Raw genomic sequence first — 72,089 nt, 5'->3', positions numbered from 1 at the left:
TCAAACTGGGACCAAGTAGATGTCCGCTGTGTTGTGAGGCCTCAGAATCCATCTCGCACTTGTTTCTCTCATGCCCTTTTACCAGGAAAGTCTGGCTGGAAGCTGAAAGAATCGTTGAGGCTAAACTAAAATGGGAGGGGGACGATATGTCTTTGGCATGGGATTATTGGTGGAAGCACTTCCATGAGAAGAACCTGAGGAACTTGCCACCAATCATTTGCTGGGGGATATGGCTAGCCAGGAACCGTTGTATTTTCAGGGAATCAAAGATATATGAGGCAGTCATTGCCATCCAGAGCAAAGCAATTCTGGACAGTATTCCTTTAAAGGAAGATCAATCTGGGGATAGAAGGAGGAAGGAATTCCAAATTAGAGAGGGAGTTCCATGGGCCTTTTTCGATGGTGCAGCACAAGACAATATCACGGGGGCAGGGATCAGCATTCATTTAAACCAATCCCATTCTTTAAAGGCTTCAGTGGGAACTGGTGTGGGCACAAATAATTTTGCGGAACTCTCGGCCCTTAAACTGCTTCTCTGCTGGCTAATCCATAAAAATATTCTCACAGTTCAGATTTTCGGAGACTCCAAAAATGTGGTTAATTGGGTTACTGGGAAGTTTAGATGCCAGCATTATATTTTGCTTCCATTATTAGAGGAGATTCAATCATTAATTCATCACTTCAATGGTTTTTACATTGATCATATCTACAGGGAATCCAATGAAGAAGCAGACAGGCTTTCTAAAGTAGGTCTGCAACAGGCTGTGGGCACTTGGCGGATAACTGAACAGCGTTTGGATCAGATCCATGTGACGGATCAGCCTCCTTATGTTTGATTGGTTTATCGGTCCTTTTTGGTTTCATTCTCAGCAGATGCTTTGTTTTTCTGTCTATGAAACAAGTGGCATATGCAGTTCCTGGTCTCTTTTTTCTGTGTTTGGTTTATAAAAAACCTGGTTATATGGTGCTCTCTCAGAAGAGCTGATGATGACAGCAAACTTTCAGTTGTGCTATGGGCTGTTTTCCTTTTGTAAGGAGGCCCATGTGAACTCTGATTATACTCTCTGTGTTTTTATCTCCCTGGATATGGCTGCTCGGGCAGCGTTCAGCTTGCTTTTTTGATCAGCACTTTACATGGGGTGTTAGATGATCCTCCTCAGAGGAGATATTGCCTTCCCACAGGCGTTTTTGTATCGAATGTTAACTCATGTACTTTGTAACTTTTTTTATTTCTTATAAAAAGAGTTCGTTTTTTTCCTTGGAAAAAAAAAATGTCTTACCTTGGGAAAACTATTGGAAAGAGAACATGAGTACCACCTATGGAGACTAGGATTGGAATGAGGAGTTGTGTAATTAGATTTTATATTTTCAATAAATGTTTTACCTTGGGAAAACTATGGGAAAGAGAACATGAGTAATAGAGACTTCTTCCTATTCTAAAAAAGCTATTAAGTAGCCAAGTCCACATAGGAGAGAAATCATTTGTTAAGAAAATAACATAATTGGAAAGAAATATTATGCCAAATTAATAATTAGAAATTATGATGCAGGGTTACCCCTGCTTTACCCACAGTTTGCATGGATTATGCATATAGCTATCTATCCTAGGAATTTTTAACTCACTAAGTACTTAAATCATCAATTCTAAGGTTTAAGGGCCCTTTCTCAAACTCTGCAGAATAACTCATTACTATGCCATCAATGCCTAATTCCTAGGCAATATCCACTTATCAAAATTTAAATCACCCCTTTAAGCCTTCAATTTGGAATTTATTAAAGGCCTTCTCTTAACTCCTTCCTATTGGGATGTTATAACCCTTCTAAACCTTAAACCATTCTTTATCGAGCCTATCAGGAATTTATAAACCTTTAATAGTCTTCATTAAATATTAATCCCATACTTAATGACCAAACCCACATACATAACTTTTCCCTTTCTAAAACCTTGGTTCATATATGTTATATTGCATGAAATGCATTATCGGTGCTATTTTCCTTCTAAACCCATTTACAAAGGAAATCACCGATAAAACATAACTTTTTACCTTTGGTATGGCTATTACATGATTCCCGAGGTTTACCTTTATCGCTATAGGCAATCGCATCCTCCGCAGTCACATTAACAAATGTTCCCCTATCTCCCCTGATATGCGATCATATAATCTTTCGGACTTGAAATAATATTAACTATGATTCATTTCACTATCGAGTCTGCTCTTATCAGCCCTTCGCACAATTGCATATCACATGTATTGAAGCCAAGGTCTACAAAACATTATGATCTGATCACATCTTCACTGATCCTTTTCTTGATCCAACGGTCATTAATGCTCCCGATCTCCAGATTCACTCTGATGGTTCTCTATCGTTGTTATGCACCTAGAAGATCCAATGGTCCATAATCATTTTGGGTTGGTAACAGGCCTGACACTTAACACTTCTTTCAAACTCAACGGAATTATAAAACCCCAACCTAATACATTTCAAGTCTAGCTTCTCAATTAAAATTCAATCACTTTGGCACCTGATGACCGTTCGATGGCGAGATCTCTCCAATGATTGATGTGATTTAATCCCAACCGTTGATCATTAAAGATCCAGTGGCTACGATTCACCCATACTCCATTTCTTCCACCCTTCTCCTTTACTTAGATTTTTGCGTATTTCTTCAGGGTTCCTATGTTTTCCATGTTTTCTAAAGATTTTCCTTCTGCCTTCAGTTCACTTCCACTTGAGCTCTAAGCTCGTGATTTATTTTATCACCATCCTCCTTGACTTCCAATTTCACTGTGCCTCACCTGCATAAATACACATATGCAATTCTCTGATGCATGCAATCTATCATTCAACACTCAATCACGCATTTATACATATTTAACCAATATTCGTAAATATCTAAATATAAACACTTAATTACAGAATGAGATCTCTATCTCTCTGGCTTGATTTTCTAATATCCGTGGCCTCTATTCCAACTCTGCCCGTAGGCCTACAGTCACTCCAAATATCTAATCTCTCTAACCTATCTAACCTCTCTCTTTTCCTTTTGGGCTTACATTTATACATAAGGACTCTAAAACCAATTCCTGGTTTAGATCCATGAATTCCTTAACAAATTTCCTAATTCTTCTTCTTGTTCCTAAAATCATGAACTGAATCCTAATATAGGATTTACGATCAATTCTCAATCACTCAATCTATCAACTATCCTAATCTATCATGTTCTCCTACATTCGAGAACATTTACAATAAAGCCTCACAATATTAAATTAATTCCCTACTCTAGCTTCACTCATTAAAATCACTCAAAACATTAATAATTACATTTAATTCACTCTTAGGAATCCAACTTCCTTAAAAACACAATACCCCTATGTCTACTAGAATACAATGAGTTTTCTTGGGCTGGATGCTCCTGCATCAGACTCCCAAAGTAGAAAATTTCCATGATATCTTGTTCATGTTCTTCATATGTTGATATAAACCACCAGGATCCCAAAATTTAGTTTGTAGCTGCCCAAACGCTTTGCTCATTTACTGTTTTTGTATGTCTGCTATTTTCTGCTATATCTTCCTCTCTTTTTCAATCAGGTTCATACTCTAATTGATCTTCCTTCCGGCTACTATCATCTTCCTCCCTTTGGCTTGTTTCATCACTAGCTGCCACATTTCTTCAATTTCTATGTCCAGCACATCCTTGGATTGGTTCATACCTTTTCACTTACCACTCTTTGCCTACTTCTGCTTCAGGTTGTTGCTGTTGTCCACTAACTCTTCAAATTATTGTAGGTTACTTTTAATTACTTTGACTCCTATGCCAACTTCCTCCCTTTCATCCTTACCATCTTTCATGATTATCTCTTTCTTCATCAAATCATGATTGTCCAACATTCTCTCGAGCAATTGAACATCCCTATTCCATGGATTGAATTGTCCCAAAGAGTCTTCTTCTTCCATTTTTATTTGGTTGTCCATTTGTGCCAAAATTCCTCCAGCATCTGCAACTAAACCTACATTCATAAGACACCTATTAAAATAAAAATAATAAGGCTTATGTGCCTTATCTCCCTCTGGCAAAAATTTAGCTTGCGGCTCTATTTTCTCCTCCTCTATCAGCACATCAGTATGCTGATTTGAATTCTCAGCAGACTTCATGAGATTGTCAGCTAGTCTCTCCTCCACACCATCTATTCTAATGATGTCTTGCTGCCTTTGTCCACTATAGTGAACTTCTTCATTCTTGTGTAATTATGAATTTACAACTTGAACACTTATCTTTTGGTCTTCTAGCATTTTCCCCAAAAGACTTAACTCCTACCACAAATTTGTCATCTCACTTGGAATTTCTCCCAAGAGTTTTGTACAATCCTCACTATCTTCTCCTTTTTCACAAGCATAACTTATTGACACTATTTCTTCATTCTCGATTACAATAAAATTTTGATCCTCTATCACTTTGATAGTTTTAGATGTATGTCCATCACTCTCCCCTTCATCACTTAAGAAAATCCATTTCACATTATTTTCTTCAATAACAAATTTCTTATCATAGGACACAACTATCTCATCCCCACTAAAGATATTTCCTCCATTAACCATGGAATTTATGAACTCATTTTGCATAATAACTCAACTTGATCTTCATTTGAAAGACAGTCATCATCATACTTTACCTGAAAATTTTCAGTTTCATTCAAGATATTTCCATAAAATGGTTTATCTTCTGGAATACCTGCATTCATACACAACTTGTCAATTGTAAAACCATAAGACATCATGACCTCATTTGATGATTCAATAACCAATTCCTCCTATTGTTCCAAGCCCTTTACATGACTTAGAAATATTTCAATGGTCTTCTCCTCCACCTCATCAATTCCTTTACTTGATTGCTTGATATCCTTTCCTAATTCCTCTTTTAAAACAAAATTTAGATTCTACCTTTCTTCTTCCGTCTTTATGAAAATATTAGCATATTTTCCTTCTCTCAATGTTTCACCTGTAAACATTAACAAATTATCATATTTAAAATCAATAGATCTTTTGCCCTCACTTGAAGTTTCAATCTTCAAGTCTTCATCTTCACCCAGAACTTCACCCTACTCTGGTTCACAAATGGATACTTCCATTTCCATTTCCAACTCAGCTTCTCTGAGTTCTTCAGATATCAATTGAACACCCAATATCTGTTAAAGCTTCATCATCTTTTCTTCTAATTGCACATTCACTTGCTGACTCCTCTTCTTTTGTAGCCTCTGCCACTTCACTTTCTTTCTCATGACATAACCATGTTTCTGCTCCATCTCATTTCTCTTCAATATCTCCACTAACACTTAAAGCTGAACTGTTATCTCAGCCATCTCCCTCTCATATTCCTCTTTACTTAACTGTCTTTGTGTGCCATTTGCCTTGGCATCCTTCTCCTTTCTTCCTCTGGTGTGATCTCTTTCAGAACCTCTACTATGACTGTCACTATTCATCATCCTCTCCATCTCTATGAGGTCCTCACTCACTTCAGTATGAGTTTCACTAAAGCCTCTTCAAGAGAAAATCCTCCCTGCTGCCACTTACCTCACCAAGCTCTCCTCACTGAGTCTTTTGGCAAGAAATTGGTTCTCTATCTCTAGAACCTCCTTTGAGCACTCTTCTCTGCTCCTTTAGGCCTCAACTCATCTGTACCTTCTCAAGAACACAATTGTCCTCTTGTATTTCAATCACCATGAAATACTTGGTTCTGACCACTTCTTCTTCCGCTTAGAAATTCTTACCAACTTTCTTCATTACCTTGGAAATTCTACCCACATTCTTTATGGAATTGATTTTGTGATCTGCAACAATATCTCTACAGTAACAAGTCTCATCCTTGCTACATATGCTTCACTAAGCTTCTCTCCTCTAAGCTTAGTCTTTCAGCATCTCTCTGGTGCTTTCCTCTAAAATTATTTGAGCACTCCTTGCTCTTGGGCTATTGCTGCAATCTTCTCACCTCCTTACGTTGTTACCTGTGCATCAATATAAACCACAACTCTTCTATCCTCAAATCAAATCCAACAAAACATGTCATCTCACCTTCAAGATCTCTGCATGATCTTGTTCCACCATTACCTGTACTTTGAATGGATTGTCCTCCTTTCTCTTGCATTTGCAAGTTCTGTTGCACTTTATCTCTGTGTGCCTACCTTCTGTCAGATTAGAATCTGATCCTTCCTTGCCTGCATACACATCTTAAAAAATAACTCTATTCTAAATCTCTTTCTACAAAATTCCCTTATTCTATTATGTTATCATTTGTTTCAATAATAATTATGCTGTAATACTAAATGACGTAGGGTTACCCCTGCTTTACCCACAGTTTGCATGGATTATGCATATAGCTATCTGTCCCAATAATTTTTAACTCACTAAGTATTTAAATCATCAATTGTAATGTTTAAGGGCCCTTTCTCAAACTCTGCCGAATAATTCATTATTAACACATCAATTCCTAACTCCTAGGAAATATCCAATTATTGGAATTTAAATCACCCCTTTAAGCCTTCAATTTGGACTTTACTAAAGGCCTTCTCTTAATTCCTTCCTATCAAGATTTTATAACCCTTCTAACTCTTCAACCATTCATTATCGGGGCTATCGGGACTTTATAAACCTTTAATACTCTTCATTAAATATTAATCCTACACTTAATAACCAATCCCACATACATAACTTTTCCCTTTCCAAAGCCTTGGTTCATATATGTTATATTGCATGAAATGCATTATTGGTGCTTTTTTCCTTCTAAACCCATTTACAAAGGAAATCACCCATAAAACATACTTTTCTGCCTTTGGTACAGCTACTACACGATTCCTGAGGTTTACCTTTATCGCTATCGACAATCGCATCCTCCACAGTCACATTAACACCTGTTCTCCTGTCTTCGCCAATATGTGATCATATAACCTTTCAGACTTGGAATATTAACTATGCTTCATTTTACTATTGGGTCCACTCCTATCAACCCTTCGCACAATTGCATATCACATGTACTGAAGCCACAGTTTATAAAACATTGTGATCCAATCACATCTCCACCGTTGATCCTTTTCTTGATCAAACGATCATTAACGCTCCCGATCTCCAGATTTGCTCTAATGGTTATCTATCGTTGGTCTGGGCCTAGCAGATCGAATGGTCCATAATCATTTCAGGTCGGTAATAGCCCTGACACTTAACACTTCTTTCAAACCCGATGTAGTTATAAAACCCCAACCTAATACATTTTTGGTTCGGCTTCTCAATTAAACTTTGATCACTTTGGCACCTGATGACCATTCGATGGTGAGATCTCTCCAATTGTCGATGTGATTTAATCCCAACCGTTGATCATTAAGGGTCCAACAACTATGATTCACCCGTACTCCATTTCTTCCACCCTTCTCATTTACTTAGACTTTTGCATATTTCTTCTGGGTTTTTGTGTTTTCTGGGTTTTCTAAAGGTTTTCATTTTGCCTTCAGTTCACTTCTGCTTGATCTCTAACCTCATGATTTTTTTTACCACCATCCTCTTTGGCTTCCAATTGGTCCTTCGAATGGATCAATGGCCCCTTTCAAACCTCTGTATTACTCTCTTCTTCTCTATGCATTCGCTGAATTCCCCTCTCTGCGTTCACTGCACTTTGCCTGGATAAATATACATATGCAATTCTCTGATACATGCAATCTATCATTCAACACTCAATCACGCGTTTAGACAGACTTAACCAATCTCTATAAATATCTAAATATAAACACTTAATTACAGAACGAGATCTCTGTCTCTTTGGCCCAATTTTCTAATATCAGTGGCCTCTACTCCAACTTTGCCCGTAGGCTTACAATCACTCCAAATATCTAACCTTTCTAACCTCTCTAACCTCTCTAACCTCTCTAACCTCTCTCTTTTCCTTTTAGGCTTACATCGATACATAAGGACTCTAAAACCAATTCCTGGTTTAGATCCATGAATTCCTTAACAAATTTCCTAATTCTCCTTCTTGTTCCTAAAATCATGAATTGACTCCTAATCTATGATTTACAATCAATTCTCAATCCCTCAATCTCTCAACTATCCTAAATCTCTCATGTTCTCCTACATTTGAGAACATTTACAATAAAGCCTCATAATATTCAATTAATTCCCTACTCTAGCTTCTCTCATTAAAATCACTCAAAACATTAATAATTACATTTAATTCACTCTTAGGAATCCAAATTCCTTAAAAACACAATAACCCTATGTCTACTACAATACAATGAGTTTTATTGGGTTGGATGCTCTTGCATCAAACTATCATAATGGGAGAGAAATATTATCCTAAAAATTTAGCTAGAGAAAAATACTAAGTTGGGTGAAAAGTAAAAGAAAGCACAAAAAGAAAAGTCTTCTAGGAAGAGATAAAAATACCACTAAGGAATACACAAAAAATTGTTATTCTTGGAGGTAAAAAGTCTCTGAGGAGGAATTGTTTATTATAGTTGGTTGGTTGAGAGGAACATGCTTTATCAAGTAGGATTGGTAGCATTGCTATTATAGATATGAAACTTTAAATTTGCATTATTACTAGGGGTGAATGTTATGTGATATTTATTATACTCTCAATGCATTCACCATTAATTATATGTCGGTATGTCTCATTAAAGACTAGAAATTAGATATATATTGATTTTTATAACTCATGATATGATTAATAATATATTGATATGCAATGCTATTATAGATATGAAATCTTAAATTTTCATTATTACTAGGGGTGAATATTATGTGATATTTCTTATACTATCAATGCATTCACCATTAATTATATGTGGGTATGTCTCGTTAAAGACTAGAAAATAGATATACATTGATTTTTATAACTCATGATTTTGATTAATAATATGTTGATATGGTTGTAGGAGATAGAAGTGACTGGATATTCATAATTATTCTAGTTAGGGGGATAGAGAATGGATATAAATTGATGTTTGTGCATATTAAATATAATTATAAGGAAAAAAAGGTACATACAAATATAATATAGTTCCACAATTAGGTATAACGTATATAAGGTCATTAGATTAATCTTTTATGCATATTTCCACTAGAATGTTCCTTCTAGAGAAGACATTGATTAAGGAATAAAAAGGGGTTTATGACAAATTGGGAGCAATGAATTAAACTATGGGTAACAAGGAAATGATATTTATATGTTTAGACAACATAGACACTCAAAGAAAATTATTGAATAAAATAATACTAATACCCCAACACGAAATACAAGGGTAATTTATTTTAAAAGAATAAATTGACTTCTAGAAATTGGAGAAATACTAATTATTTATTTTCCAATAAGAAAACATGAAACGAACATCATAGCAATGGTAACTAATAGATATGCTATAATTACATTCCAAATTCATAAAATGAAAGATTGCAAACTAATGAGAGATCTCCGTAGTGGTGATGATAGTGCTTTTACACTTCATATCAATAATATATTCTAACAAGTTGATGCAAAGAGTGCATAGAATGAGATAAATATAAAATAATTATACATATTATTACCATATGCATAGTGGAATTCATACCCCCAAGTATGAAATCAATACTAATAGTAAGTATAATTGAAATCAACACTAGTAGTAAATATCTTTTTCTCAAAGAACAATTATTCAATACGCAGCATGTACCAAAACAAAATTCTATCAGTAGGTAGAGCAATGGTTTAGAAGACCAAATACAAGGGAAAGTGGGAACAACCTACTCTATAGAATTAAAAGGGAACCAATGTACAAAATATCTTTACAAAAAAAAATTGATTATACAAAGTTTATGCGAGATCGGGCAAGTGTGGATCAGGGCCAGTGATTAACCGTGGACTTAAATAAATCTACATTCAACATTAATGAAGTGTTTAGGCACTGCATAGGTCAAATGTATGTAACAGAACTCTCGGGATCAAGCTTGAGCTCACCCTTATATTGACAAGGATATGAATATGAGTCACATAAAGAAATTTCAAGTTACGTGCAAGGATTCACCAATAAGAAATTATTTCCTTCAGTTTGAAAAATTTACAATAAAAAGAATAATATATTTGGAATCAGTATGTCAAGTAGGAGGTACTTGCTAGAGCACGAAAGCCAAGTAGTAAAATTTAACCTATGTGATGAAAATCACATAAAAGGTTAAAAACTCAAAGAAATTTCAAGTTACAAAGTATAGAGTCAATAGTGAGTAATTGCAAAAAAATCCCTTCACCATTAGAAACAATTAAATGTTAAAATAAGAACTCTGAGAATATAGAGAAAAATTAAATCAAGGATTAAATATAATGGTTGGGATAAAACCTAACTCATTAACCATAGATACACCTTGAGTAGGCCATATTTTTTGTTCGAGCTTTAGAATACCAACTAACAAAAACCCCTTAACGGTTTAATTTCGAAATGATATACAGTCAAAGGAGAATTTCCATATTAAGAAGCAGTAGTAGGAATTAGGAAAATGGCATGAGGGAATTACCTATAGGGTTAAGGTTAGGACCCGTGAAGAATTTGTCTCTTAAATCCTCTCGAAAAATTGAAGGAGAAATGAATTGGAAACATGGGAACTCAACCAAAATAATACACAGAGAAGATACAGGTATAAAATGAAATTAACCATGGTTACAAAATAAGAACCCTAGGGATAGAGAAAAAAATACATGAACCAATGGGTAAACAAGAAAATCCTTGAAGTCCTCTAGAAATTTTATATCCACCTTAAAAAGGGGTCAAACAAAGTCTTAGAATGGTGCATAAGAAAATAATATTATGTTCTTGTGTAACAAGAACGTTGTCGCAGTTGGAAATTACAATTGTGTATTATGAAAAGTCCCAAAATAAAAACTCAGTGAAATAAGGGGAGAAATTTCAAGCTACCTCTGTGAAATCAACAACGTGGGTGAAGAGTCTTGACCAAGTGGAAGTCAAATACCCTAAAATTTCAAATGACCACGGAAAATGAGAACACCTGTCATGGAAAAAATGTAGGGTTTGAAACCCTTGTTCAGATTCGCCAGATGAAAGAACGAGGTTAGCGGCGAAAAAATGGCAAAAGAAAATGAAACATAAACACAAAAACTTTACCTGGTTCTATTCCTTTCTCTTACCTTAGTTATTGAATTTATGTGTTAAATCATGGCCATGGAACAATAAAAACATATGAATTTAGTGAGTTGGCTCCATTAAAAAGTGACAAGTGTTATTAATCACATGGAAGGATCTTTAACCCTTTTGGCTTCCAAAGTGAGTGAGTGCATTTATATGGTTAATGAATAATGAAACCAAACATAAAGTGCACCTTCAAATTAAAAAGAGAATTAACGGGCGCATACGTATCAAGACAATATATACCTCGCATAAAAATTATAAAGAAATAAAATCTTAACTCAACACATGTGAACCACAAATGGTATATAAATATCATAACCATGTAAACCTATGCCTAGATGAAAACACATTTGTTAAGAATAACAATAATCATGAAAATAAGGTTAGTAGACACCAAGGAACATATGGTAACTACATATAAGATTTTTTTTTTTTAAATGCAATCGATAAAATTAAGAATCAAGGCTCCAATATTATTAAAAATTCCTTGCGAAAGTGTTAAATGAAGACATAAAATTTTGGAAAATGAAGGAGGAATATTATATTGAATCTCAGAAGTGTGAAGACTTATTTCTTAAAGGAATAATATGTTTTTTATCTTGTAATTATATTAATGAGGACATTTTTTTTGTTATTTGAGAAGAGTATGTTACATACGGTATTGAAGTTGTAGGTTCAAATTTTGAGGCCTAAGGGCTAAACCATATCTTTAATTGTGTACATTGGTTGTGTCTTATAAAACTAATTAAACTTGTTACAATGATGGTGTTATGAAATAAAAATAAAATGATACAACAAGGACATAAACTTGAGATTATATTTGGATTTGGTTGGGAGATGAAACTTCACCTCCAGAAAACCAATTATTGGAAATAGAAAAAAGCATGAAACAAGAAATGAATTGGAAACATGGGAACTCAACCAAAATAATACACAAAGAAGATACAGGTATAAAATGAAATTAACCATGGTTACAAAATAAGAACCCTAGGGATAGAGAAAAAAATACATGAACCAATGGGTAAACAAGAAAATCCTTGAAGTCCTCTAGAAATTTTATATCCACCTTAAAAAGGGGTCAAACAAAGTCTTAGAATGGTGCATAAGAAAATAATATTATGTTCTTGTGTAACAAGAACGTTGTCGCAGTTGGAAATTACAATTGTGTATTATGAAAAGTCCCAAAATAAAAACTCAGTGAAATAAGGGGAGAAATTTCAAGCTACCTCTGTGAAATCAACAACGTGGGTGAAGACTCTTGACCAAGTGGAAGTCAAATACCCTAAAATTTCAAATGACCACGGAAAATGAGAACACCTGTCATGGAAAAAATGTAGGGTTGAAACCCTTGTTCAGATTCGCCAGATGAAAGAACGAGGTTAGTGGCGAAAAAATGGCAAAAGAAAATGAAACATAAACACAAAAACTTTACCTGGTTCTATTCCTTTCTCTTACCTTAGTTATTGAATTTATGTGTTAAATCATGGCCATGGAACAATAAAAACATATGAATGTAGTGAGTTGGCTCCATTAAAAAGTGACAAGTGTTATTAATCACATGGAAGGATCTTTAACCCTTTTGGCTTCCAAAGTGAGTGAGTGCATTTATATGGTTAATGAATAATGAAACCAAACATAAAGTGCACCTTCAAATTAAAAATAGAATTAACGGGCGCATACGTATCAAGACAATATATACCTCGTATAAAAATTATAAAGAAATAAAATCTTAACTCAACACATGTGAACCACAAATGGTATATAAATATCATAACCATGTAAACCTATGCCTAGATGAAAACACATTTGTTAAGAATAACAATAATCATGAAAATAAGGTTAGTAGACACCAAGTAACATATGGTAACTACATATAAGAATTTTTTTTTTTTAAATGCAATCGATAAAATTAAGAATCAAGGCTCCAATATTATTAAAAATTCCTTGCGAAAGTGTTAAATGAAGACATAAAATTTTGGAAAATGAAGGAGGAATATTATATTGAATCTCAGAAGTGTGAAGACTTATTTCTTAAAGGAATAATATGTTTTTTATCTTGTAATTATATTAATGAGGACATTTTTTTTGTTATTTGAGAAGAGTATGTTACATACAGTATTGAAGTTGTAGGTTCAAATTTTGAGGCCTAAGGGCTAAACCATATCTTTAATTGTGTACATTGGTTGTGTCTTATAAAACTAATTAAACAAATAAAATGATACAACAAGGACATAAACTTGAGACTATATTTGGATTTGGTTGGGAGATGAAACTTCACCTCCAGAAAACCAATTATTGGAAATAGAAAAAAGCATGAAACAAGAATTGGCTAGTATCATGGGCAACAATGGAAAATTTTTAAAGGCAAGTGGAAAGTAGAAAAGTTCACTAAATATTTGAATGAAAAGTAAAATCAGAAACCTCTAGATACAGAGGTAGAGGAGGGCACATAAGACTCCTTAAAGAAAACAAATGCATATGATAGTGTTCGAAATGAGAATGACAAACCTTATTGAGGAAGAGTTAGACATGACAAGTTCGAGAATTTAGTGGATAGAGAAAATATATGCTTAGATAAGTTCGAATTGATGCATGCATGTGCTAAGAAGTTGTTTGTAGAGAAGAAAATGATTGAAAATTTGTGGAAATATGCACATGTTAAACTTACTGACACTCAAAATTTGCTAATTGTTGCTAATTTTTATTATGAAACAACATACAACCATCTAATCAAAGACAACACATGTCAATTAATATATTGTAAATTAGTATGTGAATATACACAAGGTATATAGGTAGAAGCAATGCATGTTATCTGTGTATGATTACCTATAATAGTAAATTAAATATAAAAAGAAAGGGCATGGAAAGACTTAGAACTGCATGAAAGGTTGTTAAGGATTTAAATGGAAGGATTCCTATGTAAATAGGTGCAATTACAAGAAACCTTTTACAGTAGTATGTGATCTAATTTGCTACGAATTGTAGAAGTGTATAGAGGATCTACACAACCTGATTATTGGTATGGAAAGCACATAATAGCTTGTGATCGACAGCTTTCACCTTCCAAGGAACATATTATGAGCAGACCTCTGGAGTAGCAATGGGATCCCCCCTTTCGCCAATTGTGGCCAACTTATACATGGAATATTTTGAAAAGAAAGCCCTAGAATATTACCCTTTGAAGCCAGCATGGTGGAAACGATTCGTCAATGATACCAATATAAAATGGACACATGGTAAATCAGAGTTTGACAAGTTTTTTATTCACTTAAATTCCATCTCTTTTGAAATAAAATTCACTATGGAGCTTGAAGAAAACATGAGCATTCCTTTTTTAGACATTCTCATCATGAGAAAAGGGGATGGCTCCATAGGGCATCAAGTTCTCAGGAAATCAACCCATACAGAAAACTACCTCCATGCTGATTTCCACCATCATCCAACGCAAAAATTTGGTGTTCTTAACACTCTTGCTATCAGAGCCCTTCGAATTTCTGACGTCGATCATCTGAATGAAGAAAAGAAGCATTTAATCTCAACCTTCAAGAGTATGGGCTACAAAGAAAATGAGATTAAAAGAGCAACTCAGAAAGCCGAGAAAAGGATGTTATCTCATGAACCTAAGGCCCAAGATCAATGTCAGAGTGGTAAGGTTTTTCTACCTTACATTCATGGGGTTACAGATAAGATTGCGAAAATCCTAAGAAGGAAAAACATAAGCACGCAATTCTCTGCTCCTGGAATTATTAGACAAGGTATGAGATCTTCAAGGATGATATTGATAGACATCAACTTAAAGGGGTCTATAAAATTGATTGCTCATGTGGAAAAAGCTAAATTGGTGAAACAGGTCGCTCTCTGCAGACCAGACTCAAAGAACATGGAGATGATATTAGGAATGAAAGATCTCATACTTCCGCCCTTGCAGAGCACTCCTCAAAGACTAAGCACCATGTCTACTTGGAGAGCGCCTCGATTATCGCCAGGGAAGAACAACACCATAGATGAAAGATCAGAGAAGCCCTTGAAATTATCAAGCACCCGCATAATCTGAACAGAGACAATGGTATTGAGATTAGTGGAAGCTGGCTTCCCCTAATCAGAAAAATCTAACTCATTTTATTAATTTAAATATAATAATAATAATAATAATAATAATAATATAATGATAATAATATTATAATTACAAGATTATTATAAAAATAATAATAATTATAATAATATTATTATTATTATTAATATTAATAATAATATTACTAATAAGATTAATAAGATTAATAATAATAATATAATAACAATAATATTATAATAATTATTATTATTAATATTATTTCTAATTATTATTAATAATAATAATTAATGATAATAATTATAATAATTACAATTAATATTAATAATATATAACAGTAAATATTAATGATCAAACTTTATTATTAAAATTAAATATTAATACAATATTCTAAGATTAATATTTTTAACATTAATATCATTAATTCTAATTATTATTAAATTATAATTATAATTATTATTATTATTATTTATTATATTAATAAAAATAATAATAATAATTAATAATATAAGTAATATTTCCCGGATGCAGGTGATGAAGTGGCGTGATGGGCAGGTGTTGGGTGTGGCTCATCACGTGGGCAGGTGTAAGCCCGGACGAGCCACGACACACCAGAACACTAAGGAATTAAATGCGATGGGAGGCTCAGTTAATTTGGTTTTATTGCTGGTTCAGAGGGCATTCATTGTGCAGCTGCGATCGAGGCAAATGGCGCTCAATATCTTCGCTCCCCAGGTCGCCTGGATTCATTCCTGCAAGAAATCCGAGCAGACGTTGGCAGAGGCGGAACATTCTCTGGCTCAGTTCACAATTACTCAGAGGAATTCTTGTCCGAAGGGTAATTTGACAATGCAAAGGGAGAGGCTCAGGATGAGCAGTCACCGGGGAGGTTCCAGGGGTCGCTCTGCCACTCAACGACCAGTCAATTCGCCTTCCTCCTCGGTGGAAATTACTTTTGAGCATAACAGAGGCTCGAACAGACTTGTCGGATGCGGCACTGTGCGTGGGTGGGGAGAAATTCCGGATTGTGGTCATTTGGAGCATCCAGCTGTTCGCTACCGGATCCCCTGCACTCTGGAGAACAACACTCTTATCGTCTCCGTCATGGTGGAACACTGTAGCACTCTCAGAGGGCCTATGAACAACCTGGGTGTGCCAGTGGCTGATATGCAAGTTCCCACGGTCGATATGCGGAGGCCAACCAAAGCAGACTCTCCCCAAGCCACTCAAGCTGAGGAAGCTGGCCCCAGTGAGCCGGTTCAGAGGTCGCTGCGCTCGGATATGGAGGTCTCACAGAAGCTCAAAGGACCGGCGAAGGATGAGCCCCATACAACCGATGACGACTAGCACTTCCGTCACTCTGTCTTCCACTGCCAGGAAAGCAACTCTCTATTTGTCTTTCATGCTCTTTTTCAACTTACTGCTCTCTCTGTCGGTCTGTCTATGTGTCATCGATGTCGGATTATATGTCCGCCGTGTCAGTCTATGTGTCCATCGTCTCGGTTTGTCTGTCCATCGTGTCGGTTCACATATCCATTATGGCGGTTTACATGTTTATTGTGTCGATTCAAACGCTGGCTATGTCGATTCAGATGTCCCAATTTTGTAATGATGCTACTCTGAAAGGTCTAATTAGCCTAGTCTTACAGAGAAAAAAAATAATAATATAAGTAATATTATTAATAACTATTATAATAATAATAATAATATTAATATTAATAATAATATTGTTATTAATAATATAATAATAAGTTTATTATAATTACAATATTATAATAATGATTAATATTAATTATGATTATTATATATCATTAAATTCTAATTCTAATTATTATTATCATTTATAATAATAATAATAATTAATAATATAGGTAATATTAATAATAACTATCATATTATATTAAAAGTAACTAATTACTAAAAGATTATTATTAATTAATCTAGATATTTATAAAATTTTAATTACAATGATCAATCTTTATTATTAAAAAAATAAAATAAAATAAAAAAATTAATTAATTAATTAAAATAATTTGTAGCAGCCAACTGTCATCATCAGATATTGAGAGCCGACCCTCATCTCATTTTAGTCTCCTCATTACTATTTAATCTCTGAGCTGAGCTCTTCTATCAAGCATTCAAGTTGTCCTGATATGGATCCCAGTTGGGATTTCTCCGAAAACTAAATCGAAAATAAAAATAATAATATTTATTAAAAATATGACTAATATTAATTAATAACAATAATCATAATAATAATAATTGCTGAATAATAACAATAATTAATTTAAAATAATTATAATAATAACTAATTAGCAATAATTAATATAAATTAATAATTATTATTAGTTATAATAATAAAAATAATAGTTTTATTATAATAGTTATTTATTATTATTATTATGGCGTAGTCTAACTTATAGACTAAATGACCTTTTTCACAACATTTTTTTTCTGGTTAAACTTGAGTTTAAATTGTTTAATCCGCATAATTCGAATGCCCCAAGGGTTTTCCAGGGTTCTAAATCTATTTATGCATTTAAAAATGTATTTTAAAGAGCAAAAAATCTTGAAATTGTATTGCCAAATTTTGGTGAATTCCGGTGAAAAATAATTATTTCGCCTATAAGTTAGACTATGCATTTTATTATTATTACTACTACTACCATTAATGCTTATCAACATTTTTTAACTATATTTGATAATGTGATTGTGCATGTGATTGATATATGTCTATACCTCATACCTCTATCGACATATATCAACCATATTGATTAATGTAGTTATCTTAATAAATAATTATTAAATAAAAAATCATTCATATTCATTTACCAAATTTTCTTATCATATAATATTTAAATACTGTACAAATATATGTTAAATGAAATTATTTTTATCCACTTCGTTTTTAGTATTATATAAGTGTTAAATGAATAATTTTTCCTCTGCAATTACTAAATTTTCCTATAATACGGTTTGTTATCATATAAAATTCTAGAATGTATACGAAATAGTTGAATTCGAGGTGTAAACAGAAAATTTGAGGAAGTTAAAACATTAATTATTAATTTTCTTCATTTATTTTTCATTGGGAAAAAAAAAAAAAATTATTTTTGTTAATTATGAATATATAATTATATAAATTAAATAGTTGATAAATATTGATAGAGATAAAAGCATTTGATAATATATTTTATATTGTCAAAATCAAAAAATTTATAAAAATTATTTGCAGTATAATTTTATTTTAAATAACAATATTATTAGTATATGGGTTAAATATATGACAATATTTTGAATGATGGAGATTTATTTTGATATTATTATGAAGATCACTGAAATGTATATAGGCTTTGTTAAAATATCATGGGTCAATACCATAGTTTCCTACTACATGCCAAACAAACCATAACCCATATTTTTTTTACATCTTTTAAAAATTAATCAATTTAATTAAAAATACAAAAATGACATAACAATTTTTGACATAAATATCAACCATTTTCACATAAATATCAACCCTTTGATATGTGACTTGTAAAAAAATATCTTAAAATAATGTGTGAAAGTTAAATCCATACCATTCAATGATTCTAGATAAACTCTATAACACTCATGTTTCGTTGGAAATACTCAGAACCATCATAGAGAGACTAAGAAGGTGAACTCCAATTATAGATACTTTGTGCAAATTTCCAATCGATTACCTTCAGGTGGACACCACTTCATCATTACCTTCAGGTGGACACTAGGGAAAACAAGAAGCTTTAGAAGACTATCGCAGCAAGCCAAAGCGCACTCCATGATCCTGCCACCCAGTATGCCAGAGACATTGAGCAGAAGATCACTGATGTGGCTTATTTGAAGGCATCCCTTCATCAGAAAGAAATCTTCACTCAGATTCATGATTGGTCAGGGTTCTTGGCCAAGAAAAATCAATCGGTATATACTCTGTGACAACATGCTCACTAGTTCTTCAATGAAGCCTTGACCACACCCGACCTCAACCAGTGACAAGATATTCTTGCAAAGAGTGGATTTCTTGAGAAGCAGATCTAGCAGATTAAGGATGACTTGCACGCAACCAATGCTCTACTTCGTGACCTCAAGCAATCAACAAGGATCCATTTCTAGAAACTACAACAACTTTGCACAAAAGAATATACTTAGTGGAATGCTCTACTGAATGCAAGACCGAGCCAATCAACGACTGAAGTTACCGCAAAATTTATTGAGCAAGATAGCACCCTCAGGGATCCCTGGTGGTCAACCCTTGTTGTCTATACACAATTCAAGATTGTAGCCAAGCAATCTGTCCCATAGTTGGGTCCTTCATTTGAAGGAGAACCTACAACACATGAAGAAACGATTCAAGAATATGTAGGAAAAGTCGGAACCCTGTAGTAGCAAGAAGAAACATTAACATAAACAAAGGATTGAATCGGGGATGAGTCAATTGATTGTGGTCGGGGCCTGTTGGGTCCTTTGTTTTGCGGGACAAAGTTTTTGACACATTTTGACGAGTGTGACGAAAGGGTAGTGGTGGAGGAAACAACTGAGGAAAGAAAGAAAATTTGCCAAGATCCATTCAACACTGAAGATTGGTAAGTGGAAAATATGGGGACATGGAAGTGCAGCTGAGCCGCAACAGTCATCAATGAGAGATTTCTGAGCCACAGAAGAAACCATGAAGGAAAGGGTGTGGCATCTGAGGAAGTGACTGGCAGTTCAGGCTAGTGAAGTTTATAAAAACTAAAGGAAAAGGAAATGAGAAGAAAAATCTCATATGTTGAGATGCTACCACTAAGTCTATGAGACTTAGCATGGTGCTGTGTTTATCTGATTCTCAGATACTTTATATGCTCGCTCTCCTTTTCCTATTTGAATGGTGATAGAGCCAGAATGTAATGATGCTTTAAGTTAATGGGAAGTGTTGCAGGATTTCATTATGGCTCTAAATGTGTTAGTTGGATGTGCCTCTTCAAATTTTTTCATATGAATGAATGTATGTCTTCAATCTCTTGGATGTTTTGCTCGTTATGCTTTGCGATGATATATGTCAAATGTTATGGTTTTTAGAGTAGATGGGAATGATAGTATTTGCATAACTCTCCTTGACACATGGTCCTAATCTCCATCTTAGTAAGGGCATAGCACACCTCATGTGAGATGACTTACTCCTGTTTGGTAAAGTGAAAATATCGACGTTCCACTAAACTACAACAGATCTTTTGTTGACTCCTGTGCTTAAACCAAAGATCTCTGTCCTATATAATTTTATATGAACAAAAAACAAAAATGCTAACTATTAGTTAATTATATATAAATCTTTTTATTTATATTAATTTATAATATTTTAAAAATTAAAAATTTATAATTAACGGATATATATTTAAAATATTAAGAATATTGTAAATTTAAAAACGACATGTCAATATTAATAATATAATTAACATTATTAATATAATAGTTTAATAAAATATAGGAATTGAGATGCACTAAAGTTCAATTTCACTCCCTTCAAACACACCCAACATTCACCTAACATCATGCAATTAACTTTGACCTAACATTCGCAAAAATATATTGTATATAGTTCAATATTAACTTTACGACTTAACGTTCGCATATATATGTATAAAATAACTTAACGTTCGCAAATATATATAAAATATAGTTTAATATTAACTTAACTCTGGCCGACCTTTCGCAAATATATATAAAATATAGTTTAATTTTAACTTTACTCTGACTGAATGTTGCAAAAATATAAAACATAGTTTAATTAGCTACGTTCAAGCTTTTCTCGTGCGCATAATCCATATTTCCTTGAAAGCACCAATATTCCGACGATTTCACACTATAATATTATCAGTGGGAGGGCATAGAAATTATCCCAAATTTTTTGTCTGATACTCCGAACTCTCTCAAATATTCTGTGCGATTTGTCTTTTAGCATCGATGTCATCTGAGGCTTCGTATTTTTTTATGTCAAGCAGGAAATTGTAGTGTTAGGCGTGTATATATATAAGCGAGCCGCTATGGTCCACTCATTAAGTAAATCGCATAGCAAAGCGTGCTGTTATGGCTGAGATTTCTGAATCTGCTTCCACCAAAATGAGCAATGAATTTTCCATCCCTCGACGCACGGCCAATCGCCACGGAAACGTGTGGGACGATGAGTTCATACAATCCCTCAACTCGCCCTATGGGGTATACTTTCAATCTCTCTCTCTCACATGGCACCTATCTCTAGCTCTGTCATCTGCTTTTTAGTGTTTTTTTTGGTTGTTACCTGTGAGCCTATCATGGCATCTATCTCATTCTCTATGTTTTTTTTTAATTGCACTGAACTGTAATTAGGCACCGGCATATTATGAACGCGTTGGAATGCTTGTTGAGGAGATCAAGCAATTACTTTTGAGCGAAATGGAAGATAGCAATTATGATCTAATCAAACGTCTTCACATAGTTGACACATTGGAATGCCTTGGAATTGATCGACATTTTCAACATGAAATAAAAACAGGTGCCCTAGATTACGTTTACAGGTAAGTGAATCTGGACAGATAAATAAATTTAATTTAGCGTTTACATATATGTGCACTCCGATTTTGGGGCTATTTTCGATTCCCATGCTGACTGATAAGCTGAGTAGATGTTGGAACGAAAAGGGCATCGGAGTGGGATCGAGCGATTCCTGCAAAGATCTTAACGCGACAGCTTTAGGATTTCGTGCTCTCCGACTGCATCGATATAACGTGTCTTCAGGTGGTATCAACTGCAATTAATTTGATGTAAAGCTTCAAGATATTTTCTAATATTGTTAGGCAGTATAAGTGAAAGAGCTCACTATATTGGGCTAGCCTAAGTTGAATGGTGAAAGTGAAAACGTTTATTAATAAATATTGAACTTTAGACAAGTTCCAAACTCAAATAACCTACTTAATGAATCTCCTCGATAACAAACAGCAGGTATACATATTTGCATAAATGGATTTTGTTAATTCCGTCCGGGATTCGAATCTCGTAGCTGACGCGTATTAAATGGGCTCATTAAAGGTGTTATCCGCTGACGCATTCATCAAAAGTTTTTTTTATATTACTAAACATTGAACGAATGTGTTGGAAATTTTTAATGTAATAGGTGTAGTTGTTTAAAAAAAAATAAGAGAATAGATGTAGGTGTTTAACTACATTTTTACTATCAAAACACATGCTTATTTTTATTATTTTTAATTCAATTCTGTACTTATATTCCAAAGTTTCCAAACAGGTGTGTTGGAGAATTTCAAGGGCGAAAACGCGAGGTTCTTCTGCAATTTTACTGGAGAGAAACGAGTGAGAAGCATGTTGTCGTTACTTCGAGCTTCAGACATTTCATTTCCCGGAGAAAAAGTGATGCAAGAGGCAAACGCTTTCACAAGAGAATATCTAAATCAAGTTTTAGCTGGACGCAGGGATGTGATCGCCGTAGATCAAAGTCTTTTGGAAGAGGTAGATCAAAGTCTTAATTAAAATTAAATGAAGGATGGTGTCCATGGTTTATAAAGTATTTAACTTCATACTGTTGTTTAGGTAAAGTACGCATTGGAGTTTCCCTGGTATTGCAGTGCGCCCAGATGGGAGGCAAGGAGCTTTATTGAAATATATGGACAAAACAGCTCGTGGCTCAAGTACTGGCCCTCTTAATTATATATATTAGACTTATCTTCGAATTACGAAAATTGTAATGCCATGCTAAATCTTCTTTCCAAATTTTTATTTAGGTCGAATTTCAACCAAAAAGTTCTGGAGTTAGCCAAATTGGACTTCAATATCCTGCAATGCATACATCAGAAAGAGTTACAGTTTATTACAAGGTAGTGATCGGTACTTGCCATTTTCATAGTTTATAGCGTCGAGAGCGTTTTTTAACAGTTCAATACAGGTTGAATTTTAAAAAATAAAAATATTTATAAGCTTATTTTAAAAATATAATCGATCATTGAATGTGCTGAGCTTTGGCAGTTAACATTGGTGTAAGTATATTGCAATTTCTCATCTCGGTAATAGTCCGTTAGTGTAAGTTTAAAGCCGACCAATCACTTCGGTAAATTTCAAAATTATTATTGATAATTCATAATGTTTTTTTAGTAATTCTTTTTAATCTAATTCTGGGTATGGAAGAAGACTTATTCATCCATAATAGGATATTTATTATCACAATTTACGTTGTATTAAATTAAATTAAATTTTTAGATTTCTTAATAAGTTTAACTCCAAAAATAACTTCCATTCTCAACATGTCCCATAAAATTTGAATCTGTGACCGGTCAAAAACTAAACCACAGGTATTTTTTTTCATATTATTAATAATATTAAAAAATAAATATCATTCATAATAACAATCTGCAAATTAATTCATCATAGTGTAAACATTTTCCTAATATTACAGAAAAAATTAGTCTCCATACCTAAATGTGGTTGTAATTAAATAAAACTCGTTAATATTACGCAGAATAAATATATACTCATTGTGAATTTTGGCAGATCATGATAAGAGATGACCCTCTGCAATACTTTTTTGTGCTGCGTAGGTGGTGGCGAGAGTCAGAAATTGCACAGCTGAATTTCTATAGGATACGTCACGTGGAATTTGTTTTCTGGGCGGCTACATGCATTTTCGAGCCCGAATTCTCTCAAAGCAGAATTGCCTTGGCACAAGTTTGTGTGTTGGCAACTGTTCTAGATGACTTCTATGACACTCACGGTCTCTTGGACGAACTGAAAACCACCACAGAGGCAGTCAGACGGTGAATTCAAATTATACAGACTTTGTGCAAATTGCCAATTGAGTTATTTCTAGTTTCCCAGAATATTCCAATCATATATTTTCTGCGCCTGTTATATATCTTGAAAATTTTTTGTGCCATTTTCAGATGGGATCTTTCACTGATAGATGACCTTCCAGACCACATAAAAATTGCATTCCGGTTTTTCTTCAAAACAGCGAATGAATTGGCTGATCAAGTCGTCAAAGTGCAAAAGCGGGATATGGCAGCCACATTAAAGTGCAATAGCGTATGTGTTTAGGAAGATATGTGATTCTGTAGTGGGATTAGTTTAATGGGATGTTATTAGTATTTTAATTTTACTTCCACCGACCTACTAAGAAGCCAATTGACGGTGGAAAAGACCTTTTGAGATTTTTTAATTGAAAGGGGAAGAAGATTAACACATTAACGATTAACCATTAATGTACTTTCCCTGGTTGTATTTTCAGTGGCAGCGCTATCTTGGGTCTTATTTGCAGGAAGGAGAATGGATAGCGACTGCTCATGTGCCCACGTTTAATGAGTACATAAAGAATGCGCGCACTAGCTCAGGGATGTGTATTTTAAATTTGTTTCCCCTTCTCTTGATGGGTCAACTTCTCCCAAACAACGTTCTGGAGCAAATATATTCTCCGTCTAAGATGCAGGAGCTCTCAGAATTTACGGTCAGACTCATCGACGACTTGAAAGATTTCGAGGTATTTAGCATCTAAATCGAGATTTCGAGGTATTATACAATTCTATGCAAAATACTGATTCGTCTTCACTATTTGCAATGAAGGACGAGAAGGAACACGGGCAGATGGCTTCAAGTATAGCTTGTTATATTAAAGACAATCCTGATTCTACCGTGGAAAATGCGATAAACCATATCAAGGGCATCCTTCATCTCTCCCTTGAGGAATTGAATCGGGAGTATCTTAAGGAGGACAGTGTACCATTATGTTGCAAGAAGTTCACTTTCAATATAACACGAGGACTTCAATTTTTGTTCAGATACGGAGACGGCTTATCCGTATCTAACAAGGAAGTGAAGGACCAAATATTCAAAATTCTCGTCGATCAAGTGCCTATCAAGGAATAATGGCGACCCGGTTACTGTTACTAGGTGTGTGTATTAAGTATGTTTTTAATAAGTGGGGCGATTAAGAATAAGAGTTTTAGTGCAAATCTTTATGGACGTAGTTTAGCCAAGTTCCGCCAAAGTGCCTGTGGAAATTGTTCCCTGACAAATTCCAAGTATTGTGTACTGTAATTACAATCATCGCGCAATCACCGCTGCACCATTTTCCATTTTTCTAGTGTATTCTTATATGTTTTATCATCCTGAAAGAAATATTATATTTCCCTTATAGTTGGTTGAATTTGTAAGATGTTGAGTTGGTTGGATTTGTACGATGTAACGTATTATGTGTCGGTCATTTTTCGTTTTCTCTTTTCCTTTTTATTTTTAACAATGGTATCAATTTTATAATTTATATTTGTTTTTAGTGTAGTTTAATTAATTATTATAAAATTGTTTTTTTTCAAAATAATTTTGACATATTTTCAGAAATACCACTAAAAATTTTAGTGGAAGTTTACTTTCAATCCTAGCTACCAGTGGACAAAATTGAGACATAAATTTAATGTTGAACATTATTTATAGTTATATATTTTGTTGAAGTTATCAACCAATTATGAGAGAGAATGTTTTATAAATATAACAACAGGATTTTCACCTTTTTCTGGGATATATCTATTTATTTTCCTTACCTACTATCAAAATTTGACTATTTAACTAGTTAAATTGCTTACTTTGTTACTGGTTATATTGCTGCAATGAGTCTAGATCTTGTGCTGGTGGAGTGTGCCATCCCAGACAGAAATTGGGCTTGAAGTGACTTTCTCTCGCCACCCATTGATGGTTGTTCGCTTGGGTTTTCTGATGAGAAGATGAAACTATCAATATACTTACATCGCTTCGATTTTTTTATTAGAAGATGAAACACATACATATACTTATCTCTTTTGATCACGATTTGTGGGTATATAATGTTAAAGTCTTAACATATAGAATGATAATAATAAGGATGGGAATTTAGAAAAAATACATATAGAAAAGGAAGAAAAATAGAAACAATTTTGAAATTGGAAAATTTATATTTTTCAAATTAGCTCTTACTTTGGAAAGTAGTGAAGATAGTAAAGTCAAGAAAACAAGAAAAATAAGAAAGGATTGAAAATAGATTATTACTAATTTTTAAAATCTATTTCTAATTTGACAAATACTATATAAATAAGTTTAGAATGGTGATTTTTTAATTATCTTTTTATTTATTAGATAATAGATAGAAAGCTTTTGGATTCTTTAGATTTTAGATTTAAGTTCTCAAGCAAAAAGTAAGTATATTTTTTTTAGAGGTGAATTGCCTCTTTAAAATTGTTATATTATCCGGATATTGGAAAATAAGTTATTAGAAAGTGTTCAAAACCTAAAATGAAGTAGAAAAAAATATATATAATATTTCATTGTTAGAAAAAATAAAATTATATTTTCAAATTTTTAAGATGTATAATATCAATTTTTTAAGCTAATTAAAAAATTTCCATTTAATTTTTTATCATATCATATGGAATTCGAATTCAAACATAAATATGGGTAATTATACTTTCAATACAGCACGAGGACTTCAATTTCTCTTTAGATACGGAGATGGCTTATCCGTATCGAACAAGGACGTAAAGGACCAGATATTGAAAATTATCGTCGACCGAGTGCCTATTGAGGAACAATTACGACTGGGTTACCGTTACTAGCTGTGTGTATTAAGTGTGTTTTGAATGTTTTATGGTTTCGCAAATGCGTATGGCCATAGGACCCTAGGTTAAATAAGTTGCGGGATTGAGAATAAGAGAATTTGTGCAAGTGTTTGTGGACGTAGTTTCGCTAAGTTCTACCAATGTGCCTGTGGAAATTGTTCCCCGACATATTCCAAGTATCGTGCACCGCAATTACTATCATCACCCAATCACCGCTGCACCATTTTCCATTTTTCTACTGTATTCTTATATGTTTTATCATCTGGAAAATATATTATATTTGATTTATAGTTGGTTGGATTTGTCAGGTGTTACATATAATGGGTACAAATGGGATCAATTTTATAATTCTTTTTAAGTGTAGTTTAATTATTAACTAAAATGGTTTTTTTTTGTTTTCATCAGATTTTCAGAAATATGGCTAAAGGTTTTATTAAATCATGGAAAAATGCCATTTTATAAAATTTTGATAGATATTTTCAGAAATATCTCTATAAATTTTAGTAAATTATGAGAAATGTTATTTTTTTTTAATAGAATATCTCAACAGATTTTACCAAATTATAGAAAAATGCCATTTTATTTTTATATGTATTTAGGGTAATAGAAGAATTTTATAGTAATTTTTATGATGCTTAAAATTGATCAAATTTATTCTTTTAAAATTAGAGTTAGAGTTTTAATAGTGATTTTTGCCATGATAAAATTGACAGGATTTATTAGATTATTTTAATGAAAATTATATATTTTTGGTTAATTGTTTATTCAAATATTTTAATTTAATAAATTTTAAAAAATATTAAAATGATTATTTTGTTTTTATTTTTAAAAAGTTAAATATTTATTATTTTATAATATAATATAATTTTGAAAATAATAATATCTTACATATTATGAAATTAATATACAATAAAAATATATTTAGAATAAACTAAATGCAATTTTTTTATTAAAATTTTTAAAAATATTATATAAGTGTTAAAGGAAATAATATGGTTTGCTATTATATAAAATACCAAAATGTATATAAAGTAATTGAGTTATAATATGGATATATGGTTAGTTATTATATAAAGTAATTGAGTTATAATATGGATAATATGGTTAGTTATTATATAAGATATTAAAATACACAAAGCAATTTAATTATATGTAAGTTATTATATAAAATATTAAAAATGCATATAAAGTATTTTAGTTATAGGTTTAAATTATCACCTTACAATAAACATTTAAGAATAGAACGATAAGTATTAAAATGAACATAATATGATTAATTATTTGGCAAAAATTAAAAATGCATATACAGTAATATAGTTGTTGTAAGCTTTTTACAATACAAGTGAGAAGAATGAGTATGGTTTTGGTTTATTATTTTATTAGTATATCTATATAATTTAAATGGTTTATTAAAATATTTGTTTTATATTTTTAATATTATAAAATAAATATGTGTGAGAGAGAAATTGCAAGGTTAAAGATATTTATTTTAATATATTCAATTATTTTTTTGGTGAATGGGGAATTAAATTTGTTAACAATATTTAAGTTATATATATATATATAACCAAGAATATTGGCTTCTTATTTATTATAAATATTGCTAAAGCTCATGTTTTTAAGACATTTTTAAAATTAATTGATATAATTAAAGTCGAACCAAGGGCATAACTACTTTGAGATAAACATCAACTTTAATATATAATTTACTATTAAGTATATTCTAGAATATTTTATAGAGATTAAGTCCCTAAGAGCCACCTCATAATTATTAATAATTAATGAAAGTTCCAAAATAGACAAATCTATCTATAATTATGCTTTCTATTTTGAAAAAATTAATTCTATGTTACATATCTAATGATTTGTAAAGTCCCTTTAACCTCTCTTGGTTAGAACAGAAATTGTATGAGCAATGTTCCAATGACTTAAAATAATTGAGATTTTTAGAGGAGTTCGTAAAACCCATCGTAATTCTCTACAAAAATGTTTTAGGAAAATGTTTAACAACCAAATAAGAATACAAAAATTAAGTATGTGTCTTAATGTTCCAATGACTTAAAATAATTGATACTTTTAGAGGAGTTTGTAAAACCCATTGTAATTCGCTACAAAAATGTTCTAGAAAAATGTTTAACAACCAAATAAGAATACAAATTTAAGTATGTGTCATTATGTGTCGAGAAAATCACTAATAATATTTTTATAAATATTAAAAATTTAGCTTTAATAGAATTTATGGTCGAGAAAATAAAATTTCAATTTAGATTCATCTTATCTTGCAATCCATTATAATTCTAGAGGGATGAAATTTATAGAGAAGTAAATATTTCCTCACCTTTTTTTTCTCTAAATGGTTTACACCATAAAGGGTTTGATATTTCTTTGCACATGATACATATAGAGTTAAGATAAATCTATATCAATTCATATATATATATACACATGATAAATATAGAGTAATCCACATTAACTATGAAAGCATATATATATATATATATATATATATATATATATATATATATATATATATATGAGAGTATTTCTAACCAAATGTATATGTATATATCAAGTGGACATTGATTTTGTTCAATTTTGGATCCAAATTGAAATTATTTTTTAACGGATTTTCTTACTTTCAATTACCATGTCTCTATATATAAATATGATATAAATTTATTTTGCTTAATGATAGCACCAAAATATTTTATTTATGGTTGATATTGTTGATATTTCAAGGTCTATGCAAGAATTTAAGCACAAGAATAATGACACAAAATTGAATAGTACAAAATATTTTACTTAGTAAAACTCTAACATTTTATATAAATTTATTTTGCTTAATGCTAACACTAAAATATTTTATTTATGGTTGATATTGTTGATATTTCAAAATCTATGTAAGAATTTGATGAGAAGAAAAATGACACAAAATTCAATAGTATATAATATTTTACATAGTAAAACTCTACCCTTTTGTTATTATAAGAAAATTACAATCAAGCTTATATTCCTCTTCAATAGTTCGAAAAATTCATAAATGAAGTAGGATTTGTTGCAATAGTTTTGGTATTGGTTTTGGAAACCAAAATTGTTAAGGTAAATGTAATAAAAAGTTAGGTGAATCTCATCTTTATTTTTCCTTAAATTATTTTTTTGTCACATTTGTTTTGGTAACTACCATTATGTTTGTTAAGCTAAATGTTATAAAAAATTAGGTGAATCTCATCTTTGTTTATCTTTAGATTATTTTCTTTTTGTTACACTCAAGAATGGACACTTTGCAAAAAAAATTCAACGTTTCCAAATTTGAACGTACCACCTATGGAGACTAGGATTGGAATGAGGAGTTGTGTAATTAGATTTTATATTTTCAATAAATGTCTTACCTTGGGAAAACTATGGGAAAGAGAACATGAGTACCACCTATGGAGACTAGGATTGGAATGAGGAGTTGTGTAATTAGATTTTATATTTTCAATAAATGTTTTACCTTGGGAAAACTATGGGAAAGAGAACATGAGTAATAGAGACTTCTTCCTATTCTACAAAAGCTATTAAGTAGCCAAGTCCACATAGGAGAGAAATCATTTATTAAGAAAATAACATAATTGGAAAGAAATATTATGCCAAATTAATAATTAGAAATTATGATGCAGGGTTACCCCTGCTTTACCCACAGTTTGCATGGATTATGCATATAGCTATCTATCCTAGGAATTTTTAACTCACTAAGTAGTTAAATCATCAATTCTAAGGTTTAAGGGCCCTTTCTCAAACTCTGCAGAATAACTCATTACTATGCCATCAATGCCTAATTCCTAGGCAATATCCACTTATCAGAATTTAAATCACCCCTTTAAGCCTTCAATTTGGAATTTATTAAAGGCCTTCTCTTAATTCCTTCCTATTGGGATGTTATAACCCTTCTAAACCTTCAACCATTCTTTATCGGGCCTATCAGGAATTTATAAACCTTTAATACTCTTCATTAAATATTAATCCCATACTTAATAACCAAACCCACATACATAACTTTTCCCTTTCTAAAACCTTGGTTCATATATGTTATATTGCATGAAATGCATTATCGGTGCTATTTTCCTTCTAAACCCATTTACAAAGGAAATCACCCATAAAACATACCTTTCTACCTTTGGTATGGCTACTGCATGATTCCCGAGGTTTACCTTTATCGCTATAGGCAATCGCATCCTCCGCAGTCACATTAACACATGTTCCCCTATCTCCGCCGATATGCGATCATATAATCTTTCGGACTTGAAATAATATTAACTATGCTTCATTTCACTATCGAGTCTGCTCTTATCGGCCCTTCGCACAATTGCATATCACATGTATTGAAGCCAAGGTCTACAAAACATTGTGATCTGATCACATCTTCACTGATCCTTTTCTTGATCCAACGGTCATTAATGCTCCCGATCTCCAGAGTCACTCTGATGGTTCTCTATCGTTGTTATGCACCTAGCAGATCCAATGGTCCATAATCATTTTGGGTTGGTAACAAGCCTGACACTTAACACTTCTTTCAAACTCGATGGAATTATAAAACCCCAACCTAATACATTTCAGGTCTGGCTTCTCAATTAAACTTCAATCACTTTGGCACCTGATGACCGTTCGATGGCGAGATCTCTCCAATCACTGATGTGATTTAATCCCAACCGTTGATCATTAAAGATCCAATGGCTACGATTCACCCATACTCCATTTCTTCCACCCTTCTCCTTTACTTAGATTTTTGCGTATTTCTTCAGGGTTTCTATGTTTTCCAGGTTTTCTAAAGATTTTCCTTCTGCCTTCAGTTCACTTCCACTTGAGCTCTAAGCTCATGATTTATTTTATCACCATCCTCTTTGGCTTCCAATTTCACTGTGCTTCGCCTGCATAAATATACATATGCAATTCTCTGATGCATGCAATCTATCATTCAACACTCAATCACGCATTTATACATATTTAACCAATCTTCGTATATATCTAAATATAAACACTTAATTACAGAATGAGATCTCTGTCTCTCTGGCTTGATTTTCTAATATCAGTGGCCTCTATTCCAACTCTGCCCGTAGGCTTACAATCACTCCAAATATCTAATCTCTCTAACCTATCTAACCTCTCTCTTTTCCTTTTAGGCTTACATTTATACATAAGGACTCTAAAACCAATTCCTGGTTTAGATCCATGAATTCCTTAACAAATTTCCTAAATCTCCTTCTTGTTCCTAAAATCATGAACTGACTCCTAATCTAGGATTTACAATCAATTCTCAATCCCTCAATCTCTCAACTATCCTAAATCTCTCATGTTCTCCTACATTCGAGAACATTTACAATAAAGCCTCACAATATTCAATTAATTCCCTACTCTAGCTTCTCTCATTAAAATCACTCAAAACATTAATAATTACATTTAATTCACTCTTAGGAATCCAACTTCCTTAAAAACACAATACCCCTATGTCTACTAGAATACAATGAGTTTTCTTGGGCTGGATGCTCCTGCATCAGACTCCCAAAGTAGAAAATTTCCATGATCTCCTGATCATGTTCTTCATATGTTGATATAAACCCCCAGGATCCCAAACTTTAGTTTGTAGCTGCCCAAACGCTTTGCTCATTTGCTGTTGTTGTATGTCTGCTATTTTCTGCTCTATCTTCCTCTCTTTTTCAATCAGGTTCATACTCTAATTGATCTTCCTTCCTGCTACTATCATCTTCCTCCCTTTGGCTTGTTTCATCACTAGCTGCCACATTTCTTCAATTTCTATGTCCAGCACATCCTTGGATTGGTTCATACCTTTTCACTTACCACTCTTTGCCTCCTTCTGCTTCAGGTTGTTGCTGTTGTCCACTAACTCTTCAAATTATTGTAGGTTACTTTTAATTACTTTGACTCCTATGCCAACTTCCTCCCTTTCATCCTTACCATCTTTCATGATTATCTCTTTCTTCATTGAATCATGATTGTCCAACATTCTCTCCAGCAATTGAACATCCCTATTCCATGGATTGAATTGTCCCAAAGAGTCTTCTTCTTCCATTTTTATTTGGCTGTCCATTTGTGCCAAAATTCCTCCAGCATCTGCAACTAAACCTACATTCATAAAACACTTGTTAAAATAAAAATCATAAGGCTTTTGTGCCTTATCTCCCTTTGGCAAAAATTTAGCTTGCTGCTCTATTTTCTCCTCCTCTATCAGCACATCAGTATGCTGATTTGAATTCTCAGCAGAATTCATGAGATTGTCAGCTAGTCTCTCCTCCACACCATCTATTCTAATGATGTCTTTCTGCCTTTGTCCACTGTAGTGAACTTCTTCATTCTTGTGTAATTCTGAATTTACAACCTGAACACTTACCTTTTGGTCTTCTAGCATTTTCTCCAAAAGACTTAACTCCTACCACAAATTTGCCATCTCACTTGGAATTTCTCCCAAGAGTTTTGTACAATCCTCACTATCTTCTCCTTTTTCACAAGCATAACTTATTGACACTATTTCTTCATTCTCGATTACAATAAAATTTTGATCCTCTATCACTTTGATAGTTTTAGATGTATGTCCATCACTCTCCCCTTGATCACTTAAGAAAATCAATTCCACATTATTTTCTTCAATAGCAAATTTCTTATCATAGGACACAACTGTCTCATCCCCACTGAAGATATTTCCTCCATTAAGCATGGAATTTATGAACTCCTTTTGCTGTAATAACTCAACTTGATCTTCATTTGAAAGACAGTCATCATCATACTTTACCTGACAATTTTCAGCTTCATTCAAGATATTTCCATAAAATGGTTTATCTTCTGCAATACCTGCATTCATACACAACCTGTCAGTTGTAAAACCACAAGACATCATGACCTCATTTGATGATTCAATCACCAATTCCTCCTATTGTTCCAAGCCCTTTACATGACTTAGAAATATTTCAATGGTCTTCTCCTCCACCTCATCAAGTCCTTTACTTGATTGCTTGATATCCTTTCCTACTTCCTCTTTTAAAACAAAATTTAGATTCTACCTTTCTTCTTCCCTCTTTATGAAAATATTAGCATATTGTCCTTCTCTCCATGTTTCACCTGTAAACATAAACAAATTATCATATTTAAAATCATCAGATCTTTTGCCCTCACTTGAAGTTTCAATCTTCAAGTCTTCATCTTCACCCAGAACTTCACCCTGCTCTGGTTCACAAATGGATACTTCCATTTCCATTTCCAACTCAGCTTCTCTGAGTTCTTCAGATCTCAATTGAACACCCAATATCTGTTAAAGCTTCATCATCTTTTCTTCTAATTGCACATTCACTTGCTGACTCCTCTTCTTTTGTAGCCTCTGCCACTTCACTTTCTTTCTCATGACATAACCATGTTTCTGCTCCATCTCATTTCTCTGCAATATCTCCACTAACACTTAAAGCTGAACTGTTATCTCAGCCATCTCCCTCTCATATTCCTCTTTGCTTAACTGTCTTTGTGTGCCATTTGCCTTGGCATCCTTCTCCTTTTTTCCTCTGTTGTGATCTCTTTCAGAACCTCTACTATGACTGTCACTAGTCATCATCCTCTCCATCTCTATGAGGTCCTCACTCACTTCAGTATGAGTTTCACTAAAGCCTCTTCAAGAGAAAGTCCTCCCTGCTGCCACTTACCTCACCAAGCTCTCCTCACTCAGTCTTTTGGCAAGAAATTGGTTCTCTATCTCTAGAACCTCCTTTGAGCACTCTTCTCTGCTCCTTTAGGCTTCAACTCATCTGTACCTTCTCAAGAACACAATTGTCCTCTTGTATTTCAATCACCATGAAATACTTGGTTCTGACCACTTCTTCTTCCGCTTAGAAATTCTTACCAACTTTCTTCATTACCTTGGAAATTCTACCCACATTCTTTGTGGAATTGCTTTTGTGATCTGCAACAATATCTCTACAGTAACAAGTCTCATCCTTGCTACATATGCTTCACTAAGCTTCTCTCCTCTAAGCTTAGTCTTTCAGCATCTCTCTGGTTCTTTCCTCTAAAATTATTTGAGCACTCCTTGCTCTTGGGCTATTGCTGCAATCTTCTCACCTCCTTATGTTGTTACCTGTGCATCAATATAAACCACAACTCTTCTATCCTCAAATCAAATCCAACAAAACATGTCATCTCACCTTCAAGATCTCTGCATGATCTTGTTCCACCATTTACCTGTACTTTGAATGGATTGTCCTCCTTTTTCTTGCATCTGCAAGTTCTGTTGCACTTTATCTCTGTGTGCCTACCTTCTGTCAGATTAGAATCTGATCCTTCCTTGCCTGCATACACATCTTAAAACACAACTCTATTCTAAATCTCTTTCTACAGAATTCCCTTATTCTATTCTGCTATCAATTGTTTCAATAATAATTATGCTCTGATACTAAATGACGTAGGGTTACCCCTGCTTTACCCACAGTTTGCATGGATTATGCATATAGCTATCTGTCCCAAGAATTTTTAACTCACTAAGGAGTTAAATCATCAATTCTAAGGTTTAAGGCCCCTTTCTCAAACTCTGCGGAATAATTCATTACTAACCCATCAATGCCTAACTCCTAGGAAATATCCACTTATTGGAATTTAAATCACCCCTTTAAGCCTTCAATTTGGACTTTATTAAAGGCCTTCTCTTAATTCCTTCCTATCAAGATGTTATAACCCTTCTAAACCTTCAACCATTCATTATCGGGGCTATCGGGACTTTATAAACCTTTAATACTCTTCATTAAATATTAATCCTACACTTAATAACCAAACCCACATACATAACTTTTCCCTTTCCAAAACCTTGGTTCATATATGTTATATTGCATGAAATGCATTATCGGTGCTATTTTCCTTCTAAACCCATTTACAAAGGAAATCACCCATAAAACATACCTTTCTGCCTTTGGTACAGCTACTACACGATTCCTGAGGTTTACCTTTATCGCTATCGGCAATCGCATCCTCCACAGTCACATTAACACATGTTCTCCTGTCTTCGCCAATATGTGATCATATAACCTTTCAGACTTGAAATATTAACTATGCTTCATTTCACTATTGGGTCCACTCCTATCAGCCCTTCGCACAATTGCATATCACATGTATTGAAGCCACGGTCTATAAAACATTGTGATCCGATCACATCTCCACCGTTGATCCTTTTCTTGATCCAACGGTCATTAACGCTCCCGATCTCCAAAGTCGCTCTAATGGTTCTCTACCATTGATCTGTGCCTAGCAGATCCAATGGTCCATAATCATTTCAGGTTGGTAACAGGCCCGACACTTAACACTTCTTTCAGACCCGATGGAATTATAAAACCCCAACCTAATACATTTTGGGTTCGGCTTCTCAATTAAACTTTGATCACTTTGGCACCTGATGACCATTCGATGGCGAGATCTCTCCAATCGTCGATGTGATTTAATCCCAACCGTTGATCATTAAAGGTCCAACAACTATGATTCACCCGTACTCCATTTCTTCCACCCTTCTCTTTTACTTAGATTTTTGCGTATTTCTTCTGGGTTTTTGTGTTTTCTGGGTTTTCTAAAGGTTTTCCTTTTGCCTTCAGTTCACTTCTGCTTGATCTCTAACCTCGTGATTTCTTTTACCACCATCCTCTTTGGCTTCCAATTGGTCCTTCGAATGGATCAATGGCCCCTTTCAAACCTCTGTATTACTCTCTTCTTCTCTATGCATTCGCTGAATTCCCCTCTCTGTGTTCACTGCACTTCGCCTGGATAAATATACATATGCAATTCTCTGATACATGCAATCTATCATTCAACACTCAATCACGCATTTAGACAGATTTAACCAATCTCTATAAATATCTAAATATAAACACTTAATTACAGAATGAGATCTCTGTCTCTTTGGCCCAATTTTCTAATATCAGTGGCCTCTACTCCAACTTTGCCCGTAGGCTTACAATCACTCCAAATATCTAACCTTTCTAACCTCTCTAACCTCTCTAACCTCTCTAACCTCTCTCTTTTCCTTTTAGGCTTACATCGATACATAAGGACTCTAAAACCAATTCCTGGTTTAGATCCATGAATTCCTTAACAAATTTCCTAATTCTCCTTCTTGTTCCTAAAATCATGAATTGACTCCTAATCTATGATTTACAATCAATTCTCAATCCCTCAATCTCTCAACTATCCTAAATCTCTCATGTTCTCCTACATTCGAGAACATTTACAATAAAGCCTCATAATATTCAATTAATTCCCTACTCTAGCTTCTCTCATTAAAATCACTCAAAACATTAATAATTACATTTAATTCACTCTTAGGAATCCAAATTCCTTAAAAACACAATAACCCTATGTCTACTAGAATACAATGAGTTTTCTTGGGCTGGATGCTCTTGCATCAAACTATCATAATGGGAGAGAAATATTACGTTAAAAATTTATCTAGAGAGAAATACTAAGTTGGGTGAAAAGTAAAAGAAAGCACAAAAACCAGGACATTTCCAAGGAAAAGTCTCCTAGGAAGAGATAAAAATACCACTAAGGAATACATAAGAAGTTGTTATTATTGGAGGTAAAAAGTCTCAGCTCAAGGGGAATTTGTTTATTGTAGTTGGTTGGTTGAGAGGAACATGCTCTATCCAGTAGGATTCGTAGCAATGCTATTACAGTTAGGAAATCTTAAATTTGCATTATTACTAGGGGTGAATGTTATGTGATATTTCTTATACTCTCTATGCATGCACCATTAATTATATGTCGGTATGTCTCATTAAAGACTAGAAATTAGATATATATTGATTTTTATAACTCATGATATGATTAATAATATATTGATATGCAATGCTATTATAGTTAGGAAATCTTAAATTTGCATTATTACTAGGGGTGAATGTTATGTGATATTTCTTATACTCTCTATGCATTCACCATTAATTATATATGGGTATGTCTGGTTAAAGACTAGAAAAGAGATATATATTGATTTTTATAACTCATGATAGTGATTAATAATATATTGATATGGTTGTAGGAGATAGAAGTGAATGGATATTCATAATTAATCTAGTTAGGGGGATAAAGAAGGGATATAAATTGATGTTTGTGCATATTAAATATAATTATAAGGAAAAATGGTACATACAAATATAATATAGTTCCACAATTAGGTATAACATATATAAGGTCATTAGATTAATCTTTTATGCATATTTCCAATGGAATGTCCTTTCTAGAGAAGACATTGATTAAGGCATAAAAAGGGATTTATGACAAATTGGGAGCAATGAATTAAACTATGGGTCACAAGGAAATGATATTTATATGTTTAGACAACATAGACACTAAAAGGAAATTATTGAACAAAATAATACCCCAACACGAAATACAAGGGTAATTTATTTTAAAACAATAAATTGACTTCTAGAAATTGGAGAAATACTAATTATTTATTTTCCAATAAGAAAACATGAAATGAACATCATAGCAATGGTAACTAATCAATATGCTATAATTACATTCCCAATTCATAAAATGAAAGATTGCAAACTAATGAGAGATCTCCGTAGAGGTGATGATAGTGCTTTTACACTTCATATCAATAATATATTCTAACAAGTTGATGCAAAGAGTGCATATAATGAGGTAAATATAAAGGAATTATACATATTATTACCATACATATAGTGGAATTCATACCCCCAAGTATGAAATCAATACTAATAGTAAATATAATTGAAATCAACGCTAGTAGTAAATATAACTTTTTCTCAAAGAACAATTATTCAATACGCAACATGTACCAAAACAAAATTCTATTAATAGGTAGAGAAATGGTTTAGAAGACCAAATACAAGGGAAAGTGGGAACAACCTACTCTATAGAATTAAAAGGGAACCAATGTACAAAATATCTTTATAAAAAAAAATTGAATATACAAAGTTTATGCGAGATCGGGCAAGTGTGGATCAGGGCCAGTGATTAACCGTGGACTTAAATAAATCTACATTCAACATTAATGAAGTGTTTAGGCACTGCACAGGTCAAATGTATGTAACAGAACTCTCGGGATCAAGCTTGAGCTCACCCTTATATTGACAAGGATATGAATAGGAGTCACATAAAGAAATTTCAAGTTACGTGTAAGGATTCACCAATAAGAAATTATTTCCTTCAGTATGAAAAATTTACAATAAAAAGAATAATATATTTGGAATCAGTATGTGAAGTAGGAGGTACTTGGTAGAGAAGGAAAGCCAAGTAGTAAAATTTAACCTATGTGATGAAAATCACATAAAAGGTTAAACCCTCAAAGAAATGTCAAGTTATAAAATATAGAGTCAATAGTGAGTAATTGCAAAAAAACCCTTCACCATTAGAAACAATTAAATGTTAAAATAAGAACTCTCAGAATATAGACCAAAATTAAATCAAGGATTAAATATAATGGTTGGGATAAAACCTAGCTCATTAACCATAGATACACCTTGAGCAGGCCATATTTTTTGTTCCAGCTTTAGAATACCAACTGACGAAAACCCCTTAACGGTTTAATTTCGAAATGATATACAGTCAAAGGAGAAATTCCATATTAAGAAGCAGTAGTAGAAATTAGGAAAATGGCATGAGGGAATTACGTGTAGGGTTAAAGGTTAGGACCCATGGAGAATTTGTCTCTTAAATTCCTCTTGAAAAATTGAAGGAGAAATGAATTGGAAACATGGGAACTCAACAAAAAAAATACACAAAGAAGATACAGGTATAAAATGAAATTAACCATAGTTACAAAATAAGAACCCTAGGGATAGAGAAAAAAATACATGAACCAATGGGTAAACAAGAAAATTCTTGAAGTCCTCTAGAAATTTGATATCCACCTTAAAAAGGGGTCAAACAAAGTCTCAGAATGGTGCATAAGAAAATAATATTATGTTCTTGTGTAACAAGAAGGTTGTAGCAGTTAGAAATTACAATTGTGTATTATGAAAAGTCCCAAAATAAAAACTCAGTGAAATAAGGGGAGAAATTTGAAGCTACCTCTGTGAAATCAACAACGTGGGTGAAGACACTTGACCAAGTGGAAGTCAAATACCCTAAAATTACAAATGGCCAAGGAAATTGAGAACACCTGCCATGGAAAAAAGGCAGGGTTTGAAACCCTTGTTCGGATTCGCCAGATGAAAGAACCAGGTTAGTGGCAAAAAAATGACAAAAGAAAATGAACAATAAACAAAAAACTTTACCTAGTTCTATTCCTTTCTCTTACCTTAGCCGTTGAATTTCTGTGTTAAATCTTGGCCATGGAACATGAAAAACATGTGAATGTAGTGAGTTGGCTCCATTAAAAAGTGACAAGTGTTATTAATCACATGGAAGGATCTTTAACCCTTTTGGTTTCCAAAGTGAGTGAGTGCATTTATATGGTTAATGAATAATGAAACCAAACATAAAGTGCACCTTCAAATTAAAAAGGGAATTAACGGGCGCATATGTATCAAGACAATATATACCTCAGATAAAAATTATAAAGAAATAAAATCTTAACTCAACACATGTGAACCATAAATGGTATATAAAGATCATAACCATGTAAACCTATGCCTAGATGAAAATACATCTGTTAAGAATCACAATAATCATGAAAATAAAGTTAGTAGACACCAAGGAACATATGGTAACTACATATAAGAAACAAGTTTACAAATGCAATAGATAAAATTAAGAATCAAGGCTCCAATATTATTAAAAATTCCTTATGAAAGTGTTAAATGAAGACATAAAATTTTGGAAAATGAAGGAGGAATATTATACTGAATCTCAGAAGTGTGAAGACTTATTTCTTAAAGGAATAATATGTTATTGATCTTGTAATTATATTAATGAGGACATTTTTTTTGTTATTTGAGAAGGGTATGTTACATATGGTATTGAAGTTGTAGGTTCAAATTTTGAGGCCTAAGGGCTAAACCATATCTTTAATTGTGTACATTGGTTGTGTCTCATAAAACTAATTAAACAAATAAAATGATACAACAAGGACATAAACTTGAGATTATATTTGGATTTGGTTGGGAGATGAAACTTCACCTCCAGAAAACCAATTATTGGAAATAGAAAAAAACATGAGACAAGAATTGGCTAGTATCATGGGCAACAATGGAAATTTTTTAAAGGCAAGTGGAAAGTAGAAAAGTTCACTAAATATTTGAATGAAAAGTAAAATCACAAACCTCTAGATACAGAGGTAGAGGAGGGCACATAAGACTCCTTAAAGAAAACAAATGCATATGATAGTGCTCGAAATGAGAATGACAAACCTTATTGAGGAAGAGTCACATATGACAAGTTCAAGAATTTAGTGGATAGCGAAAATATATGCTTAGATAAGTTCGCATTGATGCATGCATGTGTTAAGTAGTTGTTTGTAGAGAAGAAAATGATTGAAAATTTGTGGAAATATGCACATGTTAAACTTACTGAAACTCAAAATTTGCTAATTGTTGCTAATTTTTATTATGAAACAACATACAACCATCTAATCAAAGACAACACATGTCAATTAATACACTGTAAATTAGTATGTGAATATACACAAGGTATATAGGTAGAAGTAATGCATGTTATCTATGTATGATTACCTATAATAGTAAATTAAATAGAAAAAGAAAGGGCATGGAAAGACTTAGAACTGCATGAAAGGTTGTTAAGGATTTAAATGGAAGGATACCTATGTAAATAGGTGCAATTACAAGAAACCTTTTACAGTAGTATGTGATCTAATTTGCTACGAATTGTAGAAGTGTATAGAGGATCTAGAAAACCTGATTATTGGTATGGAAAGCACATAATAGTACCCAAGTACATAAGGAACTCAATGTTCCCTAAGAAGTAGTTACATAAATAGGAAACTCACACACACACATATGAAACTAAAACTACTCCAATGTACTATTCTAACTAACAGATGATAATATGAAAGAGAATGGAGTAATGGAATATTGGGTAAGAAAAAAATAGCTATTAACACTAAGTAGTGTTGTATACATTTTGGAAAAGTTAATTGTGAAGATACAAAGAAATGAACCTTTCTTCTAGGTTTATATACTTACAAATATGTATATAGAATGAGAATAAATGTATACAATACATATACAACATTGGAGTAGGAGATCCAAAAGAAAAGGCTGAGCATAAGAAAAATAAAAATCCATATATATGATGATTGACTATATATAACAATTGAAATATCAATAAAAAATTGTGAATTTAGAAATTTTAATTTTAAATTGTTTTATATATGTAATCATAGTAGTTAATGGAATATTCTAAGGAAATAGGAATGTCACACCCCCTCCTACACCCATAGCCCCAACAAAGTTAGAATGAGGTAGTCACCACGCAAATCCAACTCCTAATGTACAATTATGGGAACGTGACCTAATTTTTTTTACATTTTTCAACTTCCTTAAAAATTCCAATATATAACATCATTGCATCCATCTTATCAAAATGATTCTAAAAATATAATTTTTTCATCAATCCCATTTACGAATTGAGAGTTATGCCCTCTTAATGATAGACCCTTTTACTCTCTATATCATCTTAGCCTTCATGTGGCAGACATCCAGTAGGCCACGTGGTGGGTGTTTAGGAAGTTCTCGCATCGTGGACAGGTCCATGTGGAAGGAAAACTAAATCACAAGGTGAAATTCAACCTGTTTCCATCGACATGTATTTTATTTTCAATTTTGGGCCCGACCCCTGACCTCTGCCCTAAGTCAGGGTCGACTCTCCTCTTGGCATGGTAACGTGTTATGTTGGTGTCATCCTAACCCTTAACCTACCCAATCTCTCAACTCTATTCAAAATCCTAACCTCCACCATTTTCACAGTTAGTACACCATAGGTTGGGGTCGAGAGCCCTCGAAGTCCAACTTGCCTACCTCACCTCCCGAATTTTGACTTGTGGGTCCCTAAACTTAAATTTATGCCATTTTTAGTGTTTTATTAGGGTTCCAAACACCAATTTCTTTCAATATTTTTTTGGGGTTTTCTTAAACTTTTGAAGCACTGGTTCCAGCACTCACTTGACAATAATTTTAGGGAATATTATGCATAAGTTGGCCAAAAATAACTCAATAGAATGATGTAAAAAAAAATAAAATTTCTAGGCGAAATTATTTCCTGAGGACACATGGAGTAGGATAAAATCATTAACAAAACGAAAACTTACCTTCCTTGACTCAATCATCCCTACCAGCTAAACAATAAATGAAAAAGGATTTAGCATCACCTAAAACAATAAGGGTTAGCAGTAAAAAGTGTACAACAACCCATGATAAAAATTTCTCATCCATTCAACATTTAATCATGACAAGATGAGAAGCACTCCACGGTGACCATTGACTTCACTATGAAATCATTTCACTAGTGAAACCCCAAAAATATCATATGCAAATAAATCCTTTCAACAAGATGGTAGCGTAAGACCATTAATGACATGAAAAAATGCATTATCATTAATACATCCTCATAAGGATTATAACCGTCAGTTCAACATATGTGCACAAGTAGACCAAGTCTTGTTAGGAAACCATTCAACATATCACTAATTCACACATTAACATGAATTACATACATGATTATGAATAATAAGAACTTATCTTGGATTTGTATAGAAGATAGGCACTAACTTGGGGATTATAACTATCCACCCAACCATAGACAAGATGTAGCCAAGCTACTAGTAGCTATCACCCCTGAGATAGATGTCAGGGACTGAAGTTGTCTTGCACAAGGGAATAATTTCCACTGCCAAATGAAACAGGGACTCCAAATATCCTCCTACCCCCACCCACCAGCTACTCAGTAGTAAACCAATGCACAAGGAATCTAGAGTTCTACTACCTCCACCCTTCAGCTATCAAATAGCCACAAACACACTCTAGGGAATTGAGAGGGTTTACCTCCACCCTGGCAGCATGAAACATAGTGGTTCCACCCAATGAAGGGAATCTAGAAGTCATTGTCAAACCAAATGAGAAAGAAGAAATGGAGACCCAAGGCATCCAAAATAATGAATCGAGGGCCCAAGCCTCTACCCCAGGCTCTCAAGAAAATTTAGAGAAGGCCCTATCCACCATCCATCCCGCTTGGATATCTTGATAATTAGCCTCACTTGAAGGAAACCTGTTTTCTCCTATTTCTCAACCAAACATATAATTTATGTTGAGGGTGGTGAAGGAATCCAGCGACCTCCACATTTCTATACATGTCACTAGTTGTTCTACGAATTAAGTGATCTTGTATTCTTGCTATTAACAACACATCTTGATGTATTTTTATGAGCATCTCCATCAACCACCAGTAAGACTCCTGGTATAATATCTCTCCAATGCATAAAAAAAACACACGAGATGAGATACACACTTGAAATGTAATTTTTTGAGTATAATCCAAACTAAGTGGGTCCATTCTTATACTTTTGGTTATATTTTTTGATGTTTGTGCCCAGGCGCTTAAAGTACATATACATATGTTCACTATGTTGCACCAAACATATTTAAGCGCTCATGTCTTCCTTCCTCTGTGTGTGTGTTACCTCCACACTCCTCGCCTGCCAACTCCTATGTGTATGTCCCCTTTCCAACATTGTGATCCCATGACATCTACATATTATCTCTTCTGTTGTGTGAAGTAGCTCATTTCCACACTTCCCATGTAGTTGCTCATGCCTTAAATTTTGTCCTTCTTTTTATATACTTTGGAGCTCCAACAAGTATGGGTTATGTCCCTTCTTTGCAAATTTAAATTTTACAGAAGCAACCTCTCATTAAAACTCCATATAATTTTCATTAAATCTCAATAACTAGCCTTCAATGGTTATCACCAATAATCCATTTCTTTCCTTCAACAATCAAGTTGAAGTTCCCAAGTAATTGACTTCCCTAAGTCCCTTAGATTCTGTTTCCCTTAATAAACCCATTTAAAATTTAAATTTAAATATAGAAATAAACATTTACATGGGAAACATAAGCCAAATATAAGAATGAATATTACAAGCGCCTTCCCTTTTTTGGAACACCAACCTTGGTTTTCTTTGTCTATATACAATAGAGAAAATGTGCTAAAAGAAAAAAATTACATATTGTCCATGAAGATTTATATTTACAACTCTTTACAATATCTATATATATATATATATATATATATATATATATATATATATATATATATATATATATATATATATATATATATATATATATATATATATATATATATATATATATATATATATATATATATATATATACATACATACAGGGCACTGATTTTGGAACTACAAAGCTCCATTCAACCATAGAGAAGCTATAACCAACTACTTATAGTTGTCACCCCCAAGCCAGATGCCAGGGACTGAGGTGGTCTTTCTCAAGGAAATAAACTCCACTAACAATTTAAATAGGGACTCCAAAAATCCTCGTATCCCCACCCACTAGATACTTGATAGTCAAGTAGTGCACATGGAATCTATAGGCCTACTAACTTCACCCTCTAGCTATCAAACGACCACGCAAACACTATAGGGAATAGAGAATATTTACCTCCACCCTAGCAGCATGGAACATAGTGGTTCCACCCAATGAAGGGAATACATAACTCACTGTCAAAACAAATGAGAAACAAGCAATGGAGACCCAAATTTTCCTCAAGCAAGAATCCAAGGCCTAAGCCTTTACCCCAGGCTATCAAGGGAATCTAGAGAGGGCACTTTGCACCCTCCATGCCTCTATGATAAATTGAGACTTAGCGTCAATTGAAGGAAACTTGTTTTATCCTTTTTCTCAACCAAAAGTATAATTATATTATGAGTGTGGTGAAGGAATCCAACATCCTCTACACTGTTGTACATGCCAAAGGTTACCCTATGAATCAAATTCTCTTATATTCTAGCTGTTCATAATATATTGTCATGTATTTCAATGATCATCTCCATCCATCATGAAAAACACTCCTGATATACTCTCTCTCCAACACACAAATATAAAAGCACAGGAGCTAAGATACACAAACATGATATGTAATTTTTCGAGTATAATTCAAACCCAATGAGCTCTTTCTTATTCTCTTGATAATATTATGTGTTGTCTATACCTAGGTCCTTCAAGTACCTACATGTATCTTCACTATGATGCACCAAGAATCTTCAGGAGCTCATGTCTTCGTTTCTATGCGTGTGTGTTCTCTCCACACTCTCTCCCTACCAACTCCTATGCATATTTCCCTTTTTCCATGGTGTGCTCCCACAACCTATGCTTGGTATCTCCATTTATTTTGTGAAGTCATTTCTTTCAACACTGCCCATGTAGCTACTCATGCACTAAATTGTGTACTTGATTCTCTGTCTTCTTAAACTATAACAGGTATGGGTTGTGTACCTTGCTTTCAATTTTATTTTTTACCAGCTTCATTAGAGCTCAAAAACCAACCTTCAATGGTTGTCCCCAAAGTCCTTTTTTTTCTTCAACAAGTAAGTCGAATTTCCAAAGTAATTGGCCTCCCTCAGTCCCTTGGAACCCATGTCCCTTACTCGACCCATTTAAATTTTAAATTCAAATACCTAAATAAATATTTACATGGAAAACATAAGCCAAATATAAGCATGAGCGTTACAAAACCCTCCCTCTTTTGGGAACAGTGGCTTTGGTGTCTTTTGTCCATGTACAATAGAGAAAACGTGCTAAAAGAAAAAAAACAACATGTTGTCCATGGAGATTTATATTTACAACTCTTTACAGTATATCTATCTATCTATCTATCTATCTATCTATCTCTCTCTCTCTCTCTCTCTCTCTCTCTCTCTCTCTTTCTATATATATATATATATATATATATATATATATATATATATATATATCTGTGTGTGTATAAACATTTTCCTCAACTAGAAAACCAAAAAGGATAGGCTTCCTTCATGGCATCAACCATTTCCCAAGTGGCCTCCTATGGATAAAAGTGCCTCCACTACACTTTGACATGCTTTATGGATTAGAGTGTGAGACTCCTTTGGTCTAGAATGCATAGTGGTTCTGGTTGGAACTCTCCCTATGGCTCCACTTGTAGCAAAAACCAATAAATGACATTATTTGAATCGCGTACATATATTTTAAGAAAGGAAACATGGAAAACATCATGGATTTTAACTGATGGAGGTAAGGCCACCCTATAGGCCACTATTCCAACCCTCTCAAAGCTATGGTGACAAATTGGCACATGACCTAATATTCAAGGATATTTTCCTCGGTCTAAATCTTAAGTAAACATGTTCACTAACTTGGAACTCTTTATGCACCCAATGCTGATCTACATAGCTCTTTCTCCTGTCTTGTGCTACCTTTAAATTTTTCCTATTGACTTGCATTTTCTCCTCCATTTATTTGAACAAATTAAGTCCAATAATGACACTATTCAATCGATCACTTTAGATGATAGGAGTATTACCACTCCTTCCATACAATGCCTTAAATGGGATCATCTATAAAGACTCTGTTGGAATTATGGCACAGGATTGGAGCTATGGCACAGGTGTTGTCCTTGATGGCAACTCCCTTTGGTGACAAGATCTCAGTACAGGCTCTCAGAATGAAGAAAAAGACATATACGCAGGTTCACCTAGACGAAGTCGCGTATACACGCGGGTTATACGTTACAAAGGCGCGTATGCGTATACACGCACTTTCACGCAAGTAAAAGTGCATATATGTTGGAGAATTTACTTTTGGTTCATGGTAGTTAGTCCTTGGTATTTGAACCTATGGTTTTGGACCATGGTATCTCGTCAGAGGTGTTGATCCCAAGTATTGGGTCCTTGGTATTATTTATTATGGTTTTGGACCGTGGTATTATGAAAGGCCTAAGGCTATAAAAGTGGAAGGAGATCATTTGGCAAAGCATCATCTTAATTAACATAATATCTAATATGTGCTAGATCTGAAATATTGGTGATTGGGGTGATGGTGTAGATCTGGATCTGAATGGAGGAACCTTAGCGCAAAGAAGGATAAGCTCTATTGAATGATAGTATCTTTGTATGATTTTGATCTGTTATATGTGGCGCATGCTTGATCTATAAATCTGATAATCTGGGTTAATCAGTTTCTGAATATTTGAAAGAGTGAATTATCCTTTATAGATTTGTACGCAGGTTCAGTGAAGCTAAGGCGCGTATACACACTGGTTCAGTGAATAAAAAAAACGTATACGCAGGTTTATCCACACACAGGGGTGTATGCACGCAGGTCTCAGGTTATTGAAGTAGAGTATATCTTGTGAAATGTGATCTAGCTACTTCTGTTGATTACTGCAGTGTTCTGGGTTCAGAATTTGGTGTGTTGTTACTGTTACTGTGTTTTGGGTACAACTGTCAGAGAAGTATGTACTTGATTAAGTTATAATTGATGAAAAGGATATTGTTTGATGCAGAAATTCTTGATGATTGATTGATGTTCATGGATCCAGCCTGAAAATTTATGAAACGTGGTCCCTGGAAGAGAAGGTTGTAGCCTTCTGTAGGTCAGCACATACGTACTAGTATCTTGGCTAGTGCAAGAGCTAAGGAGGTTGTAGCTCCCTTCCAGGAGAAGCTGGAGAGGGAGAGAGGGTTGTAGCTCTCTACATGTTGTAGCCTGCGTACTGGTGAAGGACTGCACTAGAACATTGTAAAAAGAAGTTTCTAATTAAAAGAAGATAGAGACGAATTGTAGCAGGTGGTTTTCACCCACATTGGGTTTCCACCTTATATATGATGTTATTGTGTGTGATTGTCTTATGCTCTGTTTTACTGTTTCTAGTTACTGGTTATTTGATTCTGATACATAGATTAACAATCAACATCTCCCTTGGATTTTGTCTTTGAAAAATACATAGCAGTTGCTGGACACAATGATGTGGAAAAAGCAATGAGATTCACTGAATAGATCCAAGAAATTCACCAGGCAGTGTAGGAACAACTGGAAAAGAGCCAAGCCAAATATAACACAAGGCATGATAAACATCGGGTGGAGCACAGCTTCCAGGTTGGTGATCAAGTCTGGCTGTATATCAACAACGATAGAATGCAAGGTGAAGGAAAGAAGCTGAAACCAATATGGTATGGGCCTTTTAAGGTACCTGAGAAGATTGGTGAGAATGCTTTCTGCCTTGATCTACCAGCATATATGCACATCTATTCAGTAGGGAATGCAGAAAATTTAAGACTGTTTGAAACTTCATTAATTGAAGATCTTGAAGAGCAAATTCAATTGCCTTTCATTGATGATATGTTGCCTAAATACCTCAATGAGCTGCAGGAAGATACAATTTTGGACAGGAAGGTGAGGACAATGCGCAGAGGAGATGTTGAGTACCTAAGGACTAGACTCAAAGGTTCCAAACCCAACAGTGCAAAATGGATAGAGATTGGACAAGTGAGGCAGTTGTATCCTCACTTGGTTGATGCTTGAAAACCAACTTTTGGTGGTCCAAAAGCCTTTTTCAATGTGAAGGAATGATCCAAAGGGATCCAAGAGAACTCTCTGAGTCTTCATGAAACTTTTAAGAATCATTCCCAAGGCCTAAAATCCTTTAAAGGGTCAAAAATATCGCAAAAGGGGTGCCCTTAGCATCGCGGAGAAAACCTTCAGAATGAAGAAAAACACTATCGGGAGGCCCAAAACCCGTGAAATCAATGAAAAAAATAGAGCAATTGAAGGTGGAACAAGTGATGCACAGTAGTCGTCTGATCTAGCCGATCAACGGTCCAGATCGGATCGGAAATCGCAATCGGCGATAACCTTCAGCAGAGATCGGCACTTAACACATATATATGGCGACGGCGAATGGCGGAGTTAATATGGACCGTCGATCAACTGCCCATATTACATAACCGGATCGCTATCGGAGGATGCAGCGGAGCACTTACGATGGCAAAAGGGTTATTGCGATGAGCGATTGGGATGTATCGCATTGCCACATCACATTGGAACTATGTAGAGGAGCGTTACAATCGGCAGGGGGTCATGTGCAATATGCGATATCGCGTTGGAACATGGAGCGGAGCCGATATCAATACACCATGAAACAACCGGATGTGATAGCATTATAAATGAAATTTGATACAATTTCAAGTCCATAACAGAGCCCTTTGTAATAAATTTTTGCGATTTTCGTGTATTCCCAAAATACAAAGGAATGGTTCCTCCCGATATGCAATAGTGACATGTGGGCGGACCCGATAGGGGAATGAATCATATTTAAAGGACTTTGAAGTCCGGTATATTGAGTTTTGGTGGACTTTCTCTATTAAAATGTATTTTCACAGTAAAATCAGAGCGCGGTCATTTCAGGCGTTTCAGAGAACCGAGGCACTCTAGTGCTACGGAATGGGTGGCCACCTCCTCTCCATGCATTAAGCAACGATTGTATAATGCTGGCAGAGGGAATCAAAGCTTTCAGAGGCCGGGGAGACTAAGAGTCGAGGATATGAAATGAACAGGCAACGCGGTTGGCTTTAAAATCCACAGACAGAGAGCAAACATGTAGGCAGTGTTGCAAGCAAATGCGAAACAGAGTTAGGATAGAGATTGAGAGCTAAGGGAGTCTGTCTACCCAGAGGAAGCTTGAGGGATTCAAGTGAGGCTCTTGTAAATGCATTTGTTGTGTGTGAGGCTCAAACTAAGCTCACTATTGTAAAAACTATGTTTGAAGACTTAAGAGAGAGGCCACCACTGAAGGCTGGACCAGGAGATGTAGCCAAGGAGTATTAGGTGAACTCCTCATTAAATCTGTTGTGTTTGTATATGTTTGTCTATTATATTTTTTAACTGCCTCAAAGTCTATGTATTCCGCAATCTGATCGATCCATTGCACAAAATAACATAGGCACACCCATGTACATGAGTTTGTAATACCTTATTACTTGTCTTAGATCTCATTTACAGATCAATATGAAAATGAACCATAGTGAACCATGTTTATTTTAGGGTTTAAAATATCTATCTTAGGGATGTTATACATTGAGTTTATAATATTAATCCCTTTGAGTTTAATATTGTTCCCTTGAGTTTATAATATATAAGGGTTTTAGAATTTATTCCTTAAGTTTATAATTATTATTAAAAATAATAATATTAATTAATAAAACCAATAATAATGGTAATAGTAATATTAATATTTATTAATGGTAATAGTAATATTTTTTTAATTAATATTAATATTGATTATTAGTAATATTAATTATTAATATTTATATTGATATGTATATTAATTAATATTACTATTTATTAAAAATATTTTTTAGTATTAATTTATTATGGCATAGTCCAATTTAAAGATAAAATCGACTTTTTCAACGAAATTCGGTAAAAAATTCAAGAAAACTTGTGATTTTTTTATTGTTTAAAATGAATTGTTGAAAATATAAATGGATTCAACACCTTAAAAAACCCCCTTGTGCACTCAAATTCTACAAATTAAACAACTTAAATTTAAATTTTTAAAAATCTCTACCAGATTTCCATTAAAATTAACGAAAAAAACTATCATGAAAAAGGTCATTTTGTCTATAAGTTAGATTACATTATTTATTATTATTATTATTAATTTATTAATATTATTAATAATGATATTAGGACAAGAGTGCCCCCTTATTATGAGAAAGGCCAAAGCTCCCAAAAGTAATTTGAGTAAAGCAGAACAAAGAGCCTTCAAATCCCTACGTAACAATGATAAAATTGTGGTTCTCAAGGCAGATAAGGGAGGAGCAGCCGTAATCTTGGATAAAGAAGATTATATTCATAAAATGAATGAACACCTAAAATTTGGTAGTTATAAGAAACTCGGCAGCAACCCCATCCCCAAGATTGTGAAAGAGGTGAAAAGGGCAATTTTGGAATCCAATCTTCATGATAAATTAAAAAAGAAATTAATTCCCTCTTGCGAATGCATCCCAAGGATTTATGGGCTTCCCAAGATCCATAAAGATGGAGTCCCTCTTAGACCAATAGTCAATACCATTGGATCCCCAACCTATGAGCTCGCTAAGTATGTTGCTAAAATCCTCAAGCCCCTTGTCGGAAACACTGATTCTTACATCAAAGACTCCCTTGACTTTGTGAATCTTATTAAGAATGAGAGAATAGAACGTGATGACATCCTTGTTAGCTTTGACGTGGTGTCCTTATTCACCAAGATTCCTATTGAAGAAGCCATTCAGGTTATAAAAGATGTTACTGATCCTCGGACTGCAAGATTGGCCGAAATCTACTTGCGATCAAGAGTTTTCACCTTCCAAGGAACATATTATCAGCAGACCTGTGGAGTAGCAATAGGATCCCCCCTTTCGTCAATCGTGGCCAACTTATACATGGAATATTTTGAAAAGAAAGCCCTGGAATCTTACCCTTTGAAGCCAGCATGGTGGAAACGATTCGTCGATGATACCAATATAAAATGGACACATGGTAAATCAGAGCTTGACAAATTTTTTATTCACTTAAATTCCATCTCTTCTAAAATAAAATTCACTATGGAGCTTGAAGAAAACATGAGCATTCCTTTTTTAGACATTCTCATCATGAGAAAAGAGGATGGCTCCATAGGGCATAAAGTTTTCAGGAAATCAACCCATACAAAAAACTACCTCAATGTTGATTTCCACCATCATCCAGCGCAAAAATTTGGTGTTCTTAACACTCTTGCTATCAGAGCCCTTCGAATTTCTGACGCCGGTCATCTGAATGAAGAAAAGAAGCATTTAATCTCAACCTTCAAGAGTATAGGATACAAAGAAAATGAGATTAAAAGAGCAATTCAGAAAGCCGAGAAAAGGATGTTATCTCATGAACCTAAGGCCCAAGATCAACGTGAGAGTGGTAAGGTTTTTCTACCTTACATTCATGGGGTTACAGATAAGATTGCGAAAATCCTAAGAAGGAAAAACATAAGCACACAATTCTCTGCTCCTGGAACTATTAGGCAAGGTATGAGATTTGTCAAGGATGATATTGATAGACATCAACTTAAAGGGGTCTATAAAATTGATTGCTCATGTGGAAAAAGCTACATTGGTGAAACAGGCCGCTCTCTGCAGACCAGACTCAAAGAACATGGAGCTGATATTAAGAATGAAAGATCGTGTACTTCCGCCCTTGCAGAGCACTTCTCAAAGACTAAGTACCATGTCTGCTTGGAGAGCGCCTCGATTATTGCCAGGGAAGAACAACACCATAGACGAAAGATCAGAGAAGCCCTTGAAATTATCAAGCACCCGCATAATCTCAACAGAGACAATGGTATGGAGATTAGTGGAAGCTGACTTCCCCTAATCAGAAAAATCTAACTCATTTTATTAATTTAAATATAATAATAATAATAATAATAATAATAATAATAATATTATTATTAATATTATTTCTAATGATAATAATTATAATAATTACAATTAATATTAATAATATAAAATAGTAAATATTAATGATCAAACTTTATTATAAAAATTAAATATTAATAAAATATTCTAAGAGTAATATTTTTAACATTAATATCATTAATTCTAATTATTATTAAATTATAATTATAATTATTATTATTATTATTTATTATATTAACAAAAATAATAATAATAATTAATAATATAAGTAATATTAATAATAACTATAATATTAATAATGCTATGAGTTTAGCAATAGCTATCATATTATAAGTAGTAATAATAATAATAATAATAATAATAATAATAATAATAATAATAATAATAATAATAATAATAATAATAATAATAATAATAATAATAAAATAATATAATAATAATATAATAATTATTATTATTAATTAAATAATAATAATAATAATAATAATAATATAATAATAAGTTTATTATAATTACAATATTATAATAATGATTATTATTAATTATGATTATTATATATCATTAATTCGAATTATTATTAAATTATAATCCTAATTATTATTATCATTTATAATAATAATAATAATAATTAATAATAATAATAATTAATAATAATTATTAATATAGGTAATATTAATAATAACTATCATATTATATTAAAAGTAACTAATTACTAAAAGATTATTATTAATTAATCTAAATATTAATAAAATTTTAATTATAATGATCCATCTTTATTATTAAAAATAAAAAATAAAATTAATTAAATAATTAAAATAATTTGTAGCAGGCGACTCTCATCATCAGATATTGTGAGCCAACCCTCATCTCATTTTACTCTCCTCATTACTATTTAACCTCTCAGCTAAGCTCTTCTTCTATCAAGCATTCAAGTTGTCGTGATGATGGATCCTAGCTGGGATTCAAAACTTTGGCATAAAAAGTTTCTTACTGTGGATTCTCCGAAAACTAAATCGAAAATAAAAAAAAATAATATTTATTAAAAATACGAATAATATTAATTAATAACAATAATCATAATAATAGTAATTGCTGAATAATAACAATAATTAATTTAAAATAATTATAATAATAACTAATTAGCAATAATTAATATAAATTAATAATTATTATTAGTTATAATAATAAAAATGATAGTTATATTATAATAGTTATTTATTATTATTATTATGGTGTAGTCGAATTTATAGACTAAATGACCTTTTTTATAACATTTTTTTCCCGGTTAAACTTGAATTTAAATTGTTTAATCTGCATAATTCGGGTGTCCCAATGGTTTTCTAGGGTTCTAAATTATTTATGCATTTAAAAATGTATTTTAAAGAGAAAAGAATCTTGAAATTGTATTGCCAAATTTTGGTGAATTCCGGTGGAAAATAATTATTTCGCCTATAAGTTAGACTATGCATTTTATTATTATTACTACTACTACCATTAATGCTTATCAACATTTTTTAACTATATTTGATAATGTGATTGTGCATGTGATTGATATATGTCTATACCAAATACCTTTATCGACATATATCAACCATATTAATTAATGTAATTATCTTAATAATTAATTATTAAATAAAAAATCATTCATATTCATTTACCAAATTTTCTTATCATATAATATTTAAATACTGTACAAATATATATGTTAAATGAAATTATTTTTATCATATAATTTTTTATTAAATAAAATACTAAATTGTATACCAATAAATGCTAAATGAAATTATTTTTATCCACTTCGTTTTTAGTATTATATAAGTGTTAAATGAATAATTTGTCCTCTGCCATTACTAAATTTTCCTATAATACGGTTTGTTATCATATAAAATTCTAGAATGTATACGAAATAGTTTAATTCGAGGTGTAAAAAGAAAATTTGAGGAAGTTAAAATATTAATTATTAATTTTCTTCGTTTATTTTTCATTGAAAAGGTTTGTTATCATATAAATTCTAGAATGTATACGAAATAGTTGAATTCGAGGTGTAAACAGAAAATTTGAGGAAGTTAAAATATTAATTATTAATTTTCTTTGTTTTTTCATTGAAAAAAATTAAATCTATTTTTTTTAATTATGAATATATAATTATATAAATTAAATAGTTGATAAATATAGATAGAGATAAAAGCATTTGACAATATATCTTATATTGTTAAAACTAAAAATTTATAAAAATTATTTGCAGTATAATTTTATTTTAAATAACAATATGTTAGTATATGGGTTAAATATATGATCATATTTTGAATGATGGAGATTTATTTTGATATTATTATGAAGATCACTGAAATGTGTATAGGCTTTGTTAAAATATCATGGGTCAATACCATAGTTTCCTACTACATGCCAAACAAACCATAACCCATATTTTTTTTGACATCTTTTAAAAATTAATCAATTTAATTAAAAATACAAAAATGACATAACAATTTTTGACATAAATATCAACCATTTTCACATAAATTTCAACCTTTTGATATAGATACCTTGTGAAAATTTCCAATCGATTACCTTCAGGTGGACACCACTTCATCATTACCTTCAGGTGGACACTAGGGCAAACAAGAAGCTTCAGAAGATTATTGCAGCAAGCCAAAGCGCACTCCATGATCACGCCACCCAGTATGCCAGAGACATTGAGCAGAAGATCACTGATGTGGCTTATTTGAAGGCATCCCTTCATTAGACTACGAGAGAGGAGAAAGAAATCTTCACTCAGGTTCATGATTGGTCAGGGTTCTTTGCCAAGAAAAATCAATCGGTATATACTCTGTGACAACATGCTCACTAGTTGTTCAATGAAGCCTTGACCACACCCGACCTCAACTAGTGACAAGATATTCTTGCATAGAGTGGATTTCTTGAGAAGAAGATCCGGCAGATTAAGGATGACTTGCACGCAACCAATGCTCTACTTCGTGACCTCAAGCGATCAACAAGGATCCATTTCTAGAAACTACAACAACTTTGCACAAAAGAATATACTTAGTGGAATGCTCTACTGAATGCAAGACCGAGCCAATCAACAACTGAAGGTACCGCAAAATTTATTGAGCAAGATAGCACCCTCAGGGATCCCTGGTGGTCAACCCTTGTTGTTTATACACAATTCAAGATTGTAGCCAAGCAATCTGTCCCATAGTTGGGTCCTTCATTTGAAGGAGAACCTACAACACATGAAGAAACGATTCAAGAATATGGAGGACAAGCCGGAGCCCTGTAGTAGCAAGAAGTAACATTAACATAAACAAAGGATTGAATCGCGGATGAGTCAATTGATTGTGGTCGGGGCCTGTTAGGTCCTTTGTTTTGTGGGACAAAGTTTTTGACACATTTTGACGAGTGTGACCAAAGGGTAGTTGTGGAGGAAACAACTGAGGAAAGAAAGAAAATTTGCCAAAATCCATTAGACACTGAAGATTGGTAAGTGGAAAATATGGGGACATGGAAGTGCAGTTGAGCTGCAACAGTCATCAATGAGAGATGGAGCAGTCACTTCTGAGCCACAGAAGAAACCATGAAGGAAAGGGTGTGGCATCTGAGGAAGTGACTGGCAGTTCAGGCTAGTGAAATTTATAAAAACTAAAGGAAAAGGAAATGAGAAGAAAAATCTCATATGTTGAGATGGTACCACTAAGTCTATGAGACTTAGCATGGTTCTGTGTTTATCTGATTCTCAGATACTTTATATGCTCGCTCTCCTTTTCCTATTTGAATGGTGATAGAGCTAGAATGTAATGATGCTTTAAGTTAATGGGAAGAGTTGCGGGATTTCATTATGGTTCTAAATGTGTTAGTTGGATGTGCCTCTTCAAATTTTTTCATATGAATGAATGTATGTCTTCTATCTGTCGGATGTTTTGCTGGTTATGATTTGCGATGATATATATCAAATGTTATGGTTTTTAGAGTAGATGGGAATGATAGTATTTGCATAACTCTCCTTGACACATGGTCCTAATCTCCATCTTAGTAAGGGCATAGCACACCTCATGTGAGATGACTTACTCCTGTTTGGCAAAGTGAAAATATTGACGTTCCACTAAACTACAACAAATCTTTTGTTGAATCATGTACTTAAACCAAAGATCTTTGTCCTATATAATTTTATATGAAAAAAAAACAAAAATGCTAACTATTAGTTAATTATATATAAATCTTTTTATTTATATTAATTTATAATATTTTAAAAAATAAAAATTTATAATTAACGGATATATATTTAAATATAATTTTATATGGAAAAAAAAACAAAAATGCTAACTATTAGTTAATTATATATAAATCTTTTTATTTATATTAATTTCTAATATTTAAAAAATTAAAAATTTATAATTAACGCATATATATTTAAAATATTAAGAATATTGTAAATTTAAAAACATCAAACACATGTCAATATTAATAATATAATTAACATTATTAATATAGTAGTTTAATAAAATATAGGAATTGAGATGCACTAAAGTTCAATTTCACTCCCTTCAAACACACCCAACATTCACCTAACATCATGCAATTAACTTTGACCTAACATTCGCAAAAATATATTGTATATAGTTCAATATTAACTTTACGACTTAACGTTCGCAAATATATATAAAATATAGTTTAATATTAACTTTACTCTCGCGGACCTTTCGCAAATATATATAAAATATAGTTTAATTTTAACTTTACTCTGACTGAATGTTGCAAAAATATATGACATAGTTTAATTAGCTACGTTCAAGCTTTTCTCGTGCGCATAACCATATTTCCATGAAGCACCAATATTCCGATGATTTCACACTACAATATTATAGTGGGAGGGCATAGAAATTATCCCAAATTTTTTGTCTGATACTACAAACTCATCGATGTCATCTGAGGCTTCGTATTTTTTTATGTCAAGCAGGAAATTGTAGTGTTAGGCATGTATATATATAAGCGAGCCGCTATGGTCCACTCATTAAGTAAATCGCATAGCAAAGCGTGCTGTTATGGCTGAGATTTCTGAATCTGCTTCCACCAAAATGAGCAATGAATTTTCCATCCCTTGACGCACGGCCAATCGCCACGGAAACGTGTGGGACGATGAGTTCATACAATCCCTCAACTCGCCCTATGGGGTATACTTTCAATCTCTCTCTCACATGGCACCTATCTCTAGCTCTGTCATGTGCTTTTTAGTGTTTTTTTTGTTGTTACCTGTGAGCCTATCATGGCATCTATCTCATTCTCTATGTTTTTTTTTTAATTGCACTGAACTTTAATTAGGCACCGGCATATTATGAACGCGTTGGAGGAGATAAAGCAATTACTTTTGAGCGAAATGGAAGATAGAAATTATGATCTAATCAAACGTCTTCACATAGTTGACACATTGGAATGCCTTGGAATTGATCGACATTTTCAACATGAAATAAAAACAGGTGCCCTAGATTACGTTTACAGGTAAGTGAATCTGGACAGATAAATAAATTTAATTTAGCGTTTACATATATGTGCACTCCGATTCTGGGGCTATTTTCGATTCCCACACTAACTGATAAGCTGAGTAGATGTTGGAACGAAAAGGGCATCAGAGTGGGATCGAGCGATTCCTGCAAAGATCTTAATGCGACAGCGTTAGGATTTCGTGGTCTCCGACTGCATCGATATAACGTGTCTTCAGGTGGTATCAACTGCAATTAATTTGATGTAAAGCTTCAAGATATTTTCTAATATTGTTAGGCAGTATAAGTGAAAGAGCGCACTATATTGGGCTAGCCTAAGTTGAATGGTGAAAGTGAAAACGTTTATTAATAAACATTGAAATTTAGACAAGTTCCAAACTCAAGTAACCTACTTAATGAATCTCGTCCGATAACAAACCGCAGTTATACATATTTGCATAAAGAAAAAAAAAAAAGAGGATGGCCTAGCTGTAGTTGATCTTGTAGAGATTTTGTTAATTCCGTCCGGGATTCGAATCTCGTAGCTGACGCGTATTAAATGGGCTCATTAAAGGTGTTATCTGTTAGGAATTTTTCTGGTAAAATTCCAAAAACAAAAAAAAATACAGAACACAGAGACAATGCTCTGTTTCAAACACAGGATCTTTAACACAGCAGAAACTTAAAAAAAATTATTTGCAGCAGACAGAGTTTTCACACACACCACAAATTTCTATTCATTAATAAAAAAACATTGTTGTTACAAAACATTGGTTTTCCTCTCTCTCAGAGGGATTCACAAGGAACTTCCAGTTCCATACAAAAATTACTCTGTCTCTCCTAAGAAATACTCTGTCTCAGTTTTTAAATTAACACACTGTTGTGAATAATTACATACATTGATTTTTCTCACGCTGCTGCGTGTTCCTTTTTTTTACTTTGCACTGCTGTGCATTACAATTCCCTTACATGGGCGCTGCTGCGTCTCCCCTCTTCACACTCATCATAAAAAAAACATTACATATATATATGACAACAAAAGGAAATTAATTCACATTTTCACTTGCCATGCTTCCGTAAAAGAAATAATGAAAATTCAATGATTTTACCGGCTTTTACTTGTGCCCATACTCCCGGTGAAATAAAATTAAAAACTTCACCAAAACTTACCAACCCACAGTAAATTGCATTTACTGTTTTACTGACATTCACTGGCGGTAAGTAAAACTTTTACTTCACGTAAAATTTCATTTAATGCTCGTCTGTACTTCAACCATTGACTTCAAATGGATCGCATCGCAGAATCCCATTTGGTCGGAACACAAAAATTGGGGCACACACATATGGTGCGATCTGCGATATGCGATCGGATCGCATCGCACCATCGCAATCAAGGAAATCAAGTGAACAAAACGGGGGATCCAAGTACACATGCGATATACGATCTGCGATCTCATCGCATCGCAAAAGTAAAAAAATAGTTTGTTGCAGTTGAAATTATATTTCAACACTCCCCTTTAATTTCAACTACTGGGTTATCAATCATACCCACACGATTCCTTAAAAACTCAAAACTTTTCTGGTTCAATGGCTTTGTTAGAATGTCAGCAACCTGTTCCTGAGTGCTGCAATGTTGTAAAGCAATTTCTCCATTGTTCACCAATTCTCTGATATAGTGAGATCTTGTATCAATGTGTTTCGTTCTCTTATGAAACACTGAATTCTTGGAGAGGGCAATAGCTGAGCTATTGTCACAAAAAATAACTGTTGCTTTTGCCTGCTCTTGGCCTAAGCTCCTCAAAATTCTTCTCATCCAAACCGCTTGACACGCTGCTGCTATAGCTGCCACGTACTCTGCTTCTGCTGTAGATAATGCCACGATTGGCTGTTTCTTGGAAGCCCATGAAATGGCTCCTGAACCCATGTGAAAAACATAACCAGAAGTGCTTTTCCGATCATCTCCACTTCCAGCCCAATCGCTATCGGTGTAGCCAACTAAGTCTGAACTTTCTTGAAAGGTATACAAAATTCCTAATCTTTTTGTACCTTTGACATACCTCAGAATTCCTTTTGCTGCTTGCCAATGTGCTTCTTTTGGCCTCTCCATGAATCTGGAAATCAAACTAACAGCGAACATTATGTCAAGCCTAGTTGCAGTTAAATACATAAGGCTGCCAACTATGCTCTTATACAAGCTAGGATCAAAATCCTTGCTGCTGTCCTCTTTGCTGAGTTTTAATCCCATTACTGTGGGAGTGATTGCTGCTTTGCACTCTTGCATATTAAACCTGCTCAGCACTTCATTTACATATCTTGCTTGAGAGATAAAAATTCCATTTTCATTTTGATCTACTTCTATTCCTAAGAAGTATCTCAACAAACCCATGTCAGTCGTCTCAAATTCCTCTTTCATGACTGATTTGAAGTTTTCAATGAGGTAGTCATCATTACCTGTAAAAATTACATCATCAACATACAAGACAACAATTAAAATCTTGCCATCCTGTTCTTTGATGTAGACTGTGGGTTCTCCCTCACATTTGTCAAATTCATTTTCCAGTAGATAGGAGTCTATTCTACTGTACCACGCTCTTGGCGCTTGCTTCAGCCCATAAAGAGCTTTCTTCAATCTGCACACTTTGTGCTCTTGGCCTTTCTTTTCATAGCCTAGAGGTTGTTCAATGTAAACCTCCTCCTTTAACACTCCATTTAGGAATGCCGACTTCACATCCATTTGGTAGACTTTCCACTTGTTTTGTGATGCTATGGATAGCACTGCTCTCACAGTTTCCATTCTTGCAACCGGTGTGAAAGTCTCCTCATAATCTCTCCCATATTGCTGCTTGTATCCCTTGACAACCAACCTTGCCTTGTGTCTTTCAATTTTGCCTTGAGCATTGGACTTGGTCTTATAGACCCATTTGACTCCAATGACTTCTTTACCTTTTGGTAGCTCAACCAAATCCCATGTCTTGTTTCTTTCTATGGCATTAATCTCCTCATCCATAGCTTCTATCCATTTCTTATATTTAATTGCATCCTCGAAATGAATAGGATCATCAACATGACAATACAAGACAAACAAGGAATTCATTCCTTCATCATAAATGTCACTTAGATTTCTAAACTTCTTACCTCTTTCATTTGGTGTGCAAGTGCTTGAAGATGCACTTGAATTTCTTCCTTCTGGTGTGCTTGGAGAAGTACTTTCATTTCTCCTCAAAGGTGTTCCTTGATGTCCTTGTGTTGGCGCTGTTGTTTGGGGATGTATTTCTACCATCTCCTCATCATCTTCATCATGAGACAAACCGTTTTTAACATTAACTGTTTTCTCTATGCTTCCATCCCAAGCTTCCTCCTCAATAAACTAAACATCTCTGCTCACAAAGAATTTCTTGGTGGATGGGATATACAACCTGTAAGCTTTCGACTCCTCACTGTATCCAATGAAAATGCATTTCTCCCCTTTGCTATCCAACTTCCTCCTTAGCTAATTTGGAATGTGTGCATAAGCCACACATCCAAAAATTTTCATGTGGGTGACTCCTTGCTTTCTCCCACTCCATGCTTCTTCAGACACTTTGTTCATCATAGCTTTTGTAGGACACCTATTCAAGATATATACAGCACAGTTTACGGCTTCAGTCCAATAATCATTTGGCAAATGCTTTGCCTTTAACATGCTCCTCGCCATATCCATGATGGTCTTGTTCTTCCTTTCAGCAACTCCATTTTGCTGTGGGGTGTACCTTGTTGTAAATTGCTTGTGAATTCCATTTTCTCTACAAAAACATAAAAATTCTTTGGAGATATACTCACCTCCTCTGTCTGTTCTCAAAACTTTGATGCGCAGCCCACTTTGATTTTCAACAAGTGCTTTGAAATTTCAGAATTTTCCAAACACTTCCGATTTTTTCTTCAAGAAATAAACCCGTCTTTCTTGTAAAATCATCAATGAATGTTAGAAAATATTGGCTGCCTGCTAAAGATGGGGTTTGCATTGGTCCACATAAATCTGAGTGGACAATTTCTAAGGGTGGTTTTGCCCTTGTGCTTTTCCCGCTTGGAAAACTTTCTCTGTGTTGTTTTCCCAATATGCAGCCTTCACAAAGGCTTTCCGGTTTCTCTATCAATGGTAATCCTCTTACCATTCCTTTTCTGCTTAACAAGTTTAGACCTCCAAAATTGAGATGTCCAAATCTCAAGTGCCACAACCAATCTTCATCATTTGGCACGCTTTGAAAAGCCTCTTGGGTGACTGCTGCAATTTCTCCTTTGTTTTTCAAATCTACCCTTATCCTGAGAGGGAACATCCTGTTCCTTGTCATCTTCACTTCAGCAATGCATTGTTTGCTGGGTGGAATATCCATGACGGTGCATACATCATTCTCAAAGAAAAAATTGTAACCTTTTTGGACAAGCTGTCCAATACTCAAGAGGTTACATCTCATTCCAGGAACATAATAGACATCTACTATGGTTTTCCTTTCACCTTGCTTTGTAAATATTTTAACTTCACCTCTACCCATAACAGAAATTTTGCTATCAGTCCCAAGTGTGACTTGTGACTTCACACTTTGATCTAAAGCAGAAAACAAAGCTATGTTTCCTGTCATATGGTTGCTGCAACTGGAGTCTAGAAACCATATATTTTCATTATTTGTTTTAGCCATGTTACAAGCTAACAACACATTATCTTGGCTAACATTTTCTCTAGTAATATTTGCACTAGAGCTATTACTCACATCATGCTGCTTCTTCCTACATTCACTGGCATAATGCCCATATTTTTTACAATAATAACATTGGACATTGTATTTTTCATACCTTTGTCCTTGAGCATGATGTTGTCCTCCTTGTTGGCTGCTGCCTTGACCTTGGTTCTGATTTGGATTGCTGCCTCTTCCTTGAGCATTCGTTGGACTGTTCCTTCCACCTCTGTTCTGGCTTCTGCCTCTTCCTCTCTTGTTTCCTCTGCCTTGACCTCTTCCTCTTCCAAAGGACATCTAGGTCTTGAAGGCTTGCTCTAGAGATGAGTTTTCATTTCTACTCAACCTCTGCTCATGTGTGATCAGTGATGCATGAAGCTCATCAACTGAAAAGTTCGATAGATCCTTTGTTTCTTCTATGGTGGTGACAATCACATGGAACCTTGAGGCTAGGCACCTCAATAGTTTCTCCACAATCCTCCTTTCTTCAAGTATCTCTCCATGAGATCTTATTTGTGTGACCAGGCCAATTACTTGAGTGAAGAATGAGTCAATATTGTCTGACTCCTTCATGCACAGGTTCTCAAAATCTTTCCTCAGCAACTGTAGTTTTGTTGTTTTCACTTTCTCCATGCCTTGACAGGCTGTTTTAAGAGTTTGCCATGTTTCTTTGGATGTCTTAGTTGCTGCTAACCTTGGAAACACGCTTCCATGCACTGTCTGATACAAGAAGAAGACGACTTTTGAGTCCTTCTTCTTGTGGCTCTTTAACAGATCCTTCTCTCCCTGAGTTAATGCATTAAACTCATTTTCATCTGCTGGTTGTTCAAAACCATCCTCAACTATTTCCCATAAGTCTTGGGAAGCAAACAAGGATTTCATTGTTATTGCCCAATAATCATAGTTTTTACCATCAAATAATGGGAGCTGCATACCCACGCTATTGCTGGTGCTGGTGCCAGCGATTCTTGCACTCTTAATTATTATTCAAATACTTCACTGTGTATTTAAAATAACAGACTGTCTTCAACAGCAACACATAAAAAAAAAATTGAGAAATACCTTAGATTCTTTTGCTTGAGACTTCACTGTGCTAGAGAAGTTGTTGCAGTAAGAATCCTTCCTTCAGCTTCTTTGAACCCTTCAAAGAGCCTGGACAAGCTCTGATACCACTGTTAGGAATTTTTCTGGTAAAATTCCAAAAACAAAAAAAATACAGAACATAGAGACAATGCTCTGTTTCAAACACAGGATCTTTAACACAGCGGAAACTTAAAAAAAATTATTTGCAGCAGACAGAGTTTTCACACACACCACAAATTTCTATTCATTAATAAAAAAACACTGTTGTTACAAAACATTGGTCTTTCTCTCTCTCAGAGGGATTCACAAGGAACTTCCAGTTCCATACAAAAACTACTCTGTCTCTCCTGAGAAATACTCTGTCTCAGTTTTTAAATTAACACACCGCTGTGAATAATTACATACATTGGTTTTTCTCACGCTGCTGCGTGTTCTTTTTTTTTACTTCGCACTGCTGTGCATTACAATTCCCTTACATGGGCGCTGCTGCGTCTCCCCTCTTCACAATCATCATAAAAAAACATTACATATATATATATGACAACAAAAGGAAATTACTTCATGTTTTCACTTGTCATGCTTCCGTAAAAGAAATAATGAAAATTAAATGATTTTACGGGCTTTTACTTGTGCCCATACTCCCGCTCAAATAAAATTAAAAACTTCACCAAAACTTACCAACCCACAGTAAATTGCATTTACTGTTTTACTGACATTCACTAGCGGTAAGTAAAACTTTTACTTCACGTAAAATTTCATTTAATGCTGGCCTGTAATTCAACCATTGACTTCAAATGGATCGCATCCCAGAATCCCATTTGGTCTGAACACAAAAATTGGGGCACACACATATGGTGCGATCTGCGATATGTGATACATCCCACCACCGCAATCGGGAAAATCAAGTGAACAAAACAGAAGATCCAAATACACATGCGATATGCGATCTGCCATCTCATCGCATTGCAAAAGTAAAAAAATAGTTTGTTGCAGTTGAAATTATATTTCAACATTATCCGCTGACGCATTCATCAAAAGTTTTTTTTATATTACTAAACATTGAACGAATGTGTTGGAAATTTTTAATGTAATAGGTGTAGTTGTTTAAAAAAAAATAAGAGAATAGATTTAGATGTTTAACTACATTTTTACTATCAAAACACATGCTTTTTTTTATTATTTTTAATTCAATTCTGTACTTATATTCCAAAGTTTCCAAACAGGTGTGTTGGAGAATTTCAAGGGCGAAAACGCGAGGTTCTTCTGCAGTACTGTCTACATCTTACAGTAAAGTATGAGAGAAATTGAAAATATATTGAGTCAGGTTGTTCATTTTTAGGGTTTTTACTTAGGCATATCTATTTAGTTTAACCTAATTAGATTGCATATTTTTCAAGAAATTTGTCAAACAAGAGTCTACAGCTAAGTTAAATAATTAACTTCACTCTTATCCATAAATTTCCAAAATATTTTAGCATCTACAATATAACAATATCCAGTATCTGAAATTCAATATTTTCCCAAGAGGAGTAAAGCTGCCAGACGCAAATAGAAAAATATTTGTCTTAACGATAACAACGATACTAGCTTATGTAAGATTTATGTAAGATTTGCAGTCACGCAGTGTATTCGAATCATCTTGAGCCATCAAAATTCATTTGTTTGTCAAGATTATTGTTCCAACGTCATACATCATCGCACGATCTCGGAAATGCCTGGCTTTTTTGGACGAATCTCTGGACAGCTGAATTCTCCTACGGGTCCCGCAACCTATCGTTTTTTTGTTAACCCTTCGGCCAAATATATGTTCGAACTTATCAGTTGGGATGTTTCCGGAGTTTAGGCGTGCTCTTTCTCCAGTCGTCTTATTCAAATGGCACGTTCAGTCTAGTCTATATAGTTCAATATATTTAAATACCAGCTGTATCTTCTGTATCTCAAATATTCCATCATGAAACTGACATTTTCGATATTCCTTTTGCAAATGGCCACTTCTCACTTTTTGTACAGAAGTATCTCCTTTTGCATCTTAAGACAAAGTAGCTATTGGTACAGCCAATTCAATTTACAGAGTTTTCCACGTCGCCCCTCTGCTCCTCAAAAACTCTTTTCCACAGCCGATTCAGTTTACAGGAGATAACAGCTAACAGCAGTTTTGCCAGGTCCTCCATCTGCTCTTCAAAACCCTTTCGCCTCCATAAAACTGCCTACAGGTAACTGTTAAAATCGCATCCATAAAACTGCATACAACTAACCGTTAAAATCAGATTCAACTTTCCATTAACGAAATTAGATTTGATGGACATCAGAGCAACTTTCCAAGAGCGGTGAGATGGCAGATTAAGTCTTAATGAATGGTAAATTTCATGGATGAGATTTTAAGAAGTATATTTTTTAATCTCTAAGTTTCCAGACCTGTGAGATGACAGGTTAATATAAGTCTTAATGAATGGTAAAGCTGGTTCGCTTTTTAATTGATGAGATTTTAGGAAGTATGTATTTTAAGCAAAGTTGTTAATGCAAAGTTGTTAATGGTTGGTTTTTTAATTGATGAGATTTTAGGAAGTATTTTTTTTTTAAGTAAGGTTGTTAATAAAATCTGTTAAAAGTTAAGGAAAGTGATAAATAGATTATTTAGGACACTTAATATAACAAAAATATGTGTTATATATTCATTAAATTTAAATACAAGAAAATTTGAGTAAATATTAAATTATAATATTTAAAGTTTGTATTATATAGAATAATAAATATTGTTGTTAATAGTTACAGTAAAGAATTTGATTTGATTAGATTAATGTGATTAGAAAATAATAGACATTTGTATATTTTAAAATTTCAAAATATTAAGAAAACAATATATTTAAATATTTGTAGATGTTTACTCTCGAATTTTTTCCGTATTGAATTTTTTTCGTATGAATCGAATTCGAACTCGAATTCGAATTCGAACTTGGTAACTATGCTTCCACACCACATAAAAATTGCATTCCGGTTTTTCTTCAAAACAGCGAATGAATTGGCTGATCAAGTCGTCAAAGTGCAAAAGCGGGATATGGCAGCCACACTAAAGTGCAGTAGCGTATGTGATATGTGATTCTGTAGTGGGATTAGTGTAGTGGGATTAGCTTAATGGGATGTTATTAGTTTTTAATTTTACTTCCACCGACCTACTAAGAAGCCAATTGACGGTGGAAAAGACCTTTTGAGATTTTTTAATTGAAAGGGGGAAGAAGATTACACATTAACGATTAACCATTAATGTACTTTCCCTGGTTGTATTTTCAGTGGCAGCGCTATCTTGAGTCTTATTTGCAGGAAGGAGAATGGATAGCAACTGCTCATGTGCCCACGTTTAATGAGTACATAAAGAATGCGCGCACTAGCTTCAGGGATGTGTATTTTAAATTTGTTTCCCCTTCTCTTGATGGGTCAACTTCTCCCCAACAACGTTCTGGAGCAAATATATTCTCCGTCTAAGATGCAGGAGCTCTCAGAATTTACGGTCAGACTCATCGACGACTTGAAAGATTTCGAGGTATTTAGCATCTAAATCGAGATTTATTTGCATGCATACAATTCTATGCAAAATACTGATTCGTCTTCACTATTTGCAATGAAGGACGAGAAAGAACACGGGCAGATGGCTTCAAGGAATAATGGCGACCCGGTTACTGTTACTAGGTGTGTGTATTAAGTATGTTACTGTTACTAGCTGTGTGTCTTAAGTATGTTTTTAATAAGTGGGGCGATTAAGAATAAGAGTTTTAGTGCAAATGTTTATGGACGTAGTTTAGCCAAGTTCTGCCAAAGTGCCTGTGGAAATTGTTCCTTGACAAATTCCAAGTATTGTGTACCGTAATTACAATCATCACGCAATCACCGCTGCACCATTTTCCATTTTTCTAGTGTATTCTTATACGGTTTATCATCCGGAAAGAAATATTATATTTTCCTTATAGTTGGTTGAATTTGTAAGATGTTGAGTTGGTTGGATTTGTACGATGTAACGTATTTTGTGTCTACAATTGGTCATTTTTGGTTTTCTTTTTTCCTTTTTATTTTTTAATAATGGTATCAATTTTATAATTTATATGTGTTCTTAGTGTAGTTTAATTAATTATTATAAAATTGTTTTTTTTCAAAATAATTTTGACATATTTTCAGAAATACCACTAAAGATTTTAGTGGAAGTTCACTTTCAGTCATAGCTACCATTGGACAAAATTGAGACATAGATTCAATGTTGAACATTATTTATAATTATAAATTTAGTTGAAGTTATTAGCCAATTATGAGAGAGAATGTTTTATAAATATAACAACAGGATTTTCACCTTTTTCTGGGATATATCTATTTATTTTCTTTACCTACTATCAAATTTGATTATTTAACTAGTTAAATTGCTTACTTTGTTACTGATTATATCGCTGCAATGAGTCTAGATCTTGTGCTGGTGGAGTGTGCCATCCGAGACAGAAATTGGGCTTGAAGTGAGTTCTCTCGCCACCCAATGATGGTTGTTCGCTTGGGTTTTCTGATGAAAAGATGAAACTATCAATATACTTACATCGCTTCGATTTTTTGATTAGAAGATGAAACACATACATATACTTATCTCTTTTGATCAGGATTTGTGGGTATATAATGTTAAAGTCTTAACATATATAGAATATAATAACAAGGATGGATATTTAGAAAAGTTACATATAGAAAAGGAAGAAAAATAGAAACAGTTTTGAAATCGGAAAATTTATATTTTTCAAATTAGCTCTTGCTTTGGAAGATAGTGAAGATGGTAAAGTCAAGAAAACAAAAAAAATAAAAAATGGTTGAAAATAGATTATTACTAATTTTTAAAATCTATTTCTATTTTGACAAATACTATATAAATAAGTTTAGAATGGTGATTTTTTAATTATCTTTTTATTTATTAGATAATGGATAGAAAGCTAATATATTCTTTAGATTTTAGATTTAAGTTCTCAAGCAAAAAAATAGGTATATTTTTTTAGAGGTGAATTGCTTCTTTAAAATTGTTATATTATCAAGATATTGGAAAATAAGTTATTAGAAAGTGTTCAAAGCCTAAAATGAAGTAGAAAAAAAAATATATAATATTTTATTGTTAGAAAAAATAAAATTACATTTTCAAATTTTTAAGATGTATAATATCAATTTTTTTAGCTAATTAAAAAATTTCCATTTAATTTTTTATCATATCATATGGAATTCGAATTCAAACATAAAAATGGGTAATTATACTTTCAATACAGCACGAGGACTTCAATTTCTCTTTAGATACGGAGATGGCTTATCCGTATGGAACAAGGACGTAAAGGACCAGATATTGAAAATTATCGTCGACCGAGTGCCTATTGAGGAACAACTACGACTGGGTTACCGTTATGAATGTTTTATGGTTTCGCAAATGCGTATGGCCATAGGACCCTAGGTTAAATAAGTTGCGGGATTGAGAATAAGAGAATTTGTGCAAGTGTTTGTGGACGTAGTTTCGCTAAGTTCTGCCAATGTGCCTGTGGAAATTGTTCCCCGACATATTCCAAATATCGTGTACCGCAATTACTATCATCACCTAATCACCGCTGCACCATTTTCCATTTTTCTACTGTATTCTTATATGTTTTATCATCTGGAAAATATATTATATTTGATTTATAGTTGGTTGGATTTGTCAGGTGTTACATATAATGGGTACAAATGGCATCAATTTTATAATTCTTTTTAAGTGTAGTTTAATTATTAACTAAAATGTTTTTTTTTTTTTCATCAGATTTTCAGAAATATCGCTAAAGGTTTTTATTAAATCATGGAAAAATGCCGTTTTATAAAATTTTGATAGATATTTTCAGAAATATCTCTATAAATTTTAGTAGATTATGAGAAATACTATTTTTTTTTAATAGAATATCTCAAACAATTTTACCAAATTATAGAAAAATGCCTTTTTATTTTTATATGTATTTAGGGTAAGGTTAGAATTTTATAGTAATTTTTATGATGCTTAAAATTGATCAAATTTATTCTTTTAAAATTAGAATTAGAGTTTTAATAGTGACTTTTGCCATGATAAAATTGACAGGATTTATTAGATTCTTTTAATGAAAATTATATATTTTTGGTTAATTGTTTATTCAAATATTTTAATTTAATAAATTTTAAAAAATATTAAAATGATTATTTTGTTTTTATTTTTAAAAAGTTAAATATTTATTATTATATAATATAATATAATTTTAAAAATAATAATATCTTAGATATTATGAAATTAATATATAATAAAAATATATTTAGAATAAACTAAATGCAAATTTTTTATTAAAATTTTTAAAAATATTCTATAAGTGTTAAAGGAAATAATATGGTTTGCTATTATATAAAAATACCAAAATGTATATAAAGTAATTGAGTTATAATCTGGATATATGGTTAGTTATTATATAAAGTAATTGAGTTATAATATGGATAATATGGTTAGTTATTATATAAGATATTAAAATACACAAAGCAATTTAATTATATGTAAGTTATTATATAAAATATTAAAAATGCATATAAAGTATTTTAGTTATAGGTTTAAATTCTTACCGTACAATAAACATTTAAGAATAGAACGATAAGTATTAAAATGAACATAATATGATTAATTATTAGGCAAAACATTAAAAATGCATATACAGTAATATAGTTGTTGTTGTAAGCTTTTTACAATACAAGTGAGAAGAATGAGTATGGTTTTGGTTTATTATTTTATTAGTATATCTATATAATTTAAATGGTTTATTAAGATATTTGTTTTATATTTTTAATATTATAAAATAAATATGTGTGAGAGAGAAATTGTAAGGTTAAAGATATTTATTTTAATATATTAAATTATTTTTTTTGCTGAATGGGGAATTAAATTTGTTAACAATATTTAAGTTATTATATATATATATATATATATATATATATATATATATATATATATATATATATGTATATATATATATATGTATATATCCAAGAATGTTGGCTTCTTATTTATTATAAATATTGCTAAAGCTCATGTTTTTAAGACATTTTTTAAATTAATTGATATAATTAAAGTCGAACCAAGGGCATAACTACTTTGAGATAAACATCAACTTTAATATATAATTTACTATTAAGTATATTCTAGAATATTTTATAGAGATTAAGTCCCTAAGAGCCACCTCATAATTATTAATAATTAGTGAAAGTTCCAAAATAGAGAAATCTATCTATAATTATGCTTTCTATTTTGAAAAAATTAATTCTATGTTACATATCTAATGATTTGTAAAGTCCCTTTAAGCTCTCTTGGTTAGAACAAAAATTGTATGAGCAATGTTCCAATGACTTAAAATAATTGAGATTTTTAGAGGAGTTCGTAAAACCCATAGTAATTCTCTACAAAAATGTTTTAAGAAAATGTTTAACAACCAAATAAGAATACAAAAATTAAGTATGTCCCTTAATGTTCCAATGACTTAAAATAATTGATACTTTTAGAGGAGTTTGT

The 72,089-nt window shown here is 33.1% G+C and overlaps 2 protein-coding genes across 2 annotated transcripts; both read left to right on the top strand.

The window, feature by feature from the left end:
• Nucleotides 1-21,279: 21,279 nt before the first annotated feature.
• LOC149192859 (delta-selinene-like synthase, chloroplastic) lies at nt 21,280-68,445 on the top strand. The gene is made up of 11 exons (XM_089406479.1): nt 21,280-21,441; nt 21,592-21,779; nt 21,887-21,999; nt 22,505-22,725; nt 22,807-22,904; nt 22,998-23,090; nt 23,808-24,023; nt 24,150-24,291; nt 24,494-24,742; nt 24,826-25,152; nt 68,225-68,445. The coding sequence occupies exons 1-10, from the start codon at nt 21,313-21,315 to the stop codon at nt 25,126-25,128; spliced, it is 1,752 nt and encodes a 583-aa protein (XP_089262605.1). The 5' UTR covers nt 21,280-21,312; the 3' UTR covers nt 25,129-25,152; nt 68,225-68,445.
• On the top strand, nt 67,512-68,194 carry LOC149192860 (delta-selinene-like synthase, chloroplastic). Its single transcript, XM_089406478.1, has 3 exons — nt 67,512-67,622; nt 67,829-68,121; nt 68,153-68,194. The coding sequence occupies exons 1-2, from the start codon at nt 67,596-67,598 to the stop codon at nt 68,018-68,020; spliced, it is 219 nt and encodes a 72-aa protein (XP_089262604.1). The 5' UTR covers nt 67,512-67,595; the 3' UTR covers nt 68,021-68,121; nt 68,153-68,194.
• Nucleotides 68,446-72,089: the final 3,644 nt, after the last annotated feature.

This window comes from Pinus tabuliformis, chromosome 2_2, assembly GCF_031772625.1.
Source record: "Pinus tabuliformis cultivar Carrire ecotype Pingquan chromosome 2_2, CPIR1, whole genome shotgun sequence".
NCBI classification, from domain to species: domain Eukaryota; kingdom Viridiplantae; phylum Streptophyta; class Pinopsida; order Pinales; family Pinaceae; genus Pinus; species Pinus tabuliformis.
The sequence above is the reverse complement of the archived record's forward strand: the minus strand, read 5'-3'. Positions and strand labels throughout refer to the sequence as shown.

What these genes read in the sequence shown, in the direction of transcription:
- LOC149192860 (XM_089406478.1), top strand. Translation starts at nt 67,596, where the DNA reads ATGGCAGCCACACTAAAGTGCAGTAGC. An exon ending in CCACACTAAAGTGCAGTAGC is followed by an intron (nt 67,623 to 67,828) that starts GTATGTGATATG and finishes TTGTATTTTCAG; the next exon opens with TGGCAGCGCTATCTTGAGTC.
- LOC149192859 (XM_089406479.1), top strand. Translation starts at nt 21,313, where the DNA reads ATGGCTGAGATTTCTGAATCTGCTTCCACCAAAATGAGCAATGAATTT. An exon ending in TCGATATAACGTGTCTTCAG is followed by an intron (nt 22,000 to 22,504) that starts GTGGTATCAACT and finishes GTTTCCAAACAG; the next exon opens with GTGTGTTGGAGAATTTCAAG. An exon ending in ACGACTTGAAAGATTTCGAG is followed by an intron (nt 24,743 to 24,825) that starts GTATTTAGCATC and finishes TTTGCAATGAAG; the next exon opens with GACGAGAAGGAACACGGGCA.